This window comes from Amblyomma maculatum, chromosome 10 (genome assembly GCF_055883805.1).
Source record: "Amblyomma maculatum isolate TAMU_Amacu chromosome 10, ASM5588380v1, whole genome shotgun sequence".
NCBI lineage: Eukaryota > Metazoa > Arthropoda > Arachnida > Ixodida > Ixodidae > Amblyomma > Amblyomma maculatum.
The window spans coordinates 91,592,691-91,664,779 of NC_139353.1; the positions used below are offsets into that span (position 1 = coordinate 91,592,691).

The 72,089-nt window shown below is 44.2% G+C and overlaps 1 protein-coding gene and 1 long non-coding RNA gene across 3 annotated transcripts; both read left to right on the forward strand.

Moving 5' to 3' along the window:
* Positions 1–4,721: 4,721 nt before the first annotated feature.
* Positions 4,722–44,389, forward strand: LOC146177004 (uncharacterized). 2 transcript variants are annotated; one of them, XM_084581066.1, is made up of 4 exons: positions 4,725–4,868; positions 5,897–5,959; positions 32,389–32,440; positions 44,054–44,389. In XM_084581066.1, the coding sequence occupies exons 2-4, from the start codon at positions 5,950–5,952 to the stop codon at positions 44,307–44,309; spliced, it is 318 nt and encodes a 105-aa protein (XP_084437192.1). In that variant the 5' UTR covers positions 4,725–4,868; positions 5,897–5,949; the 3' UTR covers positions 44,310–44,389. The 2 variants fall into 2 exon arrangements, with proteins under 2 accessions (XP_084437193.1, XP_084437192.1); XM_084581067.1 differs by lacking the exon at positions 32,389–32,440 and having other exon boundaries at positions 4,722–4,868.
* On the forward strand, positions 27,474–29,976 carry LOC146177005 (uncharacterized). Its single transcript, XR_014701254.1, has 3 exons — positions 27,474–27,669; positions 29,595–29,675; positions 29,732–29,976. It is a non-coding gene; the product is annotated as an uncharacterized LOC146177005 (long non-coding RNA).
* Positions 44,390–72,089: the final 27,700 nt, after the last annotated feature.

The window sequence follows — 72,089 nt, forward strand, 5'->3', positions numbered from 1 at the left end:
TAGTCCCGTGCCTATTGTCGGCTTCTCTAATAAGCAGGTTCCAGCTCTTCAAGAAGTGCGTCCGCGATGAGATTTGTCGATAGGGCACTCCTCGTATTGGAAGATAAAACATCTACCTTGGAAGGGCTCCCAAACACCGAGGACCAGCTCTCCCTAAAGAATGAACATGTTGAAGCCCTCCTCATCGAGCGTGACAGCACCTCAGCCGATCACAATCTAGGAGTTCGAGCGGCTGTCATATTGTCACGTTGTAGTGACAAGACCGTGGGCACAAAACGAAAACTGTAAATAGCACTGAAATCGACTGTTTATTGCGCTAACTTGCACCTTCAATGTAACTAAGAAACGCGGCGTCGCCAATAACAGAAAACTTGCCCGCTGGTCGTCGGTCTATGTCTGCCTATTCGCCAGCACCCAATTCAAACTCGGCAAAGAACAATATCAGTAACCGGCCGAAAGAACCTGAGAAGGCATGGAACGATAGGAAAATAGTTGGGCTGTGCTGCGGTCACTGGGCAACACTCGCAGTGCATTTACGAAGCAAAAAGCAAAGAAAGAGAAAAAAACGCGTCTCGTGAGAACGAGCATGACCTCGAACATTGTTCCGTGCGCTATAAGAAATCATAAGGCCGCATGCTGGCGGCTGTTGAAAAAAAGCAAATTTGAATTATTCTGGGGAATAGAGAGCAACATTCCTGCCTCCTTTAGAATGCGCACTAGCGGTCTTCAGGATTGACAGCAGCGGAAAGATTGAAAGGTCGCGCGAGGGAGGGAGGATAGTTTGCGTCAATCGGGTAACGCTCGCATCTAGCGCGAGACATGGGAGAGCAGAGACGCGGCGCGGCCATGCAGCCGCTCTTTCTGCCGAGGCCGTGGTCTCTCCATTTTGCCGGGGATTGAACACTACATTTCCTTCACCAGCACACCATTTCTCCTATTTTCGGCTCTCTCACTTCCATGTCATTGTGTTCCTATTAGTGTGTATGCCTTTGATTATAGGCTTGCGCACAGTTTAATCCTATCTCGATCAGTAAGTCAGTCCGGAAACTGCTCCATGGTATTTGTCTTATGTGTGCGCATTGCTGTTTTCTCTACGTCTGCATCTCTTTTGTTACTAAAAATTTGATATATTACCTCAATTATTTGACCCCGAAAGCTAGTAGATTTCGACGCACCGAAGGTAGAGTATATTACAATGATAAAAGGTGGCTCAACTATACTACATCATTTGCATAAGCGCCAGTTCATCCGTGCAGTTTAGCCTTTCCCGCTTCTGCTTTTCTGAAAATTGATTTCTCAATTGGTTGTTAGCAAGACTAGCAACTGCCTCTTTTAGTGTGCTCTGTCATATATTTCACAAGCCCCTGCCTACCATTGTGCTGTCAAATTTACGACGATGTTAAAAACTTTTAAAATTACATTACTTGCGGGAAAAATAATGCAAAAGCAAAATTAGACGAATTGCTTGCGAAGTTACATTGTTCAGTTAATGTCATGGCTTAAGCGGCATGTTGCCGTGTTGAAATAGCGCTTCAAAAAACGAACTTACGGATGGTGTACAAATATATCACCCAAGAGTGTTTTCGAAAGCTGACGTTGTAATTCACAGAAGAGCAGCAGGTTTGTAATTGTTGGTTGTTAATGGCAAGAGAGAAGAGTATACTCAAAAACTTTTTTTTTCCTTGTAACTCTGTCTCCTAGCGGATTGAAACAGAGATTTTGATCTGAAGCTTTATTACTGTGCAAACATGCTTGAAGGATACGCTTTTTCCAGGGTGCGTGTGATAGGCCTAACCCCAGTGCTAAATGTCCAAGACAGGAATTCGGTTCATTGGACGCTCAAAGGCTGGGAAACATACAAGCTGCAAGCACTAGCCACATAAATAATCGGGAATGCGGACATCAGTAGCTTCACTACCCGTAATATATTCAGGTCCAGCGTTCGACGGAACCCCGTCTGGTGAGGATAAATAGAGACGTTAGAAAGCATATACTAACCATAGACTAAAAAAATGGAAGAATAAAAACTGACTTTTACGCAGCCATATGAATGCTTTGATCTCAATATAGAGGAGCGCGGGGAAGTTTGCTATTCAGTTGCTATTTTTCAATAGATGTGATTGTATATCGCAGGGAGATTGCCTCGTGTCCGGTTCATTGAATGTGGCCTTGATTTGGTGTGCAATGAGCCCTTGATCATGTGTTTGGGCAATGATTCTTTCTTGACAATTACACTTCCCCGCCCTAGTCGATAGCATCACCAATTGCTTGATTATTCTGCAAAAAACCTTTTCAGCGAGTTCTCTCTTGCGCGACGTCACATTTGTGTCTTGAGCATCACCTCGAATTTCTCTGATTCACCTATTATGGGCGCGATATAATCATGACAGGGTGTCATGTTACAAACCCTGGATAAATCGTAGTGGTAACGGCGTTCTTGAACCACAACAGGCCTTGTCTTAGTTTGTTTGAAATAACGTGGGCCTTCCGAGCATCATAGTCAATAAAATGCAAACGAGGGTTTCCCTCACACCTTTGGCGTACGGTACATGAGGGAGCTTCCTTGCATATACCAAAGTTACCATTCACCGGACAGATGCGCGCTGCTTCTGTGACCGGAGAAACTGAGCTGGCTTGCCATTCGGTATCAGGTCTGCCATGACCTGTTTCATTTCTAGCGGTCTGTAATTTGGACTCGAGAATATTCTTAATGAGCGGGTAAACAGGTCCGAAGTCGCTGAGCGTTTGTGTAGGATGAGATTGGAAAATTGAAAGTTAAGTAACCGCTCTAGGTGGGCTAGCAATAAACCATAATCTGTAGAGAATGCGCTCTGCGTTACACGAGGACATCGAGAAAGGCAACGCTGCCGTCCACCTCTTCTGGGGTGAACTGAAGGCTTTGCTGGAACTTGTTGAGTTCCACGGAAAACATTACACGTTTTTAGCGGTTGATGACAGAGAAGCGGCCGAAAAAAGATGGATGCTGAAGTATGAAAGCGCAGTTTTCCTTGTGCAGTTTTCGCACGCCGCGTAAATAGCAGGATCAGTGCCATGTAATATAGAAGAAATTTTTGATTTTACATTCAAGAGGGACGTATTTAAGCACCTGTGCGAGCACCTTATTATATTCAGCCTCTGTTTTCCTCTTCAGGTGTGCGCTTATATTCGCGTACGCTTTCTCGTCTTAGAGGACTATCCACATCTTTTTTAAATAGTGAGCTCAATCCAGTACATAAGTGACTCTTTCTTTGTCGGCCGGTAATATCACCAATGCATTCCTCTTCCTTAATCTTATCATAGCTTCCTTCTCGGGCCGTGATGGCGACCTTTTTGGTTTTCTTCTGCAGCTTCGAAAGTGCTCCGATGGCATTAGAGCGAGCTTCATCGCGTAGGTCGGCGTAAAACTGCCCCATTGCAATTTTGACAGCACATGGAGTGCTGCTCGCATCGGAAACGGAGCCGTCGCTATTAAGGAGCGAAGGATCAGCCGGGTCTGCTTCGAAAGCAGAGCGGATGTGCACGCACCACGCTCATATAACTGCTGTACGCCTGCCGATGAGCAGCGAGAAATTTGTTTCTTGCCTCTGTTGTCTTTGCATCCCATTTTTGGCCCCCTCACCTTTCGCGTAAAGCAGAACATCAAAGGGTCTGCGGCTAGGGCATGTTGCAGGGACTGCTGAGAGAAATAGATATCGCTCTACAATAATTGTTCAATTTATCCGAAGAACTGTGGCTTGTAGCAGTTGTTTTTTTTACTTCTGCAATAATGTGTATTCCAAAAGGTGTGGGCACCAATATGGGAAGACTTATAGACCTCGGCATAAATATCAATAACTCTGCACCAGTTATTGAAGTGAAGTCGGAATATGAATGAGGTAAGCCTCGTCTTAATTTCAAGGAACTCTCGGATCTTCCCAACTGCTGGAGTCTTGTATGTTCGCGAAACGCAATGAAGTCTAATTGCAAATGTGATCCCGTCTAAGAAGAAAATCTATACCCATATTACAAAATATAAACTCGCTAAATATTGAAAGATGATAAGAACAAAGATTGAGGTTGTGGCGCTTATACCACTGCATTGATCACGATAAAGCCAAGCACGGGAAGATTTACTTATTACGGGTGACGTTTCGAAAGGACTGGAGGATGGCGGCCTGAGCAACAGTTAACCCAGTGTAAAAGTGATTTTGCTTTCTCATCTCTGGCACGCTACTTGCTCGTATGAGAACCTTCACTCACCGGCATGTTACGTCAAATATTCTCTTTTACATCAAAATTTAGACACAATCGTTCTCTGCGCAGCGTTCAGAGTGGTTTCATCTCTTTCGCTTGCCATTTTTGGTTGGGAAATCGAGAAGCAAGTATGTGTGAAATCATTCCAAGCAGTGTTTTTGCACTACTTAAAAGGTTCAGGGGCAGCTAAAATTTGGCCGTTATTCGTAACAAACTCACTACTTGACGGAAAAGCAGAAGAGCCAAACATCGTGCTCTTTGCGGTTTGTTGTTGCGATTGAAAAAGGTCTTATATGCTGCTCATTCATAAAGAAACGATACTTGAAATCTCGCTTCTGTTGTGTTTGGCTGCAGATTGCCGGCTATGGTGAAATGTGATCGCTATTGTTCATTCTTTATGTTGGTTTCAGGCTCCATTTAGTATCTACTAAATGGCAATCCTGCCAGGCCCTGCAGTCAATCGATATAAAAAATGCATGCCAGAATGTGAAACAGTTGGGACTTTAGGCTGTCACATTTTCGTCCTACAATGATTCTTCACAAGCCATAAATTACAGGAGTCGGCAAAAGCCATTATTTAAGCTCGTGAAAATTTGCTGCGCTAAACGAAGTGCAAGAAGCGACAAGCCAGCCATGTGAGTTTCTCCTCATTTTCAGGCAAAGCCGTGTCGATATGTTTCTTTCCCATCCGCAGGATACAAGTCTTAGTAGTATTGAAACCTGCAGCTAAACCTAATCACTCTATCACATTTTTTACATCGCCTCTAGAAATGCTAGGAATAACTTTAAATGCTAGGAATAAGTCCATTGTTAAGCCCAAAGTCGGGCAGCTGGACATGTACTAAATACTGATTAAGACAAACTCCTTTAGTGAGCACTACAAGCCAGGCGGAAGCGCGTCCAGATTGTTTCATTGATTTCCTATTCAATGTTAAATTCTACATCCAGACGTGGCAATACCATTTGTAAGTATGAGTTCAGGCTATACTGAAACGATGTGGTGTGGTGCGTCGACACGATTTATTCATCAATGTGAAACCAAAATATTTACCCCCATATACCGCAATAAGTGGCAGCTAGAATAAATTTTCATTCGCTTCTTGTGCTTTACGGCATCCTTTCTGATAGTGCAAAATTTTAAATAGATGGTGAGCTGACCTGTGGGATTACAACAGATAGAGATAGCTGTGAACGCTCAGGTGTTTAAACAATAAGAAAACAGTGTCCAGCGTTCTACTTTTCAGGAGTCTTATTACTGTGACAGGATATCGCTTTATAAACAAAGCGAATTCGTCAGCCCGAATATAATTTTTTTAAACTAGTACACATTCTAAACCAACATAACGTGCCTTTTTTAGTGGAAAAGGTTGCTTCTGTGATAAATGAAATGATAGGAGACAAAGATGACCGTCGATTCTCTACTCTTGTCTGCATGGGCAACAGTATAGAAAACTTGTTTATATGATAGAACTTGTAGATATTTAATTGGTTGAATAGTTTCGAATAAAGTTAGCATTACAGCTTCAGCTTCAATTCCCAACAGCAGAAGGATCTAAGCAACTAATGCAGTAATAATTAGTGTCGTGCTTTGTCAATAGCTTTGGTGTACCTGATATTAGGGATTGAAGTAATTTTTCTTTTCTCTCACAATGATTGAATGCAGTATGAAAATATTTCTGCCCCTCTGGTTTGCCCTGCTACTTCCCTTCATTCTTCATGCCGAATGGTGAGTTTTGAAAATAGGTCTGAATTCATAGTCATGTGTCAAACGTCATGGCATTTCGCGCTCTCACAGTGCAAATAACAAAAATAGCAAATATTCGCTTATAAAAAAATTATTCGCTGCACCAAGGGTAGTCTAAAATAAAATTACCAATAACAATTAAAAATACAACACGAATGTGCCCGCAATAAAGGCTAGAATGAAGTAAGTATAACATCGCTAAAGATATCACATATTTGAGCTAAGCCATGTGTTTCTGGCTGAATACAGTGTGCAAATTTTGCAGATATGCCACTGATATTCATGAGTGCACCTTGTGAAATATTTTCTGGTTAATTCCTTTTCTTTGGAAATGTATACGTCCTCATATATAGTGTCAAACTGAAAACATTGTATGGGCACTTCGGACCACGAAAGTAGGATGAGCGCGAAAGTCGTCTTAGTGCAGTGGTCCGCAGTCCTCCACTACGGCACATTTTTCTCTCCTTTTTACTGCCACCTTGGTAGTTGAAAAACATTTTCAAATTATGTGGACACAGGGACACACAGATACGGGCGGGGGAAACGCAGCCGCCCACACGGCCGCTGCGCGGGTGGGTGGGCTTGCTGACAGGTACAACGCCCCGCGCCCCAACTGCATGCCCAAACCCGATAGATTTAAATCCCTACGGAACAATGCTCACTAAAGGCTACCCTGACAGAGCGATGATGCACTAAGTACGCACCAAAATAAAACACGACAGCAGGCTCAGGTTATAAGAAGGTGATTGAAAACACGAAAGGGCTCATTCGACCAAAGAGATATTTCTCAACAAAGTGGAGGTTTCTGAATGTCTCAAGCTAGCGCTCTTCCACTTTTCTAGATTTTTAATCTGTATAGGATATTTGTGATCTCGTAATCGTTCAGGATGACGGGCGCATGACCCCTGCGCCCATCCACCGCCATCGAGCAGGTTGCGGCATACTCGACGCGTCGCCTCAACGTCGTGGACGTGGAGCTTTCAGATTCGGTGGTTTAATCCACAGTTACGGAGGATTGACTCCGATAGCAGCTATATGCCTGTTCTGTGGCGCCATCTGAAACGGAAGCCGCGTAGAACATCATCAACTAGTAATTCATCAAAGAATGCTGACAAACAAGGAATGTTTTCCGTGGCCTTCTTACCAATAACGCCGACGGCCAATTTGAACGCTATAAATAGACAGCACCTAGACCAGTTTTTCTATCAGCTGGCTCGCGGTGAAGTTACGAGGTCAAAATTAATCCCTGGAAGAATATCCTCAGCGTAGATCTCAAATCCCAGGCTGCAGTGGACAAGCTGAAAGGAAATGGTGCGCTTGTCAACGTGTCGGCCCGCTCCTTTCTTGCTCATTGGAAAAAGACAACTACAGGCGTAATCACGGATGTTGACTCTGATATAACTGAAAACGATCTCTGCACGTTGATCAAATCTACGGCGCGCATTGTGAATGCTCATCGTTTCGGCCGCTCGAAGTGCGTATAATTAGTCTTTGAAACTGAATCCCTCCCATCCCGCGTTAAAGTGGCCTATGTGAGACATCAAGTAGGGATTTATGACCCAAGGCCTGTTAACTCCCACAAATGCAATAAGATCGGACAAGTGAGTGCTGTTTCTCGAAACGAGTTATCCTGCCGTCGATGCGGCGGTACGCATCCTCATGACACATGCCACATGGATGCTGTCAAGCGTGCCAACTGCTCGGGTGCGCATTAAGCGACGGCTAAGTAATGTCCAACAATTTGAAACGGAAGATGCACACTAAAGAAGATGGCGAGAGATAACTCTACTCATCAAGAAGCGGCTGTGCCTATTTGTCGCCGCAAGTACCGTTCCCGACGCCCGACATAGGGAATCAAAAAACACCGCTAAGAATACTCCGGCTGCAATGTCAAAAGCTAATGCAAAGAATCAGTCAGAAGCTGTTGTACTATCTGCCTCCTCCGATGTTGAGGGGCCTGCCATCGCCATGCCTCATCCTAGTTTGGTGACCGCACGTGCTGACAATACCGACAACCCGGACAGCCAGCAGATGACAGGGATGATGAAACAACTTGTTCGTTTAATGCGGGTGCTGCTCTCTAGCATCAACACGCGAACAGCAATGTTTGCTGTTCAATTTTGGACGCATTTGAGCCGCTCTTGGCGGTATAGTAATATTTCACAATGGCGCAACAAACTGACGCCACCTCTAGGACGATGCGCATGCACCGCAGTGTAGTGATGCAATGGAATGCTCGAGGTCTGCGTGGTCGTCTGAGTTACTTCCGACAGCGGGTACAGAAGTATCGCTTTTTTTGTGATTGTGGTCTGTGAGCCCAACATGCCATCTGCTTTCCGCCTTTCAGGTTATGTCCTGCTATGGTCTTTAAAAGCAGATGAAACAAGGAAAGTGTTGGTGTGTACGCCAAGACATTGCGCATGTCCGCCATGCTCTATAGCTCCACAGAACGTATCACTATGTTTGTTTGTCATTACCCTGAAAGGGCAAACCATTTCTGTAATTCGCGCTTATATCTCACCAAGAGATGGTATTGACCAATCATATCTATTTTCAAATATCCAGTGTTGTGCTGCTACTCATAATATTTTGTGTGATTTTATTTCTCGCTACCCTCAGCCCGGTAGTACCACAATGAGCAATCGAGGAAGAGCCCTGGCCGATTGCTGACCGACGTTTCTACATTGAATAACCCGCAGCAGCTGCTTGTATGTGGCGTTTGTTTGCAGGAGCCTCCAGCCATCTGTTTCTTGGTGCATTGATGTGGGAACACATGGGAGTGTTCCCATACACATGTACCTACGCATCGAGTAGTTTGCGCCTACCACTTCATCTTGAGTGCAGCACACAGATTTTCCCGCTTTGAGGGCATCTGTGGAGACTTCCTGCATGTACCTTCAGTCATCATTTCAAATAGAGGGCCCGGTTGCGTCACCTATCAGTGAGAGCACTCGCTATATTTGTTTGCCTACATCAGTGTCTAGCATCGACGCGCAGTGCGTCGGGGAGCCTGAAAGAAAGTACAGGAGAACGAAATTCGCGTACGATCTCGTACTCTCTCACCGAGCAAAACGACAAGTTTTGCGTCCCTTGGAGAGGTTAGGACGACAACGTTGGAGACAGTTCTGCTCATCACTGGATCACCGTAAGCCTTTGTCGCCTACCTGGCTGCCCTCCGCATGCGCTCCCCTCCACATGAAAGGCACCCATTTCGTGCCTTAGCCCTTCATCAACGCCGCAATGAAGTTGGCGTAGCGAGGATTTCTGTAAAAAGGTTGTGGGCACAAACCAAACACATTCACTGATTTCAGTGGTTTTTGTGCCACCTTCGCTGAATGATCAATACGAGTTGTTCTTTTAAATACCTGAATTAGATGCCGCTCCTGTGTCTTCTAGCATTCATCTTTGCCTGGTCATGACGGGGTTACTTATTCGACTTTTTCAAACCTAAACAAGCACGGTCGAACTGCGCTATTTAATTACTTCAATGATATTGGCTTCTAGTACTGTTCCTGGACACTGGAATATTATTCACCTGGTTGCTTATTTTAAGCCTGGAAAGCCCCCGCTCGGTCTTACTTAATAACGGCCAGTTTTCATCGCAAGCTGCGTTGGAAAGGTTATGGAACGAATGGTCCTTCTAGAAAGTAATGATTTTTGTCTTAGTATGGTGACTGGATTTCGTTGAATACGCTCTTCCATCGACAGCGTCATTGACCTTCTGGCGAAAGTAGAAAACGAAAAGCGTTACCGTCAGCAAGTAGCGGCTGTCATATTAGATATTGTGAGCACGGTGCCAGAATTGTCACCTCTTTCACCTGTACATACGCAGCATCGTCGCCATTCACTGGTGTTCGGAAGATCACGCGCAGAGTCCCAGATTTGGGCTGGAATAAAGACGTTTGTTCGAGCAGTGGCTCACAAGTGGCGGAGGTGCCCTTAGTATCCCAAGCCTCTCGCTTTAGACCGTTTACTGTTCGCCCTAGAGCTCCATTCCGGCCTTCGCTTGCTCTACGCCACTTCGGTATGCACGAGCGCAACTGAGCCCACTCGCTCCCGGCATCTGCACCCACAGTTGTGGCCACCTTTACCTGGACCGTCACCAGCCGCCAGCGGGATCCCCAGCTCCTTGCCGACCTTCGCGGCGACGATATCGAAGAGTGGCTTAATAATTAAACCAGAGTGAGTACGTTTAACCGCTGCAATGACTACCACAAGCTACTGAACGCCATCTTCTATTTAACTGACGTCGCACAAACATGGTTTCCAAATCACAAGAACCACATCTATGACTGGTCAACATTCTTTCAGGAGCTCTGAAAACGTTTCGGCACGCCATCTGGTGGATCTGAGCTGGCTAAGAGGAAGCTTACCACACGTGTTCAGAAGCTTGGTGAGTTCTACGCATAGTGTATAGAGGACGTTTTAGCCCTTCGCCGAAACTCGATGCTTCTCTGACAGAATCTGAACGCTTCCGCCATATCTTAAGGACATAGGAACCGTCACTTTTACCGCCTTGCTGATTCAGAACCCCACTACTGTGTTAGACATCATCACTACCTGCCAATGCCAGGACGAACTTCAGTGGTGGCGCCTGCAGCAAGACAACATAAATGACGGCGTTTTCGTTGACGGCAACCTCCGCTCCATTATCCGTGCCGTTAATGGAGAGGAGCTCTGGTGTGAAGCAGGCTTAGATCCTGGAAGCTCGAACATCCCGCCAGCTACTTCAGATTTGCGCATCGTCGTCAGGGACAAACTGGCCGCTTTCGCCAGCGCTGTGGCATCAGCTACACCGACTACCGCCTGCCGCTCCCCCACGTACGGTGAAATTGCTTCGAACCCAATTCATCTAGTCCATTTCCCTTATTCTGCTCCTATGTGTGGTCATGTGGTTGAGTAGCCCCGTACTCTCAAGCGCCCCGTTATCGAGAATCCTGGCGTCCTTTCCGTCCAGTCTGCTATTACTGCGGAATACGCGGTCACATCTCCCGCATCTGTCGCAGGCGCCATCAAAACTAACAGCGGTGTTATGCTCCATTTGAGAGTGTCCACCTGCACCAGTCTGAAACTTCTACGATGCCATACTCCGCTTCCTTCCGTCATTCTCTTTCGACGCAGGATACCCTTGATATTTCCCAACCCTCTCATCTACCTGACAGCTCCCCATCCCCTTTACACCGACGTTTCCCCCGAGACCGTTCTCCCAATCCTTCCTTCCTAGCACGGAAAACTAATATAGGCCATTTTTATGGGAAAAGCTGCTTCACAAATGTACTCTGGAATTCGTCCCAGACACCCGCCTAACATGCTGAAAGTACTGATCGATGCAGTATACGTTAAATCCCTCATCGATACTGGTGCCACTTTATTTTGAAGGAGAACATCTTCCCTTCACCACGCTCTCCTATGCTTTCAATCATTTGATGCTCTACGTCAGCGACTTTCCTCATCACTCGCGGCAACCATCAGCACCAACCTAACTTCTGATGAGTGAGCGGCGTTCCTTGCAGTCCTTTTGAAGCACAAAGAATCTTTTGATGTGTGTACCTCGGCGTTAGGTCACACTTGTGTCACTTCCCACCTCATAGAGACTCAGATCAAAACATGGTTCGTCGCCGCCCATTACGCGTTTCGTCATCAGAACGCAAAATCGCAAAATCATTGAGGACCAAGTTGTCGACATGCTCGCGCGAAACATCATCCGGCCATCGAGAGCAGGCCATGGGCCCCTGCTGTTCTCGTCAAGACAAAGGATGGTTCTGCGTGCTACAGCGTGGATTACCATGTCCTACCAAGATAACCAGCAACGATGTTTGCCCGCTGCCACGCATCAATGATGACTGGACTCCCTTCAAAGAGGTGAGCATTTGTCGAGTATCGACTTGCGCTCGCATTATTGGCAAATTCCCCATGCATGAATCCGGCAAGGACAAGACTGCATTTACTACTCCCTATGGTCTTTATGATTTTAATGTCATGCTTTTTGGCTTGTGTAATGCTCCAGCCACCTTCGAGCGCATGATCGGCACAGTGCATCGAGGAGTGAAATGGAATACGTGCTTGTGTTATCTAGACGATACTATCATCTTTTTGTCGGACTTCGCCCAGCACTTGCACCATGTCACATGAGTTCTCACATATCGGACACGAGCCGGTCTCAAGCTCAACCAAAATGTGCCACTTCGCCAGAAAAATCAAAAAAGACCTTGCCCATGACGTTAGCAAGGTGAGGAACAGCCCGATCCCGCCAAAATTGCAGCTTTTAAATAATTTTACTCAGCCCAAACGCCAGAAAGAACTCCGCAGTTTTCTCGGGTAGGCGTCTTACTTCCGACGATTTATCCGAAACTGCTTCTGTTGCGGCCCCTTCCCACAACTTCCTGAAGTGTGACGCGCTTTTCTTATGGTCAAATGAATGTGAAGAGGCCTTCCGATCTCTAAAGCAAGAATTCACTTCAACTCCTGTGCTTCGACATTTTGATGAAACAGCTCCCACCATTCTTCATACTGATGATAGCGGACAAGGCATCGGTGTCGTTCTTTTGCAAAGCAACGCTGCGTCTGAATAGCAGGTTGTGGCATACGCTAGCCGTTCTCCCACAGCAGCTGAGCGTGACTACCACATTAGAGAACAAGAATGTCTTGCTTTTTTGTTGTGTCCAAAAATTTTGACCCTATTTGTATGGCTGCCACTTCACAATCGTATTCGATTATCATGCGCTCTTTTGGCTGTCTTCGTTAAAGAACTTATCAGGTCGGCTCGGCTGCTAGGTGCTACATTTACAAGCGTATACCTTCACTATCACATAAAAATCCGGCAGAAAACACCCCGACGCACACGCGCTTTCTCTTTGCCCGCTGTCTTCTACTCCAACCAACTCCAGTGCTGCAGTACCTCTGCCCCTCACGTCAGCCTTCTGGTAATTGTCTAGATGTTGCACCCATCGACGTCTCTCCGCTGACCCTAAGCACTAACTTCCCAGCATTGCAGCAGGCTGATCCTTATTGCAGCACAAGTATTGCTCGACTTCGCGGTCAATCACCAGCATCCAACCTTCGCCTGCGTCGTCAGCTCCTCCTTTTCCGGATTCAACACGGAACGCTTTCACGGAACGCCTTACCGCTCTATATAATACACGACTGGTCACTGATGGGTTCCCGTTGTGTTGCTCTTTCCATCATCTAGTGTTACCAAGAGGATGTCACTGCCGGCAAGTTAGGCCAAACAAGACGCGCGACCATGTAAAAAGTGGCTGAGTTAGGGCCGGACTTTCACCGGCGTCGCAAAATGCATATCATCATGTGCGCCTTGCCAGAATCGTAAGCGGTCAACATCTCTTTCTGCCGGGCCATTGCAAACTCTTTCTTGGCCATCCGCGTCTTTCAATTCGGTCGCCACGGACTTATATGGCCACTACGTCTTCATGGATCCGACAGAAAACACCCCGACGCACACGCGCTTTCTCTTTGCCCGCTGTCTTCTACTCCAACCAACTCCAGTGCTGCAGTACAGATCCGGGGTGTTTTCTGCCTTGTCTTGGCGGAGGGGCTTGCGAAGCTCGATGAAGTCGTGAGCTCTGCTGTGTAGGGCCACCCAAGATAGACAGGTCACGGCAGAGAGTTCTGACAAAATGTGATTCACTGGAGAATGTAATGGCAACCCACTCCAGTATTTCCTGCCAAGAAAACCCTATGGCCAGTCACAATACCATTAATGATATGGCGCCGGAACATGAGCCCCCCAGGTTGGAAGGCGTCCCACATGTTACTGGGGATGAACAAAGGGTGATTCCTAGTAGCTCCAGGACGAATGAAGCGGCTGGGCTAAAGCCAAAAGGACGCTCAGTTGTGGATGTGTCGGGAAGCGACCGGAAATTCCGATGTTGCAAGGAGATGTATCACATAGCAACATGGAATGTAAGATCTATGACGCAAGGTAAACTGGATATCGTCAAGCGAGAAATCGACAGATTGAACATTGATATAATGGGTATCACTGAGCTCAAGTGGACCGGAATGGGAGAATTTAACTCCGGCGACCATTATGTCTTTTATTGTGGGCACGAATCCAAGAGAAGGAATGGGGTCGCTCTCATAGTAAACAGAAGAATGGGCAAAGCAGTGCTAAGGTACAACCCCAAAAACGACCGAATGACTTCACTTCGGATCCAAGGTCACCCTTTCAACATAACAGTTATCGAAGTCTATGCACCGACCACTACTGCTGAAGAAGCTGACGTTGAGAGATTTCATGCGGACCTACAATGCCTTTTAGACCGCACCCCATCATCAGACGTCGTTTTTCTCATAGGAGACTGGAATGCTAAGGTAGGGAGTGAAGAAATATCCGGAATTACAGGCAAGTTCGGTCTTGGTGAGCCAAATGAAGCTGGGCAGAGGCTAGTAGAGTTTTGTCAAGAAAACAACCTGACCAAAGCGAATACTCATTTTCAACAGCACAAGAGGCGCCTGTACACATGGACTTCACCGGACGGTCTGTACAGGAATCAGATCGATTATATTATTTGCCGGCAGAGCTGGAGAAGCGCTATACAAGCAGTAAAAACAAGGCCTGGGGCCGATTGTGGCACCGATCATCAGCTTCTTGTTGCCAAGATTAAGCTTCGATTGAGGAAAACGCAGAAAACTAGAAGGCCTTACAAGTATAATCTGGATCAACTTCCATTAGAATATGATGTGAAGTGAGGAATCGATTTCAAGAATTAGATCTAGAAGACAAAGAGCCCGAAGAGATGTGGACTGATGTTCGCGATATAATACAAGAAGTTGCTACTAACGTAGTTTCAAAGCAAAAGAAGGGCAAGAAAGCAATCTGGTTATCTGAAGAGGCTTTGCAAATAGCTGAGGAAAGGAGGATGGCAAAAGTTATGGGGGAAAGAGAAAGATACAAGGTTCTCAATGGGGATTTTCAGAAAATAGCAAGGAGAGATAACAATGCCTTCCTGAACATACGTGCCAAGCAGTTGAGGACAACAGCCAATTAAGGAACACAAGAGCTCTGTATAAGACAATCAAAGATATCAAAGGAAGCTTCTGTGCTAAGCTGGGCGTGATAAAGGACAAACAAGGCAAGGACCTCACTGAAGCCGCAGAGATAAAGAGGTGGCAGGAATACACAGAAGAACTGTACAAGAAGGACCCGAATGTGCAAACCCAACATAAGACGGTTGTGATCACTGATCTCGAGCCGGACATACTGAAGAGTGAAGTTGAATGGGCCTTAGCCAGCCTTGTTAAGAACAAATCCAGCGGAATTGATGGCATTCCAGCTGAGTTGCTTCAAAACATCAACCATGACGCTGTTAGCATTCTGCATACATTATATCAGAAGATTTGGACAACCCTGCAGTGGCCACAGGATTGGAGGAGGTCAGTTTACATCCCCATTCCAAAGAAAGGCAGTGCCAAAGATTGTTCCAACTACCGCACGATCGCGCTTATTTCGCATGCTAGCAAGGTGATGTTGAAAATCCTCCAAGGTAGGCTGCAGCAGTATGTGGATCGGGAGCTTCCGGACGTGCATGCTGGGTTTCGCAAGGGCAGAGGAACTAGAGACCAAGTTGCCAACCTTCGCTGGATCATGGAAAAAGCAAGAGAGTTCCAGAAACCCGTCTACTTCTGCTTTATTGATTATGCGAAAGCGTTTGACTGCGTAGATCACAGCAGATTGTGGCAAGCTCTCCAAGAGATGGGAGTTCCAATTCACCTCATCTGTTTCCTCAGGAACCTGTATGAAGGGCAAGAGACCACAGTCAGAACTGGGCATGGTCTTGCTGATTGGTTTCCGATTGAGAAAGGAGTGAGGCAAGGCTGCACACTGTCGCCCTGTGTATTTAACCTATAAGCAGAGGCGTCATGAGGAAAGCCGGTCTGGACGAGTCTTCAGCTGGAGTGAAGATTGCTGGAAAATCTATCAACAACCTTAGATATGCGGATGATACCACTTTAATGACAGAAAGTGAAGCGGAACTCAAGAGACTTCTGATGCGCGTACAAGAAGAGGGTGAGAAGTTTGGGCTTAAACTGAACATTAAAAAGACAAAGATCATGGCGTCTTGCCCTATCAAGTCCTGGAGCATCAAGGGACAAGAAGTGGAAGCTGTGACAGATTTTCTTTTCTTGGGCTCCAAGATTACCTCGGAAGGAGACTGCAGCCATGAAATTAGGAGACGCCTGCTTCTGGGAAAGAGAGCAATAGTTAGCCTTGACCGCCTAGTAAAGAGCAGAGACATTAGTCTGCCAACTAAGATCCGTATAACTCGTGCTATGGTCTTTCCAGTTGTGATGTATGGATGCGAGAGTTGGACTGTGAAAAAGGCTGACCGCCGAAGAATTGACGTGTTTGAATTGTAGTGCTGGCGAAGACTTGAGAGTTCCTTGGACTGCCAGAAGATCAAATCAGTCAATATTGTCGACCATAAACCCTGACTGTTCATTGGAGGGTCAAATTCTAAAGTTAAAGCTCAGCTACTTTGGTCATCTGATGAGAAGAGAGGAGTCGCTGGAGAAATATTTGATGTTGGGAAAGGTTGAGGGTCGCCGGAGAAGGGGTAGGCAGCGAACGCGATGGTTAGATGGCATCCTCGAGGCACTGCAGATGAAGTTATGTGATGTTAGGAAGATAGTGAGAGACCGGAAAGCGTGGCGTGACATGGTCAATAGGGTCACCAAGAGTCGGACACGACTGAACGACTGAACTGAACTGACGTCTCACGCCCGCCGGTCATCGATGGGTTGTACCCACCATCTGCTGCGGTATGGTGAAATAGCCCCTCTTTTCTCTAGTGCCGCTTTTGAAGTTGCCGATTCTTTGCGGAAGGCGATCGTCTTTCGCCGTGCTGCTTCCCATAATCTTGATTGGTGATCGTGGGAAGACATTTATTTCCCGCATTCTGGTGGAAGTACTCCGCGCTGCCAACACCATCTACAAGACCTCTTCTAGTTGTCATCCTCAGACAAATGGCCTCATCGAGCGCTTTCACCTCACCCTGTCCGACATGATGCCCTTGTACTTCAGTCCTGAGCGTAAGAACTGGGACACCATTTTGCCTTTCGTTAGCTATGTCTATAATTCAGCCGTTCAATGCACCTTGGCTACAGCCCTTTCTTCTTAGTTTAGGCTTTCAACTAACAACTCATTTGAATCCACCTTCTCTTCTCCTGCTTCCTCATCTGCATCATTGGGTGACCAGTTTTCTATACGTATGGCCCATTGCCAGAAAAATACTTGAAGCAACACTAGAGCCGCCCAGCAAAACCTAAAGCTCCGCTATGACCACTACCACCACACTACCTCCTTCTCACCCAGTGATGAAGTTCTAGCCTGGACGCCAGTCTGCACTCCTAGATCGTGCGAGAAGTTTCTCCACCGGTATATCGGTACTTCATCTCATCCGCCCACCTAAAGTTCTGCCGCCCCCTGCTACGCTTTCCTTGCCTTGGAATCCAGTTTGTTACCCTAAGCGACCATCGGTTATTCTCTCTTCGCACTACATTGCCTTCTTCTTCATGTCCTACATTTCGCACTACATGTCCTACATTTCTTCTCCTTGGTTTCCACTAGAAAGTCAGTAACTTAAGTTATTTCTCTGACTCACTGTGCACGCTTCCTATCTCTTAATGTTACCCCTACCATTTTTCGTGATATACCCTCTGCGATATCTCAACTTAAGTAGAACCCAACATTAGTTAGCCTCCACGTTTGAGCCTCATAGCTGACTACAGGCAAGATGCAACTGTTCTATACTTTCCTCTTGAGCGATACCGGTAAGCTGCTGGGGATAATCTGCGAGTGCTTGTCAAGTGCGCTCCATCCGAATCTTATTCTTCTTGTTATTTCCTTTTCATGGTCCGGATCTGCAGTTACTACCTGTCTTAAGTAGACGTATTCGCATACTATTTCCAATGCTTCGCTACCTAACGTAAACTTCTGTTCCTTTCCGAGGCTGTTGAACATTACCTTATTCTTCTGCATATTGATTTTCAAGCCTACCCTTCTACTTTTCCTGTCTAGGTCACCGATTATAATTTGCAGTTCATCCCCCGAGTTGCTTAGCAAGGCAATGCCATCAGCGAATCGCAGATTAGTGATGTATTCTCCATCTACCCTTATCCCTAAGTGCTCCCATTCCAAATCTCTGAATACTTCCTATAAGCAAGCTGTGAATAGTACTGGGGAGATTGTGTCTTCTTGCCTAACACCTTTTTTTCTGGGAATATTGTTGCTTTCTTTATGCAAAACTATGGTTGCTGTGCAGCCACTATAGATATCTTTCACCACTTTCACGTAGGGCTCGTCTACCCCCCTAAGCCTGCTGTGAGTGTCTGTTGGCAGCTCTTTTCAAAAAGCCGCCTCGACGAATTCAACAACCGAATTTCACTTGTAAATTGGAATCCTGTTTTCCAAAACACAGCACCCGATGATGCATATGAGCAATTCATTCAGCTCTTTCTTCCAATCTATAATGGTTGTTTTCCTATTGTTAAGATAATTTCCTCAAAACAGGCACGAAAACCATGAATGACTCCTCTCCTATTACGATTGGTAAGAAAGAAACATAAGTTGTTCGCAACTTTCATAAAAAGTAAAGCTCCAGATGTCTTAGCCAGTTATAAATCCCTCCGGGACCGCTTACACTATGAAGTTAGATGATCTCTTACCGCTTATTATAATGGTTTGTTTAATACACACCTCTCTCATATCCCTAACGAAAACTGGAAACGGCTAAACATCCTTCTAAATCGGAATAACCAACCCAGGAATTTTTCGGTATATGGGCGACAGACTAGGCGAATCAATGTTTTTGGAAATAGCAGGTGAAGGTGAGGTTTATTCGGCAATTAAAAGCTTAAAGAACACGTCCAGTCTATACTCCTGCAATATTCAAAGTAAAACTGTAAAATACGTACTACACTTGATAGTCCCTTGTCTCACTCATATATACAATGCTGCGCTAAACACACATTTTTCGGCTGCCATGCAAATAACTAAAGTCGTGGTTTTGTATAAAAAAGGCGATAAACATAATCTCGTAAATTACAGAAAAATATTTACACTTCCAGTGTTTTGCACAGGGTTAGAGCGAATAATCTACCGACGTTACAACAACTTTTATTGAAGCACTCCGTAATTGCCAACTGCCAATATGGATTCACAATACAAAGAACACCTGAGCATGCATTGCTGGATCAAAAAGAATACATATTAAAAACTTCGAACCTCAGCTTCTGACCTTGGGTATCTTTGTTGATTCTACAAAAGCTTTTGATATGCTTAACCATGAAACTATGTTTAATAAACTGGATCATTATGATATACGCGGGCACGCCCTCTGTCTCATTGAATCATATTTCAGCGCTCGCTAACAGTATGTGCTTGTAAATCAGTTCCCTTCTGATATGGTTCCAATCAGAGATTTAGTGCCCCAGGGTAGCCTGCCGGGACCTCTTTTATTCAACATTTATATCAATGACATATTCAACATAAGCAATTTAGTTATATACGTCATATATGCAGATGACACAGACTTGCTCTTCTCCTCGCCGGACATTAAAGAACTAACCTACATCGCAAATGGAGATTTGACGTCATTATCAGACTGGTCGTCGCTACACTCGTTAAAAATAAACAAGGAAAAACCTAAGGCTTTATTATTCCATGCAAAAGGGCAACACATAATCAATGCGCCAATCCTCTATTTAGCTAACACTCCTATTGAGTATGTACAAATATTTACCTTATTTGGTGTCGTGTTTACAGCCACTATGTCCTGGGATGCCCATGTGAGCAAACTCTACACAGCTCTTTCTAAGTATATCGGGATTATTGCACGGAATAAGAATATTCTTCCTGCCAAGAAAAAGCTGCACCTTTTCTACGCGTTCTTTTATTCCTATGCATTGTACTGCTTCCTTGTTTGGGGAAAAACTACAGCATCAAATACTAAAAAAATCCTAATTTTGCAGAAAAGTGTACTTCGCGTAATTGCCAACGTGCCATATGACGAACATACAAGTCCGATCTACCTATAATACAAAATAATACCGATAAACAAAATGTTTGACTACAGCTTTGCATCTTCTAAAAAAGCAACGACCGATAAAAACAGATGCTGTTCTAACAGGGTGGTACTTACACGACACAAAACACCGTATACGACAAGAAAAGGGCCTAGCTACTCTTTACCGCGATGCAGAACAAAGTACGGTCTTTCCACACTAAAATATATGCTCCTCAAATACTTGAACACACCGTTTTATGACCGGTTGCAGAGTATATCTTCCGCTGCTATTCGGGACACATAGTTTGAATAAATTGATTAACTTTACTTGAGCAAATATGTTTCGAATTGTAATGTTATGTAACCACTGTGTTTCTTTTTTTCCCCTTCTTTGCACCAAGATAATCTTGAGTGTATGCGTGTACTACCTTTCGTATCTTCCGTGTGTTACAACAAGTGTTTATGAATCTCGCCCTTTCAATCGCTACAAAACTGCCTCCTAGTAGGGGTGGCGAGGCTTGTCAAGCCGTCCTAATGACTGCTTTTTTCTTGCCGTCCTCAATTTCCTTGTAAAGAAAACTGGAATAAATTGTTTGAGTGATTGATTGATTGATTGATTTCGCAATACCTACATCACCGCCGAGGTTTCTACTGAGTCAAATGCTTTTTTGTATTCAATGAATGCTATGTATAAGGGCTGGTTATATCCCCAGCATTTTTTCTGTCACCTGGTTGATGGTATGGATATGATCGATAGTAGAGTACCGTTTCCAAAAACATGCTTGATCCTTTGCTTGATTTCAGTCTAAGATTATCCTGATCCTATTAGCGAGAACCTTGGTAAATACCTCATATGTAGTAGACAGTTAACTGATTGGTCTGTAATTTTTAGGGTCCTTAGCATCCTCTTTCTTATGAATGAGGACAATGTTTGAGTTCTTCAATGGTTCCGGTAGCTTCGATGAGACAAGGCACTCCGTATACAAGGTGGCCAGTTTTTCTAGCACGATATCCCCCCTGTTCTTCAACAAATCAATAGCTTTCTCATCATCTCCAGCTGTTTTCCCCCTTTTTATTTAACGTTGCGCTAATTGGTTTGGTGAGTGAATCGCCAACTAATTTCCACATCAGTGCATATCCTGAGGTTGTCTGCATCCGGGCTTGTGGTTCGACGCGCCCACAACTACGTGCGCGATTGCAACAAGCTGTATCATCAACATCGAAGTGCCTGTGGCTTCAAGGCTTGCTTTTTGCGACAGAAAGGTATGCAGTAATTACGTTTACGGCAAAATGTATTAGCCATTACCTGATCACACTTCATGGGGTTGTGATAACGTACGTCTCAAATCTCAGATGCTTGTGAGTAAATATTGAGCACATACTATCATGGTCGAAACATATTTTTATGGTGAAGAAAAGGCTATTAAATATTGCCTTATTCTTCATTTCGAGCTGGCAGCAAATTGGGTCAGACTGAGCGCTGTTTACTAAAGGCTTTACGAGACTCTGTTGGCTGCATCCGGTACAGTCTCCTAGTACTCTCTAATAGGAGCATTTCCTGTTTTTGGACTTCAGAGTGCGTGAAAGTGCAGGCGCACTGAAAATAAGCCTTGGACTGCCCAGATGCATTTCTAACAAAGGCACAATTGAAGAGGCGCATGCTCGCCCAATATCCATATCCTTGTCACACGAACAACTTCGCGTATATTTACGAGCACCGACACGACACCTTCCTCCCACTGAGCAAGATCATTGACAAGCGGCCGGACTGCACTTCTAGAAGTGCTCTGCGCTGCCAACAGTCGCCAGTACCAGCAGGATATGCCCTTCTATATCGGCCAGCAAAACCACCATTAGTGATAGATAAATCTTTAGTGCACCTTCGTGTTTCAGTCATAGTGAAGAAATCATTGATGCCACTTGGTGGCCTGAAGCAACTTACTCTGGCGCATATCTGGTCATAGTACCCTAATTATATTCGCAGCAGCTGTGGTCATACCCGCTGAGAAAATGAATCTATATTTTGTTTCGGGACATGCTTCCACGTCAACCGCGGCTGAACTTGTAGTCATTCGGGAATCTATTCGCAAAATATGTAGGGAACCACCTCAAAATTATGTATATGCAGGGATTCAAAGATAGCATTGTAAATTTTGTACGATTTCTTACGAAACACTGCCTGCCAGTTTCTAGCACATAAGATTATGGAGCTCCATATATCTGACCGACTAAGATCACAGGATAATGTTTCAATGAATCCCTCTCCACTGCGGGCTCCATGGAAATGAACAGGCAGATGTTGAAGCAAACAGTGCCCTCAGGAATGGCCTCCCACAACTGTGGCATTTTGAAGAGCGGATACGACGTGTCTTCTAATGAATTGTATGAAGAAGGCTACGGCAGCTTAGTGGGCACAGCCAGACGCCCGACACGTTCGCTTAAGAAGGCTCGATCGAACCTTGAAACTTTATGTTCCCCGGTAATTCCGCGCCAACATGCATGCAGGTTACATACCCTGAATTTAAAGTTCCATTTCCGCGCAGGAATTTGCATAGAATTGGACAGGTGGACGATCTGAAATATTTAACTTGTGGCATCCCCAAGACTGTGGACTATATATTGTTGGTGTGCCTAGTGTATGCGCGTGAAAGATGTGTGTTAGCGGTTTCTTTGAAGCCTTTCGACCAGAGGTCACTGTTGGGGAATTATGGCCTCTTGGCAGGACAAGAGGAAGGGTGTCCAGGAAGTTCGGACTCTTTGCCGTTTTTTTGCGCGCCATCGAATTCGAGGCGCACTTCTTATGCGAGCTGCGGTGAGTGAACATTTTTTCATATTCCTTCTTCCACACCGTCACCCATAATGATCGTCTTTCTTCTCCCCTTCCCCTTCCCCAGTAGAATAGCAGTCCAGTTTTTAATCACTCCCGCTAACCTTTCTGCCTTTCCTTTCAATAAAATCATTTATCTATTTATCAGCAAAGTAATAAAAAATAAAGCCTAGGCACAACCCATACTTGGCAAGTAGTGTCTCGGCAGACACAAAACACTCAAACAAAACATAAAAACCCACAGTCAGCAACAGTGTACAGCGGACCTAAAACATCTTATATGGCAATGTGCATCGTTTTCAGGAGGCAGAAATAAAATTATGCATATTCCACTCGACGACATGCCCACCCTAAAAGATCAAATTCTATCAAGCGCCGAACTTCAACATTCCATCGCCACGTATGGCAGTGAGAGCGGCCGGCTTTGAGTAGTGTGAGAGAGGACGACTTACAGCGCTCAGATCGGCACCATGACAAGCAACGAGGCACAGATTGAATAACCGTAATGAAGCTACACTCCAATCTTTCCTAACTCCCTAATTACTCAAACAGTGGCCGAGAGCCATACCTTCATTCGAATAAAGGCTTTATTCATTACTCCCATCTTACTCATTTAAGTGTGCTTCAGGAGTCCGCTGCTAAGCGTTACAGATACAGTGCGTTTTAGTTCCTGTAAACAAATTTAGTGCAGCGGTGGCGTAGCGGTAAAACACCCGCCTCGCATGCAAGAGGACCGGGGTTGAAATCCCAGTGCCGCGCAATTCTCCACCGGATTTAAAAAAAATCCGCGTGTCGATGGAATTGCCATAAACAGGTTTGGGGCGCGCCCTGCAGATGCCGGTGAACACCTCCGGCAACGCACTCTCTCCCCAGAACAGTAGTTGGCCACCCTGGTGCAGTAATTGGCCGCAACCTCCTATGATAAGATCCATAAAACCCCGGCCCTCAGTAACCAGCGGCTGCGGAACAACTGACCACGGCTGCGGTCAGGCCTGTGACGCAGCAGGGGGTGCTAAGAATACCTGGCTCCGCTGGACAGGCCGCCATTGGAAACTGATCCTGGCAGCGTTTAACGCTACAACCCTAGCTAGTGAAACTAGTCTAGCAGTGCTGTTAGAGGAACTAGAGGGTATGAAATGGGATATCATAGGGCTTAGTGAGGTTAGGAGGTCGATTGAGGCATATACTGTACTGAAGGATGGACGTGTACTGTGTTATCGAGGTTTGCCGGAGAGGCGAGAACTAGGAGTAGGTTTCGTTGTCAATAAGTATACAGCGGGCAATATAAATTAATTCTATAGTAATAATAAGAGGGTGGCAGGCATCGTTATTAGGCTTAATAAGCGATATAAACTGAAGATTGTACAGGCCTATGCACCTACATGTAGTTATCATGACCAGGCAGTTGAAAGCTTCTACGAAGATGTAGAATCGGCAATGCGAAAAGTAAAGACGCAGTATACAGTACTAATGGGCGACTTCAATGCCAAGGTAGGGAAAAAGCAGGCAGGAGACAAGGCAGTAGGTGACTATGGCATTGGTTCCAGGAATAGCAGGGGGGAGCTACTAGTTGAGTTTGCAGAGCGCAATAACTTACGAATCATGAATACCTTCTTCAGCAAACGGAAGAACCGGAAATGGAAATGAAAAAGTCCTAACAGGGAGACTAAAAATGAAATCGACTTCATAATGTGTTCAACCCCCACCATTATTCAAGATGTAGAGGTAATCGGGAAAGTGCTATGCATTGACCACAGGATGGTGAGGTCCCGAATTAGCCTAAATCTGAAGAAGGAACGCAACAAATTAGTAAGAAAGAAACCCATAAACGAATTAGCGGTGAGGGGGAGAACAGAAGAGTTCAGGAGCTCGCTACAGAATAGATATTCAGCTCTAAACGAGGATGGCGACATTACCCTAGAAGCAATGAACAATAATTTCAGAGATATCAATACTGAATGTGCGGTAGGAGTAGGCGGTAGGATAGTTAGAGAGGATACCGGTAAGCTGTCCAAGGAGACGAAAGATTTAGTTAAGAAACGCTAAAATATGAAAGCTTCCAATCCAACAGACCAGAGAGGCCGAGATATCAAAGCTAATCAATAAGCGCAAGGTGGCCGATATAAGGAAGTATAACATTGAGAAAATTGAGCATGCTGTAAAGAACGGGGGAAGCCTTAAAGCGGTAAAGAAGAAATTGGGCATAGGTAAAAACCACATGTATGCGATAAAGGACAAGGAGGGCAACGTCATCACGAATATGGACAATATAGTCAAAGTAGCCGAGGAGTTCTATACAGATCTCTACAGCAGCCAAAGGAGTCAGGACCGTAACGAGATGGGCGGCAGGGAAAAATATTCAGACGTTCCACCAGTGACGAAGGACTAGGTCAAGAAAGCATTAGAAACTATGAAAAGGGGGAAATCAGGTGGAGAGGATCAGATAACTACAGATTTGCTAAAGGACGGGGGAGATATTGTGTTAGAAAAGCTGGCCACCCTGTATACGCAGTGCCTGATGTCATCGATGGTACCGGAACCATTGGAGACTGCAAACATGATCCTCATTCATAAGAAAGGGTACTCTAGGACCCTAAAAATTACAGACCAATTAACTTACTGTCTGTTACATATAAGGTATTTACTAAGGTAATAGCTAATAGAATCAGGACAACCTTAGACTGCAATCAAGCAAAGAATAAAGCAAGTTTTCGGAAACGGTACACTACTATCGATCATATCCATACCATCATTCTGGTGAGACAAAAATGCTCAGAATCTAACCAGCCCTTATACATAGCATTCATTGATTACGAAAAAGCATTTGACTCGGTTGAAACCTCGGCGGTGATGCAGGCATTGCCAAGTCAGGGGGTAGACGAGCCGTACGTGAATGTGCTGGAAGATATATATAGTGGATGCACAGCAACCATAGTTCTGCATAAAGAAAGTAACAAAATTCCCATAAAGAAAGGTGTTAGGCAAGGAGACACAATCTCCCCAGTACTATTCACAGCTTCCTTAGAGGAAGTATTGAGAGACTTGGAATGGGAGCAGTTAGAGATAAGGGTAGATGCAGAATACCTCAGTAATCTGCGATTTGCTGATGGCATTGCCTTGCTAAGCAACTCGGGGGAGGAACTGCAAATAGTAATCGGTGACCTACACTCTTAGAAAAAAGGTTAGTAAGAAGCTAGTAAATGCAGCAGTTACTAACTTCGAATAGGTTTTACTACCTTTTTACTAACCTTGAACTAACTCGCAACTTTTTGAGGTAGTAACGGCTCCCATTACTAACAAGTGAGTTTCTGTTAGTAGTTTTGACGAGTTAAGTGCTAGAATCCCTAGGCAACTTTACCATAGTATCTTGCTAGCGTAACTTTACCAATATTTTCAGAAATTCATGCTTTGGCTGTTCTTGCCAGTCATACATTAAAACTTATTCCGGAATTAACGAGATACATTACTTTCAATCATATAATGGCGTTCGTTTTATTTTTATTTTTTTTAAGTCTAGTTTTTGTGCACCCTTCAAGCTAAAGAAAAAACATTACAGAATTTGAGTTTTCTTGCCCCATGCGAGCTCCTGACAGCGTAATGCGGTGTCGAAAAAAGTCAGAGCGACACTTAGCTCTTTCAGGAAAAGCCTGCAGTATAGTGAACTGGGATGCTTTGTGGGAACGACCTGCAGTCAGTCACGGAAAACGCTCAGGTGCGGATGGCGTCATTTTAGAAGCAACACATTTTTAAAGAAAATTGAAAATAATTTGTATTCACGTTGCATAGCACAAGGTTTTTGCGTCTACTGCTGTTGTTTTGTTCATCTTAACACAGAAATGCACAACGACCAGAAATCAATACTTTTCCACCTCGCATGTAGTTGCCTGCAATCAACATTTATTCCATTTTCTCTACGTATGGTCCAAGCATCAGCATCCTGTAAACACACACACACACACACACACACACACACACACACACACACACACACACACACACACACACACACACACACACACACACACACACACACACACACACACACACACACACACACACACACGCACGCACGCACGCGCACGCACGCGCACGCACACACACACACACAGACACACACACACACACACACACACAAAGAAAAAAATGTGCCGGGAGGAATGCGCGTGGGCTGGACGGCTGGCAGGGGCTGTACCGTCGACATTTGATCCAGGCATCCGAACGTGCCGGCGCTGCAGGTGGCCGAAGTTCGGCGGACGGTAGACGCCGAAATATGAAACGGTTTCACGCGCGGCTATAAAAAGAACAGTGGGGCGATGGCTAATACTCGGGCATACTCTTCTCTCACTTTACGCATGCTTTCCGCTGTGCGAAACTGCGCGCGGTGGACGGGAGCGTCGTCGTTGTGCTGCTGGAATGGTGGTTGTCGAGTCTCACACTTTTGTAAATGTCTGCGTGTCCTGGTCGACATATCAAAGTTCATGAGCACCATCGGAAAGTGCACACATTAAGCACTACGTAAATGTTGCTCTTGCAGACATCGACTCCAGGATCCCATCGTTTTTGACAGCGGCGCCGCCGCTCGTTTGCCGCGCATTGGGCCAGCATTGACTTGTCAGACTGGCTTATTTTCATTCGTTCTGCTTCGTGGTGTTCGCCGTCTGCCACCGATACTGATTTTGGCGGGAAGAGTGACGCCGAAGCGCTGTGTTCGTCGCCCATGTCTAGTGATTTGGAAAGACCGAAAGAGTTATTCAAGCCAGCGGGCAGCATCGGCAGGAAGATCTGATAAATGCTTTGCTGGATGGCGATTTAGGGATGGTGCAGAAAACGTGCGCTTCGAGGTAAGTTGCCCGTTTTCATCTTCAGTGCTTGGAATGCAAAGACCTGTGTATTGCAAAAGTAATTATTTATCGCCATTGTTAATAAATTGTGGCCGAGTGTTTCCTGATCCTGACAAGAAGTAAATGCCGTTGAAATAATGCCACCTCTGTTGAAGTGAAATTGAACAGAGTAAGCTGTAGTGCCATTTGCTACAAACATTAAGCTCAACGAAAACGACATGTTTTGAGAGGATAGTAGCACATGTTCTGTTGTCGCCTTTCTTTGTCCTGTGAACATGCTGTTTTTGTTGAGCATAAACGCCGCTGAAAGTAAAACGAACCTAACACAGTAAAAACTATGCCTCGTGCGAAGGTAGCAATGTGTCCTTCTTTTTTTATTTTTTTGGAATAAGTTTTGCACAAGTCTAACTAAATCATGTTTTTTCGCACTTGATTACATCGCAGTTCTATCGTGTTTTTGTAGTAATTTGTAGGTTTGTAGTAAACCCATACCTTGTGGACATTTTTGTTATTTTTTGGCACCCGCAGTCCTAGAATATTTTGTAGCAAACTGTAGGTTTGTAGTAAATTCAAACTTTTGCTGACATTTTTGTTATTTGTCGGGAACATATAACTTGGTCACAAACTTACTTCAAGACCGTATAAGCTGAGTTTTTCTGCTTTGTTTTGCATACAATTATTGGATCCTAGTGCATCTGCTCGAGCTACGCGGGTCTTTAGAAATATGTTTCTTTAATCTGTACGCAGTCCAAAAAATTCCTACAGCCTTCTCACAAACTGGAAATGATTTAGTCAAGTGAAACCAATTGCTGGGCTAGTTGGTGCATTTCACAGAAAAGGAAAGATTCACAGCGCTAGCCAGTACGCACTCATAGACACACATAGAATAGACGCCGACTCCAACTTTCTTTTTTTTTTTTTTGAAAACGACAGCAAAATGAAACGTATGTATTTTTTTTTTTAAGATTTTGGAGTCAGCGCCTGTCCTGTGTGTGTCTATTTGTGAGTATGTATTTTTTAGCTCTGTGAACCTTCCCTTTTCTGGAAATGATTGCATAAAATATCCATCCCAAAATTTATATCTGTGTGTTTATATATATCTTTTTGGGAGAAGCTTCGTTTTGGTGAAAGGCACTTACTAGCTTAGCATCTGGTGTTACTTCACTAAATAATTTCCAGTTTGCGACAAGGTTGTAGGAAGTTTTTGAACTGCATACAGATCTTTTCTTTTTTTTAAGAAGTTTCATTTTGGTGTCCTTTCGAAACAGAAGATGGAGTCAGCGCCTTTCTTGTGTGTGTGTATTTGTGAGTGTCTATTTGTTAGCGCTGTGAATCTCTCCTTCTCTGGAAATTATTCTATAAAATATCCATCCCAAAATGTATATCTGCGAATCTATATTTATTTTTTAAAATTTCATTTTGTGAAATGAACCAACTAACCTAGCAATTGTTTTTACATGACTAAATCATTTCCAGTTCACGACAAGGTGTAGCAATTTTTTGAACTGCATATAGAATGCTTTTTTTTTTTTTGAAAGAAGTTTCATTGTGGTGTTTCGAAAAAAAAAAGATATTCAGTGCCTGTCCTATGTGTGTGTATTTGTCAGCGCTGAAAATCTGTTCTTTTCTGGAAATGATTGTATAAAATACCCATCCCAAAAATTTTTATCTGTTCGTGGTATCATAATTCTATGAATGTTGTTTTGTGTTTAGCAAAAACAAAACAGCCTGTAAATCTGAAAGCACAGGAATATATGAAATAAAGGTAATAATTTTCAGTGGAATTTAGGCGTGTTCAATAAACTGCGGACTTCATTATTTGAAAGAAAAAAAAATCAATTTCATAAGTTCTAAGTCTTTATTGCTCCCTTTTATTGTCATTGAAGAAGTGATTTTAATATATGTGAATTCTGTAATACTTGCAGATCACTTTGCTACTGAATGGTGGAACTTTTGCCTCTGCATGGTTGTGAAAGAATTGAAAGCCACATTTCCGGATGAGGCCAGTAAGTATAAATTTGTTATAAATTCATTTATGAAGTTCTAATTTCATTACTTTCAGTGTTCCATTTTAGGACATCTACCCAGCATTGGAGCGCGTCCGGATGAACCCTGATGACGCTGACGCAATATATGCTGGGTTTGAAGATATCAAGATCGAATGTTGGACGTCACCGTGGGACTCACGCATGCCATTGAGAGCTACTGGATATTTAATGTTAGACATTCAACGCGCAACGAAAACGTTTGCGCAGTGCTAGAGCATTTATGCAGCCTAAGAAGCTCATCGCCACTATGCCCATTAGCTCTCAGGGCCATTTCTGCCATTAAAAAGGGCATAGCCACACTGTCTTTAAATACGAATAAAGTGAGTATTTGTTGTCCGGAAATTTTGTCGTCATCATTGCTTGAAGACTGGTGCGAACAAGGTAAAATAAGTTAGCATCTTGTTTGTAGATCAGCTCAATGTTGCACCGAACTTGAAGCCGATTACAATTGACCACATATTACGAATAATACAATTATTTTTATTTACCGAATCTTTATTAAGGTATTCAATATGTTCAGAAATAATTTACCTATCGATGCATATATTGGCTCCATACAGGTAGCAACTGATACCAGGTTTCTGCCGCAGTAAGCACTAGTACCTATGTAGTGAGAACCTCTTGGCCAGGTAGTATTTTATACTAAACAAAAGGTTGCACATTATACTACCTTTTCAATGGTAACCCATAAAAAGAACTAGGTATATGTTGTAATAAGCACTACGTCCTATGTAGTACGAATCTCTAGGTGCGGTAGTAGTGCGTACTACCTAGAAGGTAGTATATTCCACTACCCATCAATGGCAAACTATAATGCACGAAGGTGTTGGTGTTCACTAACCTACTACTAACTGGCGCTAGTACTGTTCACTAACTTCCTGGGGTAGTAAATTTCACTAGCTGTATTTTTACTACCTCGAGTTACTAAGAAGGTAGTGATCTATGTGACAAGTAAAAGGTTAGTAGTAACTTAGTGAATTCACCAACCTTTTTTTTAAGAGTGTAGACAGGAAAAGCAGAAGGGTAGGCTTGAAAATCAATATGCAGAAGACTAAGGTAATGTTCAACAGCCTCGGAAAGGAACAGCAGTTTACATTAGGTAGCGAAGTACTGGAAGTAGTAGGCGAATCTGTCTACTTAGGACAGGTAGTAACCGCAGATCCGGACAACTTAAGGAAATTACAAGAAGAATAAGATTGGGATGGAGCGCATTTGGCAAGCACTCACAGATTATGACCAGCAGCTTACCGGTATCGCTAAAGAGGGAAGTATATAACAGTTGCATCTTACCTGTACTCACCTATGGGGCTGAAACGTGGAGGCTGACCAAGATAGTTCTACTTAAGTTGAGGACAACGCATAGGGCTATGGAACGAAATATGGTAGGGTTAACATTAAGAGATAGGAAGCGTGCAGAGTGGGTCAGAGAAATAACTCAGGTTACCGACATTCTAGTGGAAATTAAGAAGAAGTAATGGGCATGGGCTGGGCATGTAGTGCGAAGAGAGGATAACCGATGGTCCCTTAGGGTAACAAACTGGATACCAAGGGAAGGAAAGCGTAGCTGGGGACGGCAGAACATTAGGTGGGCGGATGAGGTTAAGAAGTTCGCAGGGGTCGAGTGGATGCAGCCAGCACAAAGCCGGCTTAAGTGGAGAAATATGGGAGAGGCATTTGCCCTGCAGTGGGTATAGTCAGGCTGATGATGATAATGATAATGATGATGATGAAACCAATTTAAAACTCTGCTGTTCCCTCCTTTACGGTGTTTTCTGCTGTATTCTCTGCGGTGCGGCGTTCGATGTTGTCCGAAATGAAAAACGCAGCTCGGACGCCTGGTTCGGAAGCAAGGTTTGGTCAGCTCCTTGTCCATGACCAGAGATGATGTCATAGTCAAAGTCATCTTTGTCATTATCATTGTCACTGTCGCTATAATTAACTACCACTAATTAACGTTCTTCGCTAACCGTTTTAAAGCGAAACATTGTCGGCGGTCTCGATGGCAACCGCGTTGGCATGACGCCAGACTAGAAAATCAATGTACATTTTTTTGTGCCCGGCGTGTCTCCCAGTATGGTTTACAGCTATGGCGTGGCGGAAATGTTTGACAGAATTGCGGCCGACAGTATTACCTGTTAGAGGCTTTCACATTAAAAATGTCCTATAATGCATCATTCGGTTCTAGGTTTTGCTAATTTGTAAATATCTATCGCTTTTATTTTAATGATGCGCGGCTGTTTTTTACTCCTTATTTATGCAGTAACATCAGTGGCATTTCGCGCGAAATTCGCAAAGGAATTTAGTTGTTAAATGGGTTTAGTTTAGTGTATGGTGTTTTCGCATCCCAATGCGACTCAGGCTATGCGAGAGGATGTAGAGGTGGGCCTCGGAAATTTTGAGCGCCTGAGCCTGAGGGATCTTTACTTGCACCAACATCGCGCCGCACATGGGCGCGTTGCTTTTCGCCTTCATCGGAAAGCGGCCGCCGCGGCCAGGGTTTTGGTACTGCATAACTGGGCGCAGTAATTGAGCGCCCAAACGCTGCACAACCATGGTAGGGCAGCTGTTAAATTCAGCTGTAGCCGATAATGATCATCTGAATACTGTCCTCAGACGTCAGTTTTTGCCTACGAAGTAATATTTGCTACCCTCTTTTCGCAATATATTTCAGCTGTAACTCGTGTCCAGAACGACCTGCTTTGGGGTATTGGTGCATATCCGAGGTACGTGTCGTTTGACTTCTCTGGAGTACTTCCCAACAGCCGCTGTGCAAAGAACCACTCCACGTGGTAAACGTGCGAGGTTTTCTTCATTACTATAGCTTTACAATGTCATATATATAGGCAGGAGCAAAACGAGTACCAGGCAGAGCGAACAAACCATAGTTACCGTAACCAGCAAATGAACCTAAAAAGCGAACATAATTCTTTGAGGGAATGACCATGCTATTCGAATATCATATTTCAATTTAAACTTCCAATTCCATTTGAACGTCCCGATAATCATTTCGTTGTTTTTACGATAATTATTAGGGATTTACACTGACACACACAAAAAACAAAATTACTTTCTGAAGCATGTTTCTCTGACTTTGGACCCACTATTCAGGATAAATATAATATGCGGACAATACAACCGTTCCTCCTTAAACAAGGTTCAACATAAAGACAATAAACAGCTTGAGAACTTAAGCATTTTCGGGATTTCAATGAACTGGAATATCTACGGAAAAGCTGTCCGAAACTATGGAGAAATAAACAAAGTATAGTTTAGATTTCTCTCTGCAATACGCAATGTTTGCTCACTGCTTCTCGAAGCCGACGTAAAATGCAGTTTCCGTTTTCACAGGCGCAAAAAAGTTTAATTCTTACCTACTATTATAACTCTCCAATAGATAAGCGAAATCATTCAAGTGACCTCTTTCATGTTCTCTTTAAAGGCTCCGACCAGTCCTGAATACATGGGGAAAAGTATACCTTCGTATATGAAAGTATGACACGGTAGCGCTAAAAGCTCTGTCAGCTGATCTGCAATTTTGGTCGCGTAGACTGAACCTCCCCTCACCAACATGCATTCGGGCCATACTTCCGTGCTTACCGGTCCATGTTTAGACGGTTGTTTTAAATCTCCCACTGTTTCGCCCCTTAAAACATGGTGGGAAGTGGTGCTTCCTCGTACAGCAATATTTACGCACTTCTGCTTCTGCATCGTCGTCCAAGCTTCCGGTTGGCTTCCTATCTCTCCCCCTTTTTTCTTTTATGCGCCATTCATTTGTTCGCACTTAGGCTGCTCCATTTTGACGTCCAGTGTCTTCAATCACTTCTGGATTTCTCAAAATGCCTGCTATAGTCATCGCTCTGCTTTCAGCTGAAACGTACTCCGTACCATGTCACATTCAAAATCGCTTCAGTTTTTAGCACTCGTCTTGAAAAGAGCTAAGCGTAGTATCGCATACGAAACGTGCGAGCGGTTGGGTTTGACCCAATCCGATCTTGTCGATAGCATTTTCGACTCTTTACGCCACCGGCTAAAGTATTTGCTCTTAATAACATTGACGAAAAACTATCTTTGTCTTGTGACAGTCTTACGATTTTCTCAAAGCAGTGAAAAAGTTGGCCACACTAAAAATGTTTAAAAAAATCAAATATTTACATATTGCTTAAAATGTTTTTTTTTTTTTTTTTCAGATAATGAACATGTATAAAGCCTTTTATTCGCACAAGAAAACAATTTCTATCGCAGTGTTTACTGTTGTTTGATTTCATTAATTTCATCTTAAAGCCTCGTTCTGGCAGTTCTTTGCATATTATGTATGCTACCTTGGCAACATAACATGTATCACCGCTTCTCTACAGTTTGGTAAATAGTTTAACGTATAATTCAATACACTACATTTCAGAAAAAAAAATGTCCAACTTAAAAAATGAATTTGCTGCGCAGTTTTAAGTTTACATTTTATAGAGAGGGGACCCTACAGTACAAATGCGCATTGTACCTCATTTGATAGCTAGTCTCCGCGAGTTTCATCAGAGCCTTTTTTGTTTTTGAGTGAGCAAAATGTTTAAGTTCAGCCTTGCACCTCGAGCAATGATTACGCCGAGCCGCTCTGTGCTACTAGGCATGTGTTCGCCGGCTTCCGATTGTTACGTTGTGTAGGAAGTACTTTGGAGCAAATATTAAACTCAAATTTGCTGCAGGAGACCTAATGTCGTCAACGAACCCCATGTCATAGGCAGCACACGTCATAGGCTCAACATTGGTGCTGTGTTGACGATGTCCGGCACAGCGTAAGACCAGTACATTACCAACATATTACCTATGTTAGGCCGGTGGTCTCTGCAGCCTGGGGTGTTTGCTGGATGGAAAATCGAAATAGATCCACGGTACCACGAATATTCTCGCGTTGGACCAATCAAAGTGGCTCAGTACGCATAACCTACCAAAAATTCTGTCGTGTTCCACCGTTCATTTCTTGTCACAGTTCTCAATGGCAGTAGATTTTATTCAGGTACTAAAGAGTCTTCACTAAAAACCAAATAGAAAATCCAAACCTCTCTTCCCACCATCAATAGAACAACATTTCATGCATAGAGAATCGAGAATCGCAAAAGCAATGAGATAGTCACTCTTTCACCCAAGCTTCCCTTTCGATCGCATTACGGCACGAAGTACGAAGATTGCATGAAGTATTAAAATGAAGGGGGGGGGGGGGAGGAGAAGGTTACGTGGTGACTCTCTTTACCTTTATCAATTCGCGGAAAATAGGAACGCTCATAACAGAATTCTTGAAAGCACTATATCGGCTGAAGTTATTCAAGGCATTGCATCTTCCAAATTAATTAGGACAATATTGCATTAACTTGAATATAATTTGATCTTCCGCACTAATTTTCGCCCGAACACGCTGCAAAACACACGTTGTTGTAAATACTGCGCTGCTAACTGCACTCATAAATACATTTGCTTTTGATTTGTATATCGAAGTGACACTGTATTGCCCCTTCTTTATTAGTTGGAGGACTCCCATTATAAAATTTGGGAGTTAAGAGAATTGTTTTGCCTCCGGGTTAAAGGTGCGTGGGGGCAAGACAAAGTAGGCCACAAAGGAGGACCCCGCCAATCATTTCTGCTCCCTTTCATTTAATTAGTGCAGTAAACAAAACAGATTTTCGAGAGGTGAGAAGGAAGCGTTTTACAATACAGTGGTAGCGCGGCACTATTAAGGCTCGAGGTGCCGCAGTGAATTTAAAATGTTTCTCTCCATTTAACCTAAAAGGGTCCGATAAAGTTGTTGGAAAGAAATTTCAATGAAGCTACTTAGGAAATTAGGAATAGTTTATATTTTTACTAGCAAAGCCTGTGAGCTCAATATATGCCATAAAACGCTGCATATCAAACTTTTTATAAGGTAGACTTTTTTTCTGTAATATATCGTGTTGTAGAGTCGAAAAGCTCAATAGAGTCCATAATTATTAAAAGCTGGAAAATATGCTATGTTGCAAGCCATTGTAGTGGACGAGTAAAGAAATTCTAAGATTGGGGCAAAACAATGAAATAAAGCAACAGAAAAGCGTTGCGCTGCGATTGCCATTTGTGGAGTTAAAATTCTCAGTGCATATTCATTTTGTCTAAAACCTTTCAAAACCTACAAGTAGAATATGTTTTCTTAGAAGTTTTTTCCTGACACAAAATGTTGCCTGTTAAAACTTTGAAGAGCTGTCACATGGCAAGGAAGGTTTTGCCATCGTATTTAGGGATAAATATTTTAAACGGTTCAATAACAAGCCAGAATTTTAAGGGTACGGATTGAAAGCGGTTGAACACTGGCGTTTGCTTTCTAATGGCCCGGCCCCGTTAGAAAGGCATAATCTAATAATTGAAAATAGCCGCAGTCGTATATCCGGGTGCTCTCGTCGCGGTGCGCAGATATGTACGAGCAGAAGCGTAAGTAAAGCTGTTGTAAGTAGACTTCGTTTTCAATCCAACACGTTGACAAAGAAAGTGGCAATCCTACCGGAGTTCTACTTATTTATTGCACTCAATTTTATAAATAGAAAAGTAATAAATACGCAGGACATCCTCACTCTGAATGGCTTCAGAAATGTGCTTTTTGTTTCAACAACTGATATATGACAGTGTGAATTCTTTGGCTGCGACCTTCTCATTGGCCTAATAGCAACAATTCCCAACATGAACCTCCAATTTCTACATACCTGCCATCCCATCTCGCGCTATGTTGCTCTGATAATAACAGACCATCGATATAGAGGTAAACCATGGTTCTCGCGTAAAACACAACAGTGGCTGAAATGTCGTCGCCGCGCAGTTATCAACAACAACAAAAAAAGACATGCTAATGAAATTGAATCACCAGGTCTCGGGAGAGGTCTGAAGCTGGTTGTTCATATTCAGTCCGTTACAAGAGTATTTTTCCATCCTACTGTGGTACTGTGCCATCAACTTCTAAACCACTAAACTCGTGACGTGATTTGGCATCAGGAAGCGGCGCTGCACGTGTCATAACTGCTGAACACGAGTCTACTCTCAGCCGCCCCAAGCAAGTCCGACTACTGGGAAGGAGTTGGTATAGTCTTTTGAACTACGTCCTACAATGTGTCTGTGTCGCAACTAACACCCAATATTATCAATGTCCCTCCCTGGCATTTTCAATGAGGCCCTACCAGACCTTTGTTTTCCCGATATTTATAGTACCACTCTATGAGACGTCCAATTGTGGCCCGGTTCGTCCTCTGTTCCACACATATTATCATTCTCACTACGTGAGACATCACAAAATGCGCTGTTGCCCAGTTTTGATCCATATTGACAGGGCCTTTAACAAGACTAATGGACAGCTTATAAAATTATTTTCTTCAATTGATAGTACCATTTTTTATGCCAGCTCGAGCTATCAAATACGACAGCACGCGTTCGTACAGATCATGCGTGTGTTTGGAGAAATTTTGGCGACAAAAATGCCAAACGGCGAGCTTTTCGCCGCATAAGCGCATGGGAATTCTTTTGCAACGCAAAGTCTAATTCGCTTCTTCTTTTTCGTTCTTTCGTCATTGTAACGGCTCACAAGGACCACGTGCTCTCGTCCTCTTTGACTAGGTTTTCCGGCTCCAAGTGCCGCCTTCGCATTTCTTCTCCCGGCTGAGTCCTTTTTGCCAGGAGAGTCCTCATCCCCTCCCTCCACGCGCAAATAGATTTTTGTGATTTTGTCACTCGCCTGCTTGAACTTTTTGTCCCTGTGGTCTGGCTGGGCTCTGCGTGGTTTAGTCATCCTATGTGCCAGTCCTTAACCATTTAGAAGCACACTTACCTATTATAGCCTACATGATCATGCACGAGCTGCGGCTGCGCTGCCTTTTGCAGTGCTTCAAACAACTTATCAGACACCAAGTGTACACACCTTGCAGCCTCATATCTTCTCTTGCAATCCCAAAAGCTCCACATCAGATAATGAGTCTCATCCAGCAACCTGTTGGCAACCATCGTGACGAGAAAGTTTTCTCTCTTTTGGTATGCTTTGCTGTTCATTTTTGCCATGGCCAGACGTGAGCGCCGACAGCGGCGGCCACAAGCCTGAGCTGCAGCGGCAATGAACCCGCGCTACCGCAGAGAGAGAAACAACTTTTAATGCCAATAGAGTAATAATTAAGGCAGTTCGGCCTGGCGTGGCGCCCAGGTGGGAGCGACGCTCTGTGCCCACGAGACAAGCGCCAGCTGCGTCTTCTTGTCTGAGCGCGTAAGAAGTTGGTCCCAGCTCTCCTCGGAGGGAGCTGGCAGTAAAGTACGAGGGGGTGGTCTTCCCCTACATCTCCAAAGGGTGTGTGCCAATGTGGCCGTTACTGCACAGTCGCAATTGGAGCAAATGGGATCGTAGTCCTCTGCCGCAGCTCATGCGTGCGTATGTGGAGCCGGGAATTCAGGCTTGGTTCAAGGCAAGTGAAAAGGCAAGCCACAACTTCTCACACCTTACGAGAGCTCTGGCGTAGGTCAGAAGTGGGCAAAAATGTCTTCTTTACGTCGGCCACCCTGTGTTTAGCCTCAGACACCATTAGATAATTTATTCTGGGAGAGGTTGTTGATTGTTGCCTATATGCGGCGCTCTATTATTCTTCTTTCGGAAGGAAAAGGGAGACACATATAGCCACTGGAATAACTCTGATTGAGAAATGTCTTAAGTCACGTGGTGCAGTAAGTAAACCTTCCCGAATGTAAGGGCTTTACTATAATTTGTTTTTGGAAAGGTGAATGGGGCAGAGGACGTTGATCACCTAGTTGATTACCGGTAATTGTGCTATGTGATATAATTTCTTATGCGATCACGAAAAAATTGCTCACGTGCCACCTGTGCCTGACATGAATCCAACGTGCTTGCTTTTTCACTTCAGCACGATACTAAAGATCTGTTCACATGTAAGCGATTGAGCGAATGCAGAAAAAAGTGATGGCGAGGCGTCGAAAATTATTTCACCATTTACTCTAAATAAAAAACATATACCTCTTGTTTTTCAGACGGGAGTTTTCTAATGGTTTGAAATTACCTAATCTTCAACACAGTTACGCGCACCCGAAGCAGTGTAGATATACTATTTACGTGCATTGTGTTTTTATTAAGGTGAAATCTGATTCCTGTGTTCAGCGCATATGTCTCGAATCTGCTGTCATTTATAACAGAAAAATGTTACCAAGAGAGGGTAGTTGGCGAGGACAGGAATTGAAGCAGGTTGCAGTGAATATGAGAGGTTGTGGTGAGAGTAGGTGCAAATATGTATGTGAGAAAAGGAGGCTTTGAGACTTTGCAGGGCGCACCCACTGGAACTTTCATTTTACCGTTACTAATATTTCAGCATAATATATAATCACAATATTAACAGATAAAGCCGTCAAGATTTTCATAAACTCATTTGTTGCATTTCTTGTCAAACCAACGTTACTATTGTGCATATATGACGCATATGCAGGTGATTTAATTGTATGTGCTTAGTAAATTTATTGTCTTAGAATGGTGGTAGTAAAATTTAAATCACCGACAGATACACGATAGGTGCCAACCTATCCGCCTAGACGGCGGCCTGGAGTCCTTAAGGCTGCTCAATTTGCTTAGCTGAATTTCAGGGTGTGAGCTGAATAGTAGAGTCTCCCAAAATTCTTCTTTCTTTGTTGTTTATAATTTCGATTTTTGGACGCGTCCATATATATATGTACCAGATCCGCCTTGCCCTGTGTAGTTTGCACGTATTTGAGAACTGTTACGGTTACTACAGGGCAGCTGGATTCGGAAATCTCATTGTTTGTCAGCCCCTCAAGATACTTTCATCGCTCTTATTTAGTGTCCTATTGATGTGTGTGTTTTCTGTACTATTTAGCAGATAGTACACAGTAACCTCTTTAAAGGTGATTAGCATGTCCCTGATGAGTGCACTGAGGGTCATAGCCTCTACCCGGGAGGTAAGAGTGCGAGCAAGAGTATGAATTTTCCTATTTTTCTAAAGCTCTGAGTCGGCTGGTGCCTATCGTCGACAGATCAGTCTGTCATCCTTACTTATTTCCTGTATCCTTTTTGCACTTTAAGGGACCCTTCCCTTGCGCAAAATGAATGTTAATATTTTCGAATCGCATAACATTGTAGCAGCCATTGTCCCTACTATCGCAAGTACAGTGGCAACCTTTTCATTGTGTCAGCCAAACTCGTCCGGACCGAGCCGCTTATTTTTAGGTGTTACTGCCACAAACATAACATGCCTGTGCTCATACTCGGCGGCTTCAATATAGACCGCGTCCTGTCGTCCTTTATATACGCTCTGCAGCGTTCTCACCCTTTTTTCATTCTTTCCTAGTTGTGCTCTGCATTCATGTTCCGTGGAAGAAGGAGGATTTTTAGTCCTTTTATGCCTAGTCTTAGCAGTATGATTCTTCTCGTCGTGGTCTTTGTCAGCCTTTTATATTGGGCGATCTTGTTGGCCTCTGTCACTTTTTTATTAGCAGGTTCACAGACGTACTGATGGCCAGACGAAGGCCTGCTTTTATCCTCCTGATGACTGCTTTAGTTTAGACTTTTGCAGTTGTCCAGGTTCAGGTACGGGACAGTGTAGGCGTTCCTGCTGATGACAAAAGCCTGTACGAGTCTTAGGAGGTTGGCTTCTCTCATGCCCCTGTGATTAGCGATGCGTGTAAATAGACGCATCGTTTGTTAGGCGTAACCTTCGAGGTTCCTTATAGTTTCTGCGTGATAAATATTACAAAAAACGCACGCCCGTCGAAGAAGCCTCACACCTGTGGTTTCCGCACCTCGATGACACATTCACTCGTTGCAGATGTCAAGCCACATCAACAGTCGGCCATCTCTTGCAAAGTAATCAGCTCTAACTTTGTGACAATCCATCGGTGGTGTTGGTTTAGAAGTGTAGCTTCATGAATCAGTAAACATTCTGTACAATATCTGCCTACATGATCTCGCTTGTTTTATGGAATGCGCCACCGTTTTTCTATTTCTCAAATAATGAACTTGATTTATATGCGCCCGAAGATTGGGTTGCTGCCAAATTTGTTAGTCTTTATGCACCATCACCTTGCGCATATACTATATGTTAAATTCCAGCGGTGGACCTCATAGTAAAACGCATTTATGCAAAGGTGACTGCTATGGGCCTGCAACTCTGGGAGCAGCCAGAAAACGCGATCCAGACTGCGCTGCCTTCTCTTCTCGGCACCTCCAACTAATCACTGTTCATTTCAACCCATATGCAGAGCCCCCTATCTGTAGCCCAAACCCTGTGCATACAGCACTCCCGTCTGCTCTCTGTTTTCCCCCTTGAGCCTGCAAAGAGCCAACCACACGAAACCCCATGCCTTTCTGCAAGCCTGCCTGCCCAGTCTGTCTTTAGTTCTCTTGACAACAGCCCACCAACACGATACTTGAGAAAAATTAGTTATTTTCTTCGACCGTTTGGTTCCCCTATTGGCATCCCGCTGGCCACTCTCAGGTAAAATGAGGCATCTGAAAATTCCGCCTTCGGGATGTCTGGAGCATTGCTGGCGAGTCTGCATTGTGCATTCTACAGCTGCTCAAAGCGTTGCAGGACGGTTTGACAGTTATGGCTGAAAACAATCTTACAGCAAACGCTGTCATTGTGTAAACTTTGCGGCACTTCTATCGGATCAAGAATAACTTTCTTTTGTGCTTGCAATTGAAGAACACCTCTAAATTATATATGTAATGCATAAGGGAAGCATGTTAGGCCAGAATGGAAAAACTGGTTGAGAGTAGGATTAGCCTTGGCGCCACCGTAGGCCATTTTCGACAAACTGCCTTACAATGCTTTAGCTTTAAAGAGCAGCTGCATTACTTTTCGAGAATTTCACTACATTCAAGGGTTCAAATCTACATAGGCTGTAGGTAATGCATGCAAAATGATTTTGCGCTAGCATTCAAACTGATGGAGTAATCGACGATTAAACCTCGAACTTTTCTTTAAAGTACTGAAGTTCTGCAGAGAAGCTCGGTGATGACGTCACGGACGGTACTATTTCTGATGTTCGTTGCCTGCGCCCACGTACTGCTGCACATTTTCTGATGGTGCTAATCAACATTTCTAGGGCTTTCTTTTCGGCAGCCTTCTTTTCATTTCTTCAAACCAAGTGTGTCTATGCAAAAAACGTACCGGTACCGTCAATGACGTCATCATGCGCTGCTGTGCAGTGCGGTGAAGCCTGATAGCCATGGCGATTTTAATCGCTAATTGCGCCATTGTATCAAATGCTAGCGCCAAGATATTTCGCACGCTTTAATTACAAGTTATAATCATTCAACCGCTCGAAAATCATCGAAATATAAAACCGGTGCACCTTCCCTTTAAGGCACATTTCTGGGCCAGTGTTGATATGCTTAGCAGTGTCAAGGCCCACATAGGCATAGGCACATAGGGTTGGACATAGGCATATTCTTAGCGCTACTGTGGCTCATTGCGGGAAGAATGATTAAGCATGGCCCCAATCAAGTGTGAGCGACTGCCTTTTTAATAATTACGCTGGCGGATCATAGGCTCTCTGGTGGCGCTTATGATAGGGACATTGTGGGAAAATGTCTCGGGACCTATATTCATGCCAACATTTGCTGCCACAGTGCCATTATACGGCCATCGATTTTGTGTTCCTTGGGACGGAATTCAGGCCCTTTACGACAGTTTTCGGCGGCTCACTGTTCACCTCCCATAATATGGCTGCGCGGATAATGGTAAATTTTGTTAGCGGAGATCCGTCACATACTCTCTTTTAGAGTCTTCTCCAAACATATGGTCACTCTTACCTTCGAAGCTTGCGTCTCTATACTTGCCACGCGCTTCCACATCTGTTTCGCCACAATTTTCGCCACTCGGAGCTCAATACCCACTTCCTTACCTAGTTACTTTAATTGTGTTTGCCTTGACCACTCATTGCACCGATAATGCATTCCTTTTGTTGCGACTTCTGCAACGTACTGAACATCCGAAATCATCGCCCTCCTGCTCTAGGATTTCTCTTACGTTGACTGAAAACTTTGAATAAACAAATTATTTCTGCAGCACAGCTTAAGGTAATAACACACCATGTTCGGCCTAATCTTCGGCACACTTGTGCGTCCCACAGCTTCGGTTGTTCCCAGAAATCTATGCTCGTGGCATGCTCATCGTCAATCCGAAGCCCGAAAAGCGATACCTGTGGCTCAATGCCAGATAATTTGATGAATAAATAGGGGGTGACAAAGGCGCTATCGCGTTTACTGTTAGGGCGGTGCTTAAGCATCCTGCTATCCACTCGACATTTTGAAGGCGGTTGCTTTTTATATTCTCTAGCTGTCAGCTAATATACTCAAATTGAAATATTCCGCAGGATAGTTTGTTACGCTCCACAGCAGAAAGTTCCATACACCAATACCAACAAACGATATGCTATCGATGACGTGCATGTCTAGAGAAAACGTATTCGCTAAACATTGGAACTGTGTGAAAAAGTAAATGGCACGGTGGTTGAACATTTTTTTTATGACGCTTCTAGATTTTCTCTAATGTAAACAAGATAGGAGGATCATTCCCGTAAATATAATTTAATGCTGAAGACTTTAGTTTTTTTTTAATATGTTGTGGATACCTTTTGCCTGCCCACTCGTTTGCAAATACTGGGGTGCATGAGGTGGAACGAATGGAAAAATACAAACTTACTGAATAATCTGTGAAAACAGTGTTATGAAAGTAGTGGCGACGCTCTGCCTGGCTCTAGGGGTTATTCTGCCTTCAATTATGCTTGGCGCTTTGCAGATAAACGAGTTGGAGACTACGTCTTCTAGAAATACGGCAGCAATAATCTAGAGGAGTGAAAAATTTAATATTTTATTCTCTATGCTATGTGTGCTAGCAAGGTGATGTAGAAATATTTATGTTCAGTTTATCGTCGGTAATTAAGGAAGACGTTTGCTAATATTGCTGGTCTTTAAATTTGACGTAAATATCATTCGCTCACTTCTTACCAATCTTTCTTGACATTCAAACATGAAGTATTTATTTCATATTTACAGCCCTAATTGTTCTCGTAACTAATACCTGGGAATATTGAAATAAGGAAACCTAAAGAGCCCTACCGAAGTAATTATTCACTTGTCTTCCATGACAAATCTGTTCATTGATAACACCAAGTTTGCAGAGTAAATTTGAAATTCGAAAATCTGCCCTTGGTTTTGGCACCTGGGAAGTGCACTTCTCCCGGAAATATGGGTTAACTGCAAAATTATGCGAAATACTTCATCCCCGCATGTTATGGTTAAAACAATATTGTGTTTTCTCATATTTCAGCCTTGCAAGGGATATGGCGTTTGTAGTCCACCCTGCACCTGTAACCTTTGCAATTGTTGCCACTATGCAACAAAAAGTGTCTACGGAGGAGTACAAGTTCAATAAAGATTCCCTGGAAGCCGAAGTATTCAACTTGAATGTCTACAGCAAATTTCGAATCCCACAGTATTTCCACAACTATGTCTGCAGCATATTACTTGTCAAAACATATTTCTCGACAACGTGGCTCACATATTTTATGTCAGACTTCGTATGAGTATGCAGTAGTGTATGCAGTGCTCTGTATGTGCTTATCACAAACTGACGGGCTTTATAATAAATGTTAAAAGCAAAATATTTTTGCGAATTCTGTTTCCTGTGAAGCTTCTTCCACTTCTGTGTGTAGGAAGCTGCTGGCTTCATTATTAATCAAACTAGAGTTTCCAACTTTGACGTCGTTCAATCGCGCTTTGCTCTACCTGGTTTTTCTAACAAGAGGATATTATTTTTGCTGCAAAGTACTACAGCACACCAGTAATTTACCAGCAGACAAGAAGCATATATAGCATAATGCGAACGCTTTTTGCGTGTTCACATTTAACGAGTGATAGAAAACAATTTTATTTTCTGTAATCTCCCTTCATTTTCCCGTCTTTTTCTCGCGATGAGCATCTCCACGCTCTATATGTAAAGCCTTTTCTCAAACTTTTATAGCTAGGGGGTCTGTTTCTGAGCCACAACCTTTTGCTCGTAATGCATTCCCAGTGCTCAAATTTCCTCAAGCTGAGCCAGTTTTAGTCCCTCAAACGAAAGATTTTCACGAATTCAAAAGGAGAAATAGAACACAGCGTGGAAGTAGGGCACTCTGTTCTAAACGTTTCAAGAAGGCTGCACCTGATGCCTGTAGAAAGTGTTCAATCGTTTGCTATGTCTCTAAGTCGAAATATTTATCGACGAAACACATTTAAATAAAATAATATCTTAGCATGTTCAAATAACTGCATGCATATTGTAACTGTATGTATGAACGTGTAAAGCGCGAACATGGTTTTCTTGGTAATTAATATCGGTCACATTTTAATAAAAACAAACAACTCACTGAACTGATTGCTTCCCTTAAACAGTACTCAAACATAAACAATGTATAAATAAACGGATTCATTTGTGTTTAAAATGGTTTCCGTTAATAAATTTTGCATTTGAAAGGGAGCAAGTTATATGTAATATTTCGGATAGCGCTGTTGATCATCATGACCCTGGTAAGATTGCGACAAAAATAGCGCTTGCTTGCTTGAGAATGACGAAGATGCAGTTTGCAGAAAATGCAAAGAAGGCAAGGCTTACAATTATTGACATTGCCGTCTCAGCAACAAACGATCAGCCACTGTGCCTCAATGATAACCTAACGCCTGAAAAAGCGTTTTTCCAAGGCACTTCAGCCTACAAAAGCAAATGGAAGCAAATATTTTATTGATAACTGCATTATCATGGACATTGTAAGGAGCTAGCGCCAAACAGTGCCTGCAACTCCCGGTACAGGGAAAAAGACGACGACGCTAGTATGTGGCGCGTGCGGAGGAGAATACAGAGTTACATGTAAGAGGGATATCGGCGAAGCAGCGTTGTTGGAGGACGGGTATAGTCCCGCCCCTGCGCCTGATCACGTTCCCCCTAGCCTACGACCCGGGACATCAGACCTGGGAGCGACCACAGATTTCCTGCTGATCGTATCCCAGCTGTCCTACGGCCCGGGAGACCAGACCTTGGAGTAGCCGACTAAATATGTGCTCCTGGAGCACGTAGTCAGCCCGCACGTTCGGCGTTGTCCTGGGCACGCTGAATAGGTGCGCCCGGAAATCGGGCATTTCTGACGTGTGCCGGCAACCTAAGGTAGCGTTTTCGGCCACCAAGCCACCTGCTGGCATGATTCAAGCGCCTGTGGACAACGGGCGTTCCTTGCACTTTAAACCCATGCAACGTGGAGCGTTCACAAGTAAGTCATTCTTCTAGCGTCCGGACTATTTTATGTTCGTCTTCGTCTTGTAAGCCCGTTATTTGTTATCTGTCGTTATTTGTCTAGTCCTAGGTTTCTGCATATTCCTAGGTTGACCGACCTGGTCGCATGTTAGTTTTATCCCCCCAAATCAACCCTTCCATTTGGTAGGCTTTAAAAAACCTCCTCACAATTCTACGTCCATGGCAGGACCAGGTCCTTCTCTAGGCTATATAAGGAAAATATTTTTCGAGGCAATATGAGCGCATCGTAGCCGGTCGCCTTTGGCGAGCGCATGAGATTGAAGGACACTCAGCTTCGAGCATAGGTGCAAGAAGAGCTTCGAAAGGCGCGGAAAGAGAATCATTGTGCGCGAAGCTGGGAAGGAGTGACTGGAGTTAAAGGCACAAACTGCGAAGGAGGAACTAGTGTTAAACGCAAATGCTACGAAGGATATTTTGTAGTTGCAAGTAGGCTCATTTAAGGTGGCTGATTTTGTTCTCAGGAACCGGTAACCCCGCCGGGGTGGTGCAGGGGTAAGACGCCCGACTACTGTGCCGGAGTACCCGGGTTCGAACCCGGCCTCGGCGGCTTCGTTTCGATGGAGGCGAAACGAAGAGGCGTCCGTGTGCTGTGCGATGTCAGCGCTCGCTAAAGATCCCCAGGTGTTCGAAATTACTCCGTAGCCCTACACTACTGCTCCCCTTTCTCTATTTCCACTTTCACTCCCACCTGCCTCCCTTCCCTTACGGCGTGGTTGCGGTGTCCACCGAAAACAAGTGAGACAGTTACCGCGCCTTTTTCTTCCTATAAATCAATCAATCTCAGGAACCGGTAGAACGCAGTGCCATTCAGGCGCCTCAATAAGTCTCCATAGCCTTAAACTGTCGTTCAGAGAAAGACGCGATGACTAAGATGCCTATTTGAAAAGATTTTATATGTGGCCACATGACAGGGTTGGCCAAGAGAAACGTGGATCACAGCTTTGAGCTTATGGTTCTGTGTAGAAGCGCTAAAGCTATTCCGTCGGCTCTCGCAAGAGTGTCCCGTGAAATATTAGAAGGGCAAGACTGCTTTACTGCAAATATTTCAGTTTGCTGCTGAGGGTTATCGCGAGAAATTTCGCCAAAGCAAGGTCCAGGATGGCGAAAAAGCGTCGCAGTACGCTACTAGGCTTTTCAGCTTCTTTGACCGATGGGCAGAAATGCGAGGACAGGTCCACACATTTAAGAATATTCCTGACATGGTGGTGGCCCAGCAGTTCATAAACAACTACTGCTCCCGTCTTGCTGTGTTTCTACTTAAACAGGTTTATGAGACGGTTGATAAACTGGCGAAGTCGGTGGTTCACTACCTCTAGGCATAGCTGCAGAAACGTTTTGATTTTCAAAATGAAATCAGAACCAGAAGAACTGAGACCCATACTCTATGCACCTCGCTCACAGTTCCAGGTTCGGTTCTTAAATTTCTAGAAGGCTGGGCACTTTTGAAGCCAAATAAATCTCACTGTACATTCTGCCGAAAGTCAGGGCATGATGCCCAGTCATGTAGGATAGGAGTTCAGGGGGCCGTGCGGAGTTTTCCTGTTGCTTTACTCCTCGGAGTTCTTCCCCAATTAACGTACCCAGAAAGACAGCTCGAAAAGGAAGTCCATATTTAAACCCCGGTGGATGCCGAAATGCCCGTGATGCATGATGAGGTGTTCAGACAGCCAACATTGGTGTTGCGTGGCAGCAGCAACAATAGCATTGTTGTTCGTCAGGTTCTCTCAGCTGCGAATTCGCTGACAGGCAACAAGGTAATGTTGTCTTTTGCGGATGTAACTGACACTGAAGTTTGTCGCAAGCTGCCACACCTATAGAGCGAAAGTTACGGGATCTCTTGTTTCGCATATAGAAATAAACATACGGGATCTCCCTGATTCTTCGAGCATGCTTCGACATGAATTCCGGGGCAGCGACCGGCAAGCGAGCGTCCTTGATTATGGACTGCAGCGCAAAAAGCCGAGAGTGTAAAAAAACAGACCGCAGCACACCAGCGGCAGGGTACTCTGGTAAGATTCAATCTTCGGGCCCTTCTCACGGCTGCTTGCTCAGGCAAAGTATATTGTTTTTCATTGAGCCCGCGATCAACTCGTCGTTCTCAGCTGTACGGTCGCCGCTACCGATCACCTCTGCGACTTCGACGCCTCTTCTAAACAGAAACCCGTGCAAATTGCTTTTTGCCACTGTCGATTAATTGAATATAACTTTCGTCTTTTGTTTGACCTTTATCTTGCTTAGTATTTTACCCTGTGTTTAGTTAACTCTTGCCCTACTTATTATATCTTGAACACTTGCTTTGGCATCTTTACAGTCTTCTTTTATCGCAGTGTTTTGTTCATTGTTCGCTTTTCCCTAATGTCATTTACCTAGTCTTAGTTATCACTATTGCGTCGTTGTGTTTTTTTTTTTTGCTATATTATTAGTTTCCAGTGTAAATTGGACTACTAGCTATAATACGCCATGCTTTGTAAAAGAGAGAGGTGACTTTTTTGGACTCATTCCTCAATCACACACTGACACACGTACTTCTCGTGTTGTTGGGCCTAACTTTTAATGTGTTCTCAGACTTCATAGAAGAACGATGGGTAGCCGTAAAGGGGATACCCCGCCTCTAGTGACCGTAAAGGTAGAGGTTTGTGACAAAGTTCCATTGGCAGAGGTGATGATCTCGTCACCATACCTCTCGGGCAAGGCCATTGCACGATGCCCACTCACCCTCTTATAACCGGCAGTATTTCTAAATAAATAAAAAAAAATAAAATAATTGAAAAAGTTACAAGCTCCATTTTAGTAATCTACAATGTCCTACGAAGCAGGCGACGTCCCCTCTACGGCAGAAATAATTTAGTGTCCTTCCCGTACTGTAGTGGCGAGCACTTCGGAAGGCCGCAATGATTTTGCTCACAATGCGCTCTTTGTGTCATTTCTGGCGTTACTTCTTGACCACGAAAATGATACCACCTTAGAGGGATGTCGGAGAAAGCTAGGAAAACATCTTTTGGTAAGAGGCGGAGCGCCCATACTTTCATCTTGAGCACGGGCTTTGTTTCAGGTCGTGCTAATTGTGTCTTCACCTAATACCTAAAAAGATATTGGTACCGAACTGCTTGCATTCGAGGGTCCTCATGCTGGCGTTTGAGAGTTTGCCATAAGGGGATCCGGGGAATTAGAGCTAAGGTGCTCAGTCAGTTCTATTGGCTCGGAGTACAGGCTGACCTTAAAAGTTTCGTCAAGTCATGTGACGGGTACTAACGTACAATACCGAGGAGGAATGCCGGGCTCAATAGCGAGCGAAGTGCATCGTTGCATGAGTTTCCGGGTACTGGTGTCAGCAAGGCAGGGATGATGTCTGCTTCTCCTGAGGGTCCCAGTGAGACACCCAAGGCATGCAGTATTATTCTAAGGCTATTGATTGAATTCAAAGCTACAGCGGTCACTGTCGTCAACCCAAATCTGTACCCTATGGTTTTAAGGAATACTGTACTAATGTGTACTGCTCCTCTATAAGTATTAAGGCTAAGAATAGCAATTAGTCATCACAGTCAGGTACAGAACCCTTTCCGCAGGTGACTGTCTTCGCAGTCAAGGAGGCGCATGGCATGAAAGTATATGTCTGGCTCAGGATGAGCAATCGTACAGTAAGGAATGGTTGCGACAGTGTGTGCAAGTGCTTTTGAAAGCGATCGCGTGTTGCTGTATTTCGTCATTCGTGAGTTAGAATAATGAATCTTTACAACGTAATTGTTATTGGTTACGGTATAGAGGTATGTATGATCAGAAAGTCTGAGTGCTGAAACAGATCGGAAGCGTTCGTCTGCATCTGTGTCGAACTTCCACGTTCGTCTATAGGATTGTTTCTGTGTTTTCATGTTGGTATAACGCCATGTTTTCAGAAAGTTATGTGGAGATGACGTGTACTTTGGAAGCGTTCTGCGGCACTTTGTCTTTTATGTAGAACCCCTGTGGACACAGTGATCTGATCGCTGGTGACCGTCATAGGATGTGCGATGCGCACGGTTTGCTGTGCGTGATGGGAACTAATCATCGAGAACACCATGTGCCACACTATTTGCGTTGAGTGGTTGGACGCTAGAACAAATTTTCGAAAAGGGGGCATTTTGTGACCGCTCATATGAGTAATGGCGGCATAGAAGACACCTTATAAGAACCAGCCACTCAAACCGAAAATTATGCAAGCAGCATCCGACTGTGCTGCTCGCCAGATAAGTCCACACTGCTGCCCATCCGCCTCAGGAACCGCCATTCCTCCCGCTCTCCTATTACAATTGAACCTAATGGGAGCTCTGTACAGGAGGTTGAAACTCTCTGTGTATTGGCCCTGCATATCCAGAGCAATGATAAAAAATCCCCACCCTAAAGAAACTCATATAGGGTGCAGGTGCGGTATCGCAACATACCCTTAGAGTCTTGGGTCAACATAAGCACATGAAGAAGCGTAACCTTTGTCGCCTCATGCATGCCTTCGTCTTCAGCAATAAGCTTGACACGCCACCGTACCTAGCACTGTCCAAACATAACATAAACGATTTGGATGCCTTGATCCGCAAGGCATATCAAGTCGCACTTCATCTTCCCCTGAGCCCACCCACGGACAGCTTGCTAGGCCTGGGTCTCCACCACACAATCGCGTAGGCCTACCGACAGCCTCATTACATCAGACGCACGAAACTATCCACTGGGTGGTATATCCTAGCTTCGTTGGAATCAGGATACCGGCTTAAGACACAACCCTCTTCTCTATCCCTCTACTCATACACCGAGAACTATTTATCAAGCTACTCCCGAAAAATACGCATTCATCCTACCATGGTCAGCGCCGCCGAGGCCGTTCAACGGTGGTCCACTAATATTACAGTGGTGAGCCTGACGGCGTATGGCTGAACGGTGCATGCACGGGTGATGAAGCCACCACAGCCGTGGTGGATTCCTCCTCATCCGCTCTCATCTCATTACCTCTCTCTGCAGACACCTTCACAGAAACTACAGAGGAAGCTGCCATTGCAATCGTCATAAGCCGCAGGAAAGGTCAGTACATTTTAAGAGATTCAAAAACAGCGATTCTAAATTTTGCACGAGACCGAGTTCCTGTCCCTGCTTTTAGAATACTGGGCTCGCCCAATGCACCCAGCCCGCCATGTGGAGCTGATGCTGGTGCCTGGGCACTCCGAGAATCCCGGAAACGAGACTTTCAAACTTCTGGCTCGAGGTCCTTTAAACCGAGCTCAGCTGGCCTCTAATCCAGAATAGACGAAGGAGCGCATACACTTGTTTAGCGAGCTGACGCAGGCCTACAGACCCTCGAGCCAGCTTTACCCCCACCCCATCCATCCTAGACAAAAAGCACGCAACACTACGGCGCAGATTGCAAACACACACTGTTCCTTCAACCCGTAATCTTTCCCACTACCATCTCTCCTTCCCCAGTCCTGCCTGTAACCTTTGCCAGTGGACCTTCCGCCGTGGGGCCTAGAACATTTAAAGACCTGGGAGGACTGAAATGCCCCGCTGCGTTTGGAGGACCCGGCCATGCATCGCCACCAGCTGGGCTGCCAGTGTTATGATACTGAGGGACATAAACACTTGAATTTCAATGGGGTCGAGCGTGGACCCAGGGGCCTGCGCGCCCTGAATTACTACGTATAATACACTTTTCTGTCTCTGTGTAAGGAGCTAGCGCCACACAGTTCCTGCAACTCCCAGCACGAGGGATTATGAAGAAGACGCGAATATGTGGCCGGTGCAGGGGAGAACACACATTTACACTTAAAAAAGATATAGGCGGAGCTGCGTTGCTGGAGGATGGGTGGTAACCAAGCTGCGGCTAATCGCGTCCCCCCTGGACTAGGACCTGGGATACCGGACCTGGGACTGGCCCAGAGATCCTGCTATCGCATCCTACCTTTAATATGACCCGGGAAACCAGACCTAGGAGTAGCCGACTTCTCTTGTGATTCCGAAGCACGTAGTTACCACGCACATTCGGCGTCGTGCTGGGTGCGCTGGATAGACGCATCCAAAAATCGGGCGTCTGAACCGCTTGACGGCAACGTGAGGCGTTTTGCCTCAGCCGAGTGATGGAATGAGAGAAGAAGACACTCTTAAGCTAGTTAACAGCCTAATTGTCAGCCGAGTCACGTACTCCCTGCCGTACCACGCGACGACCAAGGCGGAAAGAGAGCAAGCCGACATCATTCTCAGAAAGGCATACAGGACTGCTCTGCACCTACCCAAGCGCAGGTCGAACGAAAAGTTGATCCAGCTAGGCATCAGGAACACCTTCAGCGAGCTCGCCGAAGCTCTGCTGGGAACGCAAATCACGAGACTCAGAGGCACCCCCACGGGACGAGCGCTTCTAAGAAGGTTGGGTCGGGACACAAGCGGACTGGTAGACAGATACGCGGACGTACCGGACCACCTTAGGAAAACCATTAACGTGGGACCATTGCCGAAAAACATGGACCCCAATCTTCACGAAAACAGACGAAAAGCGAGGGCCGAGTACGTTGAGAGAACGCTAGCCCAGTTAGACAACACCGTATACACGGACGCTGCCGTATATCCGCGCGAGAGAGAACGCGTAGCCGCGACGGTAGTGGTAAACAAGGAAGGAAACATGATAACGTGTGCCACGGCAAAGGTTGCCGGCACAGCGGAGGCCGAAGAAATTGCCGTCGTGCTGGCGGCAGCAGAAGGCTACAGAACGGGCCGATCTCTCAACATACTGACGGACTCGAAGGAGACGTGCAGGAACTACGCGAGGGGCAGGATCAGCAGAAAAGCCCTTAAAATACCCAGCGGGACAACCTCCGCCGAGGAGAAACCCAGGCAAAACGTAATCTGGATCCCGGGCCACACGGGCATAGGGGGGAACGAAAGGGCAGACAGCCTAGCTCGAGGTTACGCATTCCGAGCAGGGCAGTCAAATGCTCCGGAGCTCCGCCTACAGGCTTGCGAGGGGGGATACGCGGAGATCTTGCACTTGCATAGGGGAGCTAGAATTAGATATCCACCACCACACAAAGCCTTAACAAAGGAGGAAGCGACCGGCTGGCGCAGATTACAGACCAACTCCTTTCCTAACCTACACATACTTAATAAAATGTTCCCGACAAAATACAGAGCCACCTGCCCTAGGTGCGATGCCACACCTACACTTTATCATATCACGTGGGAATGCGAACGCAACAAAGCATTCCACCAACACGAAGACCCGAGTGCGGAGCAATGGGAGAGTCGGCTCACCAGCGGCGAGCTCGCGACCCAAAGGGCCTTAGTGCAGCACGCGACTGATGCAGCACGACTCAGTGAAGCCTTGGAATAAGGGCCCACCCTTGCTGACGAGAAGCCTCAAGTCGCCAGCGCCAAAGACGATGGAGACTTCACAACCGCGAAACCCTTGAAATATCAAATAAAGTTTTCACTCACTCACTCCCGCCGCCAAGCCACCTGCTGGCTTCATCCAAGCGCCTGTGGCCACCGGGCATTCCTTGCACTCCAAGCCCAGGCAACTGGCATGGACTTCATTCTTCTAGCGTCTGAGGACTTTTACTAGTTTGTGTTCGTCTTCCTTTTTTTTTTGCTAAGGTCGGTATTTGTTATCTGTAGTTGTTTGTCTACTCCTAGGTTTCTGTATAAAAATATGTGTCCAGGTCGACCGGTCTGGTCGGGTGTTTAACTACACCAAGTTAACAGTTCGATTGGTGGGTTTTAAAGAACCTCTTCACAGACAGGAAGGCGCTTGCCAGCCAGGTTTTTTGATTGGACCGAAACCGATATTTTGGTCGCGCACTACTCTGCCTTTTTTTATGTTCTTCCCGTCTCAGACACATGGCGTTATTTTATATATTTTCATGCCTTCAAACGTAAGCACATTTAAAATAAGTCACTAAATTATCAATGATATTTTTTATTACACGCAGTGATGTCAGTTACCCCTGCGTGGGCTTGAGCTTCTGGTCCAAGATTTGACTGGGGTAGATCATGGTCAGGGCTCGCATTCCTCGCAGCTCAAATGTCAGGCCGCGTGGCGCGAGCACCAATGTGGTTAAGGTAGACATCAACGCAAACGCGGATGTTTGTTTGGAAAATGCCGCCACTGACTATGAGTTTATTTTGTTACATATCACTGTGAACCCTTTTCTTCAGCCTTCACTTTACACCCCATAGGTGAGTGCCGGTAAGATCCAGCCGTTATATACTTTCTTCTTGAGTGATACCGATAGCTTCTAGATATGATTTTGGAGAACTTGCCAAATTCACTCTATCATAATCCTATTCGTCTAGTTATTTCCTTTACATGCCCTGAATAAAATATTCACCTACCACGTACACACATCTCATTATCCCCGTTACCTGTTTTAAAAAGCGATTTCTTGCTCAGGTTGTTAAACGTTCAACAGACTTTTGCATATTGATTTTTAGGTCTACCTTTCAGCTTTTTCTGTTGAGGTTATCAATCTATCTATGCACTTCATCTCCTCGGCTACATAGGATAGCAATGCCACCAGCGAATTTCAGTTACTCAGATAGAGAGAGAGAGAGAGACTCTTTAATGAAGAACAGAGTATTTAGCCGGCGTTTAAATTTCGCTGAGATGCTACTCTGTGCAGGAAGGGGAATTCGGGAGCTAAAGATGGAAACAGAATAGGGAGGAGATTAAAAGAAATATAGGGGGAGATAAAATGCGCCCATTAGATCTGTTCTAAGGTGCATCGTGGAGTAATGGTATAAAAGGAAATGAATTATTGCCTAATCCGATAAATGTTCTTATAGAGTTCACAGCGTGAGAAATGTTAAGGCAACATTCAAGGTGAACAGAAAGTTTGTCTATACGTCCAATTTAAATACGTGAATAAAATGTTCATTGCGAGTCCTGTTGCTAGGGCAGGCTAAGAGACCTAAAACAATGCCCATCGTTAAACGCACTGAGGAGAGCTTTTCCAATGGTATGTTCGTAATACGCGCGCTCGTCAGTGTACGCAGGACACTCACGTAGGATATGTTGCACAATTTCAACCGAACCACAGTTGTCACAAAGCGTACTGTTTATTTGACCAAAACGGCATTGCAAGCTATTTGTATACGCACAGTTCAGGCAGATTCGGTGGTAAAGAGTTTCTAGTTGGCGAGGAAATTTCAGAGGGAGTCTTGATCTTAGATGTGGGTCAATCGAGTAAATATATTGATAGTGACTTGTCGGTCGATACGTTGCCTCGGTAGCACATTTTTAGCCAGTTTGGATGCATCAAATTTTGTGAAGTAGGTCCGAATCTATCGTTGATGTTGGTGGCCTTTACGAGCCGCTTCATCGGCTTTTCCATTGGCTTTAATGTCACAATGGGCTGCTATCCATTGAAATCTTATGCAGTGGCTTGTAGCAGTAGCTAAATGATGCAGGCACCCGAGTTCAAGGAAAACAGGCTGATTGTTTGTTTTCTTCAGCAGAATATACATTAATTGCAGAGATGCTCTGGAATCCGTGAAGATAACCCATCGGCCGAGGGTCTGGTGCAGGATATAGGAAACAGCTTCTTTGATATCACGGAGCTCAGCCGTCGTAGATGATGTCTTCCGCTGCAGCCGGTAAGACAGGACATGGTTTGTTGAGGGCACATAAAGGCCACAGGAAGAAGTGTCTTGAATATTTGAACCGTCGGTGAATATGTGGGTTTACTGTGTATATTCCTTGGCTAAATAGGCGAGAGTGGCTTGCAGTTGTGCTGCCTGTGGCATGCGGCTGTTCGCATCCACGCCAGGAACATACATATTCACCATTAGAGGTGATAATGTCCATGGGGGAAAGGTGAGCAGTAGTAGATTTTACGGTTGAGTAATAGTAAAGAGGGGCAGAAGCTGTACAGCTTCACCAAAGCAAGAGTTACATTGAGTTATATAGACACGGTTTAAGAAGTGCTTCTTTCCTTGAAGGACATATCAGAGACGGGCGCGCATAGTTTCTTGGGCGGCAATCCAATCTAGAGGGAGACATTCTGCTTCTGCACCTGTTCCATGTGTAGAAGCTCCCTTTAAAAGGCCAAGGCGTATTAGCAAGCAGTTGTTCCGCGCTGCTTCAAGAATCTTCTGGCTTGTTGGAAGTAATCTTTGAAGCATCGGTAAATAGTAGCGCAACGCTCCTTCAACTTGGGCCTTTTCAAGCAGTACCCTCGACCGGCAGTGTCACCCCATCGTGTTCCCGCCATGAATTTGAAAACCTGTGCCGCTGCAGTAATTGTCTAGCGTTGGTTTTTAATCTGAGGTGCCCAAGAGAGGTTACTGTCAATCATGACACCTAGGAATCGGGTAATTGTACATACTATAGTAAATGTCCACCCAAAAGGAGCGAATATCGAGTCATTCTTTTTCTTGTGAAAACCATAGCCACCCTCTATTCTGATGAGAGACGAATACCAGGGAGCTAGGTACATCGAGATGTGCAGTAACGCTCTTTGAATTCGTTGTTGCGTAGTATAACGCGAACGTGATCCACTCCAGATGCAAATATCATCTGCAAAAATTGTTATGCGTACTCCTCTTCGAAGGTTTCTTGTTGTACGTATGAGGCCAATATTGAATAGGAGAGGGCTGAGCACAGCTCCGTGAGATACTCCCCTCTTCACTGCGGGAAAGAGAGTGCGACCATGTGGAGCGGTCATAACAATTTGCCGCTCTTGTATATAGTGTGCAATCAAGTTGTAAAGCTTTTCACCGAGAAAAAGGCTGGTCAAGGCTGCGAGAATAGCATGATGAAACACAGAGGGAAAAGCAGCCTTGATGTGAAGGAAAACGGCTGTCGGGATGTATCCAGCGTGAAGGTATTCTTCAAGTGATGACATAAGTGCGATGACATTATCAGTCGCAGACCTATTTTGGCGACACCCATTCATTTCTTGAGGATACTCTTTTCAGCTCTCGAGGAACCAGGTGACTCGTTTACAGATCATTCGCTCCATAAGCTTACCTACGCATATCAGTAGAGCGATGGGTTGGAAGGATGCTTAGGTCATTGGTGCTCATGCTTTTGGTACTCAGGTGCTCATTACCAACCTTTATTCCTAACTGCTACTATGTTAAGTTTGTGAATACTTCCTCTAAACAAGCCGTAAATAGCACTTTGAAGATCGCTTCTTCTTTTGTAACACCTTGCTTAATGGAAAATTTCTTTATGTAAAACTAGCTGCGAAGCCACTGCAAATTCTAACAGTACTTCCACACACGGCTCACATACACCCCGATTTTGCAATGCCTGCGTGACTGCAAAGGCTTCGAATGAGTGAAATTCTTTTATCTGATCAATAAATGCCTTTTATAAGGCTGGGGATATTCCGAGTGTTTATCTATCGCTGCTTGATGGTATGCGTTTGATCTACTGTAGTACTGGTTCCTTAAATTCAGCTTTACACAGACAGCTATAGAAAGTAAAATTTTAAGTGTAGCGTTAGGAGATAGGAGCAGTGCAGAATGGATCAGTGAATTAACTCGAGTTAATAATGTTTAAGTCGAAATACAGAAGAATTAATGGACGCAGACAGGGCGTGTAGTGCAAAAAGAGGCAACCGATGGTCGAAAAGTGTAACAAATTGGATATCAAGGGAAGGGCAGGGTAGCAGGAAATGAGAGAAATTCAGTTGGGAGATGAGGATAAGAAGTTCTCATGGCTCAAGTGGATGCATGTAGTACAGGATCGGGACATTTCAAAGAATATGTCAGAGGCGTTCGCACTGCGGAGGGTATAGTCCGGTTTACTATGCTTAAGCTAATGAGAATGCTATAACCCATTGATAATGAGTGCACTTGATGTCTTTGTCTCGTTCAGCAGCGACGTAGGACACGCGACAGCTGCCGTGTGTCTTCGGTCAGCTAGACTGACTTCACCGAACGATTGCGTCGATGTCGATTATTGGCTTCTTTGCAAGACAGCAGTGTCGTGTTAAGACCATACCGAGTGGCAGCATTTGCCGAAGTACTCTTTGCGGGAGCATGGCGCGGACTTTGATACGTTTATAGTTCCCTCGAACGGGAATGCCATAGACGCGAAAACCACCCTATACTATTGCATGAGTTTTGTTAGGTTACATTCAGACACTAAGACATAAGTAATCATTCGATGTATGCACATTTGATATCTCAGGGATCGGCTGCAATTACTTTTACTGAGGTCGGAGGTTAAAAAGACTACCTTTAGTTATCTTTGTGATTGTAATTGGTAGGGCTACATTTTTTTAATTTCAATGCCATAAACATTACATATTAGGCACTGAATGACAAGACACAAGATTACACACGTCGCCTAATATATATATATATATATATATATATATATATATATATATATATATATATATATATATATATCGCGCTCACACTAAATCTCTCCTCCACCTTCCCCTGACCAAACACCTCCAACAGAAAAGTCACGAATTCGCCAGAACGGCTTCCATAGCAACCGCGAACGGGAACAGCGAGAATCGTACTTTATATTTAAATTTAATGCCCTGCATGCCGGTATTAATGAGAGCCCTCGTATTCTTTCTCCACTTCAAAGTTCAGTTACCCCGTAAATTCCTTCCTCAAACACACCCAAAACGGCCAAGTCAAGCTTACTGCAGGTGGCCCAAAGGAATGTCAACCTCCCCCACCATACACACAATGAAGGTCACACAATTCCTGCTTTTGTCGAATGGGGTCATACCTATTACTGTGCTTCCTTCCATGTGCCGTTTTTTTTTTTCCACCTGCACTTTCTTCCACTCCCCGCCTGCACCTGCTTTTTACCCCACCCATCACTACAATGCCATTGTACTCTGCGCACCTGTCTCTCTTTTCACTCTTTGCATATAAAACCTACTCCCATCGCTTGCATTCACACTCCTGATGAAGGCCAGCTTCTGGTCCAAACCTCTAAAATGTTTCTTTAAATGAAGCGTACCCTTCGCTCTATATTTTTTTAAGCGGCCAAGTACGTTAAATGTTCTCGCATCATATATATATATATATATATATATATATATATATATATATGTATATATATATATATATATATATATATATATATATATATATATATATATATATATATATATATATATGAAGGAAAGAAGCCAACAGTCGGCGAGGCCAAGGAAAGCGTTGGGGATGGTACTTTATGTCTTTTTTTTTAATGTTTACTTGGATAAGCACAGAAATTAGTAATGTAATCTGTTTCGGGGAAGACAATGGAACACAAAGTAGAAGAAAAAACAACGTGCCGATGGTGGGAACCGAACCCACGACCTCCGAATATCGCGTCCGGTGCTCTTCCAACTGAGCTACAGCGGCCGCTGTCCCCCCTGCTACTTGCTTGGGTATTTAAGTTGTCTGTATACAAACCATGAGAGTGTTCACCAGCGCCACTCTCAGCAATAGCGGCGGACGTGGAACGTCCTTTTGTTACCGCCAGCGTCACGTAGAACGTGTTTAGAGCGAGGGCGAACGCTGTGCTGGAACCCTCTTACGCTACCTATGGCTTCAAGACTGCCAGAACCGAGATCCCCGTAAGCTACAAGCAGATCAATTAAGGGGAAATGAGGGTACTCGTTATAATACATGAAGGAAAGAAGCCAACAGTCGGCGAGGCCAAGGAAAGCGTTGGGGATGGTACTTTATGTCTTTTTTTTTAATGTTTACTTGGATAAGCACAGAAATAAGTAATGTAATCTGTTTAGGGGAAGATAATGGAACACAAAGTAGAAGAAAAAACAACGTGCCGATGGTGGGAACCGAACCCACGACCTCCGAATATCGCGTCCGGTGCTCTTCCGGAGGTCGTGGGTTCGGTTCCCACCATCGGCACGTTGTTTTTTCTTCTACTTTGTGTTCCATTATCTTCCCCTAAACAGATTACATTACTAATTTCTGTGCTTATCCAAGTAAACATTAAAAAAAAGACATAAAGTACCATCCCCAACGCTTTCCTTGGCCTCGCCGACTGTTGGCTTCTTTCCTTCATGTATTATAACGAGTACCCTCATTTCCCCTTAATTGATCTGCTTATATATATATATATATATATATATATATATATATATATATATATATATATATATATATATATATATATATATATATATATATGTGTGTGTGAAGGAAAGAAGCCAACAGTCGGCGAGGCCAAGGAAAGCGTTGGGGATCGTACTTTATGTCTTTTTTTTTTTTTAATGTTGACTTGTATAATCACAGAAATTAGTAATGTAATCTGTTTAGGGGAAAGATAATTCGGTTCCCACCATCGGCACGTTGTTTTTTCTTCTACTTTGTGTTTAATTATCTTTCCCCTAAACAGATTACATTACTAATTTCTGTGATTATACAAGTCAACATTAAAAAAAAAAAAAAAAACATAAAGTACGATCCCCAACGCTTTCCTTGGCCTCGCCGACTGTTGGCTTCTTTCCTTCATGTATTATAACGAGCACCCTCATTTCCCCTATATATATATATATATATATATATATATATGATGATATATATGATCTATATATATATATATATATAGATGCGTATGTGTGTGTCTGTGTGGAGTTTAGGGCAGCCATGGCATGTCCGCCATTGCTTCAACCCTCAAAATTACAATTTAGGGAGGGCTATCAAAATTGCCCCGTTTCTTAGCCATTATGATATGGAATACAGCGTAGCGGAATATTTAGCTGAGTCAATCAATCTGCAAGCTTTTATTTCCAAACCGAAATATCTTGAAACCTATACCGGCCAATCTATAGTTCTTAGTGCTTGTGAAGACAAAGATACCGGGGAAGCAGTGTAGATATTTTAGGGCAATAAATCATTACAAATTTAGAAATGATTCATTATCAAGGAAAGGAGGAAAGACACCAAAAAGAACGACAAGTTTCACTCTATGCAATAAAAAAAAGCTTGAAAACCTTTATATTAAAATTAGGATTTAAACACAACTTGGTTACATCCGTCAGAGTTAGTTCGAGTTTTCGGACCATATAATTTTCACTGCGTTCTTGAAACATCTCCGACACGTAATAATTTATGGCTTTGTTTCCATAATTAGTAAAGACTCCGTTAAACATATCCCTCACTTGTCCACAATTATACACTTTTTTGCTATCACCCTAAAAGCATTCGAAAAGTCATCATCATCATCAGCCTGACTATACCCACTGAACGGCGAAGGCCTCTCCCATATTTCTTCACTTAACCCGGTTCTGTGCTAGCTGCATCCACTTGACCCCTGCGAACTTAACCTCATCCGCCCACCTAACTTTCTGCCGCCCCCTGCTACGCTTTCCTTCCCTTGGAATCCAGTTTGTTACCTTAAGTGACCATCGGTTATCCTCTCTTCGCACTACATGTCCTGCCCATGCCCATTTCTTCTTACTTTCCACTAGAATGTCGGTAACCCGAGTTATTTCTCTGATCCACTCTGCACGCTTCCTATCTCTTAATGTTACCCCTACCATTTTTCGTTCCATAGCCCTTTGGGTTGTCCTCAACTTAAGTAGAACTCTCTTGGTTAGCCTCCACGTTTCAGCCCCATAGGTGTGTACAGGCAAGATGCAACTGTTGTATACTTTCCTCTTGTGCGATACCGGTAAGCTGCTAGTCATAATCTGTGAGTGCTTGCCAATTGCGCTCCATCCCAATCTTATTCTTCTTGTTATTTCCTTTTCATGGTCCGGATCTGCAGTTACTACCTGTCCTAAGTAGACATTATCGCCCACTACTTCCAGTACATCGCTACCTAACGTAAACTGCTGTTCATTTCCGAGGCTGTTGAACATTACCTTAATCTTCTGCATATTGATTGTCAAGCCTACCTTTCTACTGTTCCTGTCTAGGTCACCAATTATTATTTGCAGTTCATCTCCCGAGTTGCTTAGCAAGGCAATATCATCAGCAAATCGCAGATTACTGAGATATTCTCCATCTGCACTTATCCCTAACTGCTCCCAATCCAAGTCTTTGAATACTTCCTCTAAGCAAGCTGTGAATAGTACTGGGGAGATTGTGTCTCCTTGCCTAACACCTTTCTTTATGAGAATTTTGTTACTTTCTTTATGCAGAACTATGGTTGCTGTGCAGCCACTATATATATATTCCAGCACTTTCACGTACGGCTCGTCTACCCTCTGATTTTGCAATGCCTGCATCACCGCCGAGGTTTCAACTGAGTGAAATGCTTTTTCGTAATCAATGAATTTTATGTATAAGGGCTGATTATATTCCGAGCATTTTTCTATCACCTGATTGATGGTGTAGTTATGATCTATAGTGGAGTGCCGTTTCCGAACACCTGCTTGATCCTTTGCATGATTGCAGTCTAAGGTTGTCCTGATTCTATTAGCGATTAGCTTAGCAAATACCTTAGTAAATACGAATAGTAATAGCGGGTAAGCACAGTGTATTTAAATAGCTCGGATACTGGAAAAATTCCTAGAATAGAGCATTTTTCCTACGTCTCTCCTTGTTTCAATTCTGTTCTACAGGTTAAACCAGTGACAATTCTTTAATTACGCGGTTAATGATTTGTTGTTTATAATTAGAATATGTGCCATACAACCTGATACTGTGTGAAATTACTAATAAAGCTTATTCCTGATATACAATTTGTCTAATGCTGGCAGAACTTTTCTCGCAGGCAACACACCATAGCCGCGACAGTCCGCAGCTTTCCACGAACGTTCTTACGTTACACGTTTGCTCCATGCAAAAAGGCTGGGAAACAACATTCCTTAATAGTTAACAACTGGCTGAAACTGTAATGTGTCGCAAAATTGTAAGTTATGTGATGCCTTTTGAAGCACATTTGTTTTGTGGTTTTTTCCTTTTACTCGTCGCTCGTTGAAAGCTTGTGAGTAAATGATGGTCAACATTGCGTCGTTTTCACTAACGGCTTGCAAGCTTTTTATATATCTGCGTATGTTTGATAGGCTTCACTTGATAGGCTGGCAAATATTGGATAAGTAAGCATATGTCTACACGCCGGGTTAAGAACCGGGTTAAGTGGAGAAATATGGGAGAGGCCTTCGCCCTGCAGTGGGTATAGTCAGGCTGATGATGATGATGTCTACACACACTGGAAAGCATTACAGTAATTGTCAGCATATTTGACATGTACTGATAGACAATTGTGCTTTGTAGCATGGGAGGGATATGTCAGTTTCAAATCAGAATGAATATACAGAAAGAAAATTATATTCTTGTGATTGGGTTTGCTCACGCTCTTTCATTATCTCCAGCAGAAAAATTTATCGGCTGAAAACATTGGTAGCTAAACCAATGTTTTCAGCCGATACCAAAAACGACCAATATATAGGCTGGCAAATATTGGATAAGTAAGCATATGTAGACATATGCTTACTTATCCAATATTTGCCAGCCTATCAAGTGAAGCCTATCAAACATACGCAGATATATAAAAAGCTTGAAACCCAAAAACGACCGAATGATTTCACTTCGGATCCAAGGTCACCCTTTCAACATAACAGTTATCCAAGTCTATGCACCGACCACTGCTGCTGAAGAAGCTGACGTTGAGAGATTTTATGCGGACCTACAATGCCTTTTAGACCGCACCCCATCATCAGACGTCGTTTTTCTCATAGGAGACTGGAATGCTAAGGTCGGGAGTGAAGAAATATCCGGAATTACAGGCAAGTTCGGTCTTGGTGAGCCAAATGAAGCTGGGCAGAGGCTAGTAGAGTTCTGTCAAGAAAACAACCTGACCATAGCGAATACTCATTTTCAACAGCACAAGAGGCGCCTGTACACATGGATTTCACCGGACGGTCTGTACAGGAATCAGATCGATTATATTATTTGCCGGCAGAGATGGAGAAGCGCTATACAAGCAGTAAAAACAAGGCCTGGGGCCGATTGTGGCACCGATCATCAGCTTCTTGTTGCCAAAATTAAGCTTCGATTGAGGAAAACGCAGAAAACTAGAAGGCCTTTCAGGTATGATCTGGATCAGATTCCATTAGAATATGCTGTGGAAGTGAGGAATCGATTTCAAGAATTAGATCTAGAAGACAAAGAGCCCGAAGAGATGTGGACTGATGTTCGTGATATAATACAAGAAGTTGCTACTAAGGTAGTTCCAAAGCAAAAGAAATGCAAAAAAGCAAACTGGTTATCTGAAGAGGCTTTGCAAATAGCTGAGGAAAGGAGGATGGCAAAAGGTATGGGGGAAAGAGAAAGATACAAGGTTCTCAATGCGGATTTTCAGAAAATAGCAAGGAGAGATAAGAATGCCTTCCTGAACATACAGTGTCAAGCAGTTGAGGACAACAGCCAATTAAGAAACACAAGAGCTCTGTATAAGACAATCAAAGATATCAAAGGAAGCTTCTGTGCTAAGCTGGGCGTGATAAAGGACAAACGAGGCAAGGACCTCACTGAAGCCTCAGAGATAAAGAAGAGGTGGCAGGAATACACAGAAGAACTGTACAAGAAGGACCCGGATGTGCAATCCCAACATAGGACGGTTGTGATTACTGATCTCGAGCCGGGCATCCTGAAGAGTGAAGTTGAATGGGCCTTAGCCAGCCTTGCTAAGAACAAAGCAAGCGGAATTGATGGTATTCCAGCTGAGTTGCTTCAAAACCTCAACCACGACGCTGTTAACACACTGCATACATTATGTCAAAAGATTTGGACAACCCTGCAGTGGCCACAGGATTGGAGGAGGTCAGTTTACATCCCCATTCCAAAGAAAGGCAGTGCCAAAGATTGTTCCAACTACCGCACGATCGCGCTTATTTCGCATGCTAGCAAGGTGATGTTAAAAATCCTGCAAGGTAGGCTGCAGCAGTATGTGGATCGGGAGCTTCCGGACGTGCAAGCTGGGTTTCGCAAGGGCAGAGGAACTAGAGACCAAATTGCCAACCTTCGCTGGATCATGGAAAAAGCAAGAGAGTTCCAGAAACCCATTTACTTCTGCTTTATTGATTATGCGAAAGCGTTTGACTGCGTAGATCACAGCAGATTGTGGCAAGCTCTCCGAGAGATGGGAGTTCCAATTCACCTCATCTGTCTCCTCAGGAACCTGTATGAAGGGCAAGAGGCCACAGTCAGAACTGGGCATGGTCTTACTGATTGGTTTCCGATTGAGAAAGGGGTGAGGCAAGGCTGCATACTGTCGCCCTGCCTATTTAACCTATATGCAGAGTGCATCATGAGGAAGGCCGGTCTGGACGAGTCTTCAGCTGGAGTGAAGATTGCTGGAAAACGTATCAACAACCTTAGATATGCGGATGATACCACTTTAATGGCAGAAAGTGAAGTGGAACTCAAGAGACTTCTGATGCGCGTACAAGAAGAGAGTGAGAAGTTTGGGCTTAAACTGAACATTAAAAAGACGAAGATCATGGCGTCTTGCCCTATCAAGTCCTGGAGCATCAATGGACAAGAAGTGGAAGCTGTGACAGATTTTCTGTTCTTGGGCGCCAAGATTACCTCGGAAGGAGACTGCAGCCATGAAATTAGGAGACGCCTGCTTCTGGGAAAGAGAGCAATGGTTAGCCTTGACCGCCTAGTAAAGAGCAGAGACATTAGTCTGCCAACCAAGATCCGTATAACCCGTGCTATGGTCTTTCCAGTTGTGATGTATGGATGCGAGAGTTGGACTGTGAAAAAGGCTGACCGCCGAAGAATTGACGCGTTTGAATTGTGGTGCTGGCGAAGACTCTTAAGAGTTCCTTGGACTGCCAGAAGATCAAATCAGTCGATATTGTCGACCATAAACCCTGACTGCTCATTGGAGGGTCAAATTCTAAAGTTAAAGCTCAGCTACTTTGGTCATCTGATGAGAAGAGAGGAGTCGCTGGAGAAAGATTTGATGTTGGGAAAGGTTGAGGGTCGCCGGAGAAGGGGTAGGCAGCGAACGCGATGGTTAGATGGCATTCTCGAGGCATTGCAGATGAAGCTATGTGATGTTAAGAAGATAGTGAGAGACCGGAAAGCGTGGCGTGACATGGTCCATAGGGTCACGAAGAGTCGGACACGACTGAACGCCTGAACTGAACTGAAAATATGTATAAAGGAGTATAGACATCAATTTTTGAAGCGTCGGAAGGAACACGATTGTCTTCCTGGTTATACACAGATGCTGCCTAAGCAATCTCAACCTCTTAGGTTGCCGCGAACATATTTTGATTTCATTTTGGTTACAAGCTCTGCAAGGCCCTATTTTGCAATACCGATTGACAGTGACATCTCTGTGACGAAAAACGTATAAATATGTCAACAACGTGACGTCATTAAACAACTATGCTTTATAGTGATCTGAGCAAAATTAAATGACGACACAGCGTATCACACTGTTGCTGCGTAGATTGTGCACCTTTGGAGACTTTTGCGCTTCTGCTCGAATGACTCATCGCCTATTACGCTGTCTGCGTTGGTGTATGTTACAATAAGTTCACCCGACGTCGATTACTTCACCAAAGGAGTGCCTGCAAAACTGTTTAGCTTTAGGCAACGGCATCCCCCGCGGGTGAGCCGGGAGTCTAACTGCGCTGCGCCCAGCCCCCTCTAGCTACCCTGGACGTCACTAGGCCTAGCCCATTTCGCATAGAAGCGGCAGCAAATGGCCCTTCAGAACGGGCTCACGTATCAAGGTGCTTGATATTAATGCAGTAAAGAGCGCTGGACATTCGCACCGCTTTATTGGGCAGTACATCTCACACTAAAAAATGTTCTTTATTTGCGCGACGCCTTCAAAGCGGAGCTAGCAGAAGCCAGGCGAGTTGAAACAGGAATTCGAGCAGCAATTAAAGTGGCACAGGGAAAGGAACTCACGGGTATAGCTGTAATCACTTCTGCCAACACCAGTGTATTGGCTAAACAATCCTGCCCATTTTTTTGTCATTGAAAGTTCTTTAGAAGAGGTTGTTATGTACTTGAATAACAGTGATCCTCGATGTATTAGCGAAATTGAAGATGGCATTGCTTGCCCCAAAGGGCGCCACTTGCATCGACGGCGGCACGCACGCCTACCACGTCGGTACAAATCAACGCGTCAGCGCTGCAGCTGTGCACTATCAACGGTATTCGCAACATTAGCCGCTGGTAATGGTGGCTGATCGTGGGCGGATAGCGCTATGCTGTAACTATCTATTGAAGCATTTTTTCGGATGTCAGCTTGCCTGACAGCCTTGGCAAACATGAATGATGCAGCACCATCTTCTTTAGTTCAAAAGGAGCTGACATTCCCACATGTCAACCATCCAAGTTTACGTCGCTGCTGTTTCGTGCTTCATCAGCAGCGTCTACGTAATCGGGCGAAACAAGGTTAATGTCCGAAGCCACGCTGAATTGCTGCTCGACAAAATTATTTTGCAAGTGCAATCGCAAGCAGACGACAAACGCTACCGGTATGCGTCAATAAATCTCGTGTCTACGTCATGACGTCATCGTCTGCTCATGCTTGGAGAAACCGAAACCGATAATGGTCCTAATAAATCCCCCTTTAATGAAGTAAATGAGATGTGTTGGGGCTTTTCGGGTTGCAGTTCCTCTGTTTTATTCCATGGAGGATCGATTAAAGCAAGAATACCGAAACAGAAAATGGACCTGTCTACACTCCTTCAACTTACCCTGGAGAGATTTCGCAACCAAGAATTACATTTTTTGGAATTTTGTCATTTTGTTACAGCAGTAGGTAACTCATGCAATCGTCAATAAAATATCTCGAAGATGAATAAACGAAAGTCTACAAATTTGACGACTAGACGAGGTGGTATGTATTCATTTTAAACCAGCAGCCCCCCCTTTCCCCCCCCCCCCCAAGAAAAAAATATATACGGAGAATAAAATGCTCGCTCATATTCTCTGCGTCCCCAGACTCTTCTTGTTCGCTTCTATTCTCTGTGTCTTGTCTTTTAGCTGATTTAAATAAATAATAGTCTTCAAGGCATTCAATAAAGAGGAGAAATACGCAGTCGGAAAGATCTAGCATGAAATAATAAAACTTATATTCTTGACATTGGTGAGCATGTGCGTCCAATGGCTAGTAAGTTCAACTACTAATGCATTAGTGAGTGTCATTTTCAAATAGGTATTTTTGTCCGGGAAATGCACATATACAGCGTTCACAGCGTTACAAGCTACTGTGCCTGTATATGTATTTTATACGCCTGCAGCCACATCGTCACCCATCATGATCTTCTTTCTTCTCTCCTTCCCCTTCCCCAGTGCAGAGTAGCAGGTCAGATTTGAATTATTCCGGCCAATCTATCTGCCTTTTACTTTCAATAAATCCATCTGTCTGTCTATCAACCCCATAAACAGCGGCGAACGGCCCACTTGCGGCCCGGTTTTTCTTTTTCGCCCGAGTGGTGCATGGATTGGGTGGCGCTCGCTTCTTCTGCTGTGGCTTTTCTACATTGCACATTTTCTTTCCGAACCTGGCAAACTTCAATCGTACCAATATATATTGCCCAACTCCGCGCAGCGCCATGCGGAGCGTCATCACTTCGCTACGCGCTTCAGTGCGTATGCGCAGTCCTCTGCAGCTGCTGCGCCACAGCTCGGTATATAAACCTTGAAACCGCCGCTCGCTGGCGAAGACGTATATATCCACTGTGAAGTGTGTCCAGTCTATAGTGCTCTGCCGTGGATGAGGCACTAACGCTTAGTGCAAGCGCTGTCTTTGCTCACCTTCAAAACGAATCTAATCATCTTGTCGACATTGCTCGCAATGAAGAAGCGGCATGTAGGGAAACTATTAAGTTGAAAGAGCTAAGCGGCCAATGGAAACTCCTAAAGAATGAGATTAGAGGCTTGCAAAGTGAGAATGCAAAATGGCGGCGAAGACACTGCGACAAGAAGAGCGACAGAGAAACTATTCGGTCACATATACGACTACTACTGCTTTCCCTTTGTATATGCCTGCTTTTGGTCTTCCTTGGCACAAACATGCAAAAGATTAATTAAGTATGACGCTGGCATCGCGATTCGTTACGAGTCCTATTGAAAAAACTGTATGAGAATTGTGCGAAAAATGTGTATTAGCTGATTGATGCGTACGATCTGAACGACATATGTACGATGTAGATGATATTTTGTTCGGCCGCATACAAAAGTCGAATGATTTCTATATGAGATCATATAAGTTGTATGATATCAGCATTCATAGAACATCGTATGTCACCCGGGTCACTCAGTTCTCATACAACTGAGGCTATCATATACACTGTATGATACCGAACGGCCATCTCATACGGGATCATTCAGTTGGTGTATGAGGTCACACGAATCGCGTGATATCCCATCATTCCAAATAATTCGCCGTGACTTTCGTTTTTAGTTCGTGCCCACAATAATAGACATAATGGTCGCCGGAATTAAATTCTCCCATTCCGGTCTCCTTGAGCTTGCTGATACCCAAGATATCAATGTTCAATTTGTCCATTTCTCGCTTGACGACATCCAGTTGATCTTGCATCATAGATCTTACATTCCAAGTTGCTATGCGATATATATCCTTGCAACATCGGACTTTCCGGTCGCTTACCGACACATCCACGATTGAGCATCTTTTTGGCTTTAGCCCAGCCGCTTCATTCGTTCTGGAGCTACTAGAAATCACCTTTTGTTCATCCCCAGTAGCATGTGGGACGCCTTCCATCCTGGGGGCTCATCTTGCAGCGCCCTATCATTAATGTTATTGTGACTGGCCATATGATTTTCTTGGCAGGAAATACTGAATTTGGTTACGATTACCTTCTTCAGTGAATCACATTTTGCCAGAACTCTCTGTAATGACCTATCTTGGGTGGCCTTACACAGCAGAGCTCACGACTTCATCGAGTTTCGTAAGCCTTTCCGCCACGACAACGCAATGATCCATGAAGGGGGACTTTCGTATTACATTATACAAAATCGTTTCTGTAGACATGAGCAAGGTGTCACAGCGCTTGAGACATAAGGGTGCATTTATGGGCGTAATAAAGGTGGCAAAATACATCACGAAGAAACACAAGTAATGTAAATAACCTAATGGATCGCTGCACAGCTTTGGACTTCCATCGTTGGTGAACGCAATATATTCAGAACGTTAGCATTAAGAACTATATATTAGCACAATATTTAGTTGTATTAAAGGAACCACAAACTCCATGCAATAAAATTAGGACAATTTGCTAAAGGAACCATGAAGTGCAAGCAAAGTCAACTTCTTTTAACCGTGCCCAAACCATACTATTAAACAATAACATGTGCAGAAACTGAGTATTCACACACTCACAGAGAAAACCATCATATTTTGATGTAGTTGGCGTATATACAGCCAGATTGATAGTCCGAATCTCTAGCCGATCATTCCCTCATTTCCCTTTAAAACATAAATTACAAGACATTCGATGAGACACTTGCTAATTTTGGGTAAAGCATTTTAAAGTCAGTTTAACATATTTGCGAAGGTTCTTTCTTCTCATTTGCAGCTTGTGGAATTAGTCTCTTCACCGCGCAGCGTTTCTATGAGCTCACGCGCAGCCTCCCGCAACCTCTCAATAGCTTAATTGCTCTCTACATTTCTCAAGAACACAAAGTACCTACAGATAACAGTCAAGAACTGTTAGTTGAGTGTTTCTTGAAGGATTATGTGTGGGCAATAAAATAGTCTGTAACTGTACATACATGTCTTGCTCGGAACCTTTGCCTCAATCTATCGAAAAAGGTGAAACAGCTGGCGAGCTGCGATCAAATTTTGCATTAGGAAGTAATGCAATCATCGGAATTTTTTTTTTGTGCGAATGTTGTTGCATTATACATAATGCACTTCGCACCGCGTCGTCTGTTTACTTAGGGTGAACACCAAATGCGCTGTGCGTGCTTTCGAATATATTATGTTTAAAAGGAAATGCAGGAAGACACTCGAAGGTACCAGTTTTGTTTTTTGCCATTCGAAGGGTGTCCCCCGCTCAAGACAAAATAAAACAGAACAAGAACAAACAACAGCAGTTACTCACACATGCTGCGAGCATGACATGTCTCGCACATTTGCAGGATAGTTGAATGAGTCAGAGAAGTTGCACGATAAGGGCGACAGGGCGAAGAATCCTGACACCTAAGCGCTTTTTCTTGTGTATATTTTTTCTACGTTTTATGTGACGCACAACACATACGTCGTCATGGCCAAACAATAAACTTGTTTTTTATTCAAACCTTACTACGCGGTGGGAAATGAATGTAGAAATACAGGTGAGAAGGAGAAGCTCCTATCAGTGAAAAGAAAAGGAGGAGAAAAAGATCAACGTTTTTGTCAACGCACGCAACTATATGGGTTCAGACAAGTTTGTTCGGTTGCCAGAAAGTATAACGTGATTTAGGACAGGGCTAAATCTTCTGGTCATGACAAAATTGAAAACGTTATCCCTTCAAGCTGCTGCATTAATTTCATCATACTCGCACTTGTGTGCATGCCTTTTGTTAGCAGCGCGGCCGGCCACACCAGTTCTTTGAAAGAGGGCGGGGAAGGGAGAGATAATCAGGATGGGCTCGTACAGAGCGCGCCGCGCCCGGGAGAGATAGGCATCTTTATGCAGTGCTTTAATATGGTACCGGGGCTCTCTCGCTCTCTCCCTCCCTCTCTTCTGTCCTTTTGTCGCTCTCAGACTGCTGTCGTCTCATTGGCCGGTGCTCAATGCACAAAGAAGGAATGTGTCATCCGCGAGGCCCAGGCAGAGCAGATAATAATGGCAAATGAAACAAAAAACGCTGCAGGTTGGATGGGGAGGCTGTTTATTTTTTTAGGCCAAGAGCTTGTGGCTGTTGCTGCGCAGCTGCGCTGCCTTCTCCGTAAGCGTTTACTCCAAAGCTTGTTGGAGAGCATAAGACCTGTGACAGCTTCTTATGCCGTTCTTTCTTTCTTTCCGTTAGTTTTCTTTTACATGTCCTGTGTACAGTTTTGTTATTTTGCGCCTATACAAGGTACATGCGCTTTGGTTTGTGCTTGCCACATATTTGTGGATAGCAGATCTGTGAAATGTCA

Coding starts and splice junctions, on each gene's coding strand:
- LOC146177004 (XM_084581067.1), top strand. CDS start 5,898: ATGAAAATATTTCTGCCCCTCTGGTTTGCCCTGCTACTTCCCTTCATT. Junction 5,960..44,053: donor TTCATTCTTCATGCCGAATG/GTGAGTTTTGAA, acceptor CTCATATTTCAG/CCTTGCAAGGGATATGGCGT.